At 46.9% G+C, this 71,153-nt stretch overlaps 1 protein-coding gene across 1 annotated transcript; it reads left to right on the top strand.

Annotated features, from left to right (window-relative positions):
- Window positions 38,818-45,009, top strand: VMA21 (VMA21, vacuolar ATPase assembly factor). Its single transcript, XM_021406216.1, has 3 exons — window positions 38,818-38,973; window positions 40,623-40,732; window positions 41,954-45,009. Exons 1-3 carry the CDS (start codon window positions 38,918-38,920, stop codon window positions 42,094-42,096), a joined length of 309 nt encoding a protein of 102 aa, XP_021261891.1. The 5' UTR covers window positions 38,818-38,917; the 3' UTR covers window positions 42,097-45,009.

The following is a 71,153-nucleotide window of genomic DNA, read 5'->3' as shown; positions in this document are numbered from 1 at the left end:
GATGGGGGCTTGTGCAGAGCGGTGCTCATCGGGGTGGGGAGCGCCCTTACTGTGCACACTGTGATGTGGTTTCAAGCTGAACGTTCCCTCCAAGCCTTACATCAAGAAATATGTTCCACTTTTAGTTCTCTAAAAATAAATGGGGCTGGCTGCCACTTCTTTGCACAGTATGTCTGCTTTCTATGACAAGACCGACTTAGAAGCACATTGTATTCATAGACTACCAGAAGTGGAAATGTTTTGAAGTTCTACATATGTTTGCAAACTTGATCTTTTTTACAGGATGACTGCAAGGTGTGGGTTACTTGCATTAAGAGGCTTGCAGAAAAGGCTGGCAGGTCAATCCTGCGCTGCGTTACTGCTTCTATAAAGAGCAAAGGCTGCAGCAGGAGAGCCAACAGTGCACTTTATACATTAGAAGCAATGAGGTTCCATCAGCAGAGCAGGCAGCTGAGCAGAATCTATTGTTTGTGCATTGCAAGGCAGTTGGAGATCTAGACATAAGAGAAACGTAAATTTAGGTTGTGCTCTTTGCTCCGTGCCTCATATTGAGAACTAATGCCCAGCTGTCTCACAGAGGTTTCCTGCCCCTGCTGACAGTGCCTCTAATATTTGGAGTCCAGACTTGTCCTGGATTCTTTATGTGGTGCAGAAGTCTTTGAGGGGCACGTTTTATCAAAAGGAACCTCTCAGAACACAGCCTTCCTTTCTCAAACTCTCCCCATGCCGATTCCCTCTGCGTTCAGTGGTCCCCTGGCTGCGTTACAGTGCTCAAAATGGATGGACAGCAGCTCTCCCAGCACCTGGGGGCCTGCTCCTCACTGGTGGCTTAGCATTTGTCACAACCTTTAGTTTCCTTCTATAGGAAAAGTCTGGCTTTCACTTGTTTGCTGGTGTAAGATGAGCACTGATGAAGCACAGACGTAAACGTGGGAACGACAGAGGTGAGCTGGATGATTAGCAGTAAATTTGCATAGGTGGTAAAATCAAAAGAGCATTGTGAAATGGAAGCCAAAACCACAGGAATGTGGGAGATAGTCTGAAAAAAAAAGAAGCTTAAATACACATTTATATTTTAAAACTCCATCGTAGGATAATTTAAAGCACTGACTGTGATACTGCGAAGTGGCCATGCAGCAAAAAAGAAAAGGCTTAGAGCCATCACTTTCACACCGCACTTGGCCATATATCAATTGCTCACAATATACACCCAGCTTTCAGGGAGGAGTATTCTGGTATTCTGCTTCTCCAGCAAATGCTTGTACAAGGGAGAAGACGACGGGTCAGGAGGTGCTTATTGACTCTCCATCAGGAGATTGCAGTGCTTTCTGGGAGGAGAAGGCTGCAGAGAGCAGGCGGATACAGCACACAGTGATGTCTGTGTTCATAAATAGAGGCCTGGCACTTCTCCCCAGCGCTGCAGCGGGCTGTGAATTGGGTAGTAAAGCAGGAGGTGTGTGTGCCCATAAAGTGAGCCCCAGTGCTGGGAGGGCTGTTTGCAGAGATGCATTAGCAGCCGTGATCCGTCTGCATGGAGAGGTTTTGTGGGGTCTCCCCTGCACTCACCTCCCGCCTCCTGTGCTCTTCTTCCAAGCAGATTTACGTGCTAAATAAAGAACAGTGGGCAGTAGGTGTAAATTGCTGTACTAAAGTCATTTATTCACGCCTGCTATGTTTTACTATAGGCCTTGGGTAAAAATAGATTCGTGTTTGGAAAGCCTGGTTGCCTCCTGAATCATGAGAGGGAGGAATTCTGTTCGACAGTAAATACTGCAAGCTAATGAAGCGTTTGTCATAATTGTTCAACAATTTTAGACTGAGCCTAGATTTTGTTTGTTTTTTTTCCACTGATACCAAAGCGGGGCACTTTGTGTAACAATACAACCTCTGTGTTTGCCCAGTCTGGGCCGGAAACACTCACGGACTGGATGCTAAATCCAGCTCTAGGCCACTCTAACAGTGGTGGCTGTAACTGTGTGTTGCTTTGTCAGAGGAAGGGACAACAAGTTCATGGATGAGCAAGATTGCAGATGACACCAAGCTGTGTGGTGCGGTCGATATGCCCGGGGACGGGATGCCATCCACAGCGACCCAGCCAGGCTGAGCAGTGGGCCCAGGAGAACCTGGAAGGAAGTTTTTTACACTAAGAGTGGTGAGGCACTGGCACAGGTTGCCCAGAGAGGTGGTGATGCCCAACCCTGGAGACACACAAGGTCAGGCTGGGTGGGCTCTGAGCACCTGATGGGGCTGTGGGTGTCCCTGTTTGGTGCAGGGAGTTGGACCAGATGGCCTTTAAGTGTCATTTCCAACTCAAATGACTCCATGATAACCAGACCTTATTTATCTGGCAGTGATTCAAGGACCCATAACGCAGCATTTGGATGTGGTGGAAGGCTCAGTTTCGCTGAAGCTTCCCAGCAGGTCTGCTTGCAAGGAAAACGTGCAGGGTGTGGAACAGTTTGTTCCCTCATCTGCCCCACCGGTGTGCTGTGTGAAGGCATGCTGCGACGCTGAGCTGTTGTCACTGCAGTGATGCGGGTGTGTTTTAATCACCTGCTCTCTTTTCGTGTGTCTGTCACTAGATGGCTGTTGCTGATGATTTACAGCAATACATTTCAGACCTCATTAACCACTGTAGGAGCATCTACGTGCTAATTTCACTCTGTCAAATATTATTGGTAATAAACATCCCGGCAGTTTCGCCCAGTGGGGTTTATTGACTGAAGCAGCAAGGAGGCAGTGCCCACACGCTGCTTGGTGGCTCTGCTGTTAGTGAGGGGCTGCGTGGGGACAGCCTAGCAGCCACCTTACCTGCTCAGCAGCTGCTGGTGAGGGAGCCCTGCTCAGCACTCCCCTCTAAAATCAATGAGATGGCTCCACATAAAGCCCCTCCTTTCCCTGGTAATCAGCAGCATCTTAAAAACGTATAGCACTGTCCCCTGTGTGGGTACATTCTTCTTATTCGAAGAGCTCGTGCCGGCACAAGAAAATCTCGTTCTGCCATCTCACTGCACTGCAATAGAAATGCTGGGGTCAAAGCAAGCCCTGCCCTGTTCCCACCATTCCTAAACCTGCACCAAACGCTGCTCAGCATCCTCCCACAAGTTCCAGCCACAGCGCTTGGCTTGCCCTCATTCCTGCAGAAGACCCTGGGCCCTCATCTTGCAGACCCAGCTACACCAAGCCTTTTCCTGCAGAGCCCGATGGGGCTTTTATCAGGGCAGACTTCCCCAGAGCAGCCAAAACTGCTGTGAAGTGGGTCGGGCAGGAAGAGTTCTGGAGTCAGCCCCCAGGCCCTTTCCACCGAGCTCCCCTGGAGATGATCACCAATATCTGTGCTTTTCCAAAGCTCACAAGCCTAAAATTAGTCAGGATTTATTCTTGTTTATTCTTGTTGTGCAGTTTGAATGCATAAGCCAAGCTTTGTCTACGTATAAAACATAAAATGAAAATTAAGCATAAAAAGAATTGAAGCAAATGGGCATTGCTTCCACAACAGTCCGCTAATAACAAGAGTACTGATATTTGTTTTATGAACAGAAGGTTTGAACTTGGAAAACTCGGTAGAAGGATTTCATTTCCATTTTTCCTGTCTTAAAGCTTAATTTACCTCTGCAGCATCTTTAGCTTGTAGATGATCACAGCACTCATCCTTTGCAGGGCAGTGCCTCTGGCTGGCTCCGTGCAGCAGCAGAGAGGAACTCAGGTTCCTCACAGGGCACCTGGGGTTCCTGAGCTGGTGTCCGCAGCGGTGCTCCTGCTCTGAGCCAGACACAGAGGATGCTCCGCTGGCTGAGATGCAGCCTGCCTGCTCTGCACCCACTCCGTGCCAGCTCATGCCCTTTGAAATCATTTCTCACACAGCTGAGCAGAAGACTCATTTTTTTCAGTGTTTTTCCTGAAGAAGTTCAGTGAGCGTCTGCAGGCAGAGCCCTGGCTGTGGGCACGTCCCCTTTGCGGCCGCAGTGGCTGCTCTTTGCCCAGCACCGTGCTGCAGTCAGGGGCACGAAGCCTCCACGGGGCTTGCAGGTGGGACAACATCAGCGAGCTGCAGGTGGGCTGCCCGAAAATGGCTGTGCAGGGGCCAGCAGTGCGTGCCACCAGCCGCCTCCCCTGGCACCAGCCTGGCGGGCACGGCCGTCCCTGCTGCAGCCCAAAGCGAATGGGCAGCACCTGCTCGTGCCCACTCAACGTTTCCAATGCGTCCCCGTCACTTACAAATGGCAACTGAGGGAACGCCGCAGTCGGATGTTTCCTACTGCCATCTGTCTAAACATTGCTTTTGCTGGGAAGTCAATTAAGCTATAGTTTTCCTTTCAGAGAATGATAGCTGCGCTCAGATGAGAAATGCACTTGATAATTTAATAGGCATTTTGTCTTTTTTCTAACAAGCTGTGTTGATTTCTGAGTGGTCTGCTATTCACTCAGTGAGGAAAATGAATGAAGCGAAGGAAAACATTAGAAGATCCATTAATGTGAAGGATGTTTAATCTCTGCAAACTAAAAATAAAGCGTGTGAGCTATTTGGATTATTATCATTTGAATGATAAAGAAATTTAGAAAAAAAATGGAGCGCTGGGAAATGCCAAGTTTGTCAAAACCAAGACAGTGCGTGGAGGAAATGACAACTTTTCAAATTAAAAAGTTTTTGAAATCATGGAAGTAAAAAGAACAGTGCTTCCTTGGCAATATTTCTGTCTCGTAGAACACTTCCAAGGTCAAAATCAAAGAGTTCTGTCATTTTTCAGGGCTTCAATTGGAATGAATCAGGCTCAGACAGTGAGAGACTTCTTGACATTTTCAGTGTGCAGAAGTTTTCGGCTGTCTTGTGTTCTAGAATATGGAAAATCTTCACTGTCTCAGATGTGATGTGGTTGGAAAAGTTTTTCCCACCCAGCCCTGGCGCTGGAGCTGTCAGCGCCTGGCAGAGCTTCAGCTGAAGGAGGTGACCTCTCCACACGCTGATAACCTTCAAGTTCAGCTGGGAAGATGGATTTTTTTTTTTTTTCCCATTATTGGCCCCTAGGCAGGTTGAATTTTATGGAAAACCAGCAGCCGAGTCTGAAAACGAGTTAGTTTGGCAATTAGAAAACAAATCGGATTTTATTTGTGTTTGTTTTACACTGGCATCAGCACATCTGTGCACTGGAGCAGCAAGGTTTGTTGGCAGATGGCGAGTCTGAGGCTGATAACTGCCCCCTGGAGAGACTTTGGGGATGTGGGAGAGCAGAAAACAGCTGCGTGGCTCTGCTGCAGGAGGGGTTTCTGAGCCAGGTGAGGAGCTCCCACCTCCAGCAGGATGGAGCCAGCTCCTGCTCAGAGTTTCACTGCTGGTCCAGGGGCTGCAGAGCAGCTCCTTGAGTCCTGGGGAGCACAGAGCAAGCAGGGGACAGCTGAGGTTTGTGTCTGTGCCCTTGTAATGGCAGCAGAGGCACGGGGTAGGGCTGCCTGAGAGGGGGTGCACACTCAGGCTCCCTGCCAGAACAGAGTAGCTCCGGTAAAGCTAAAAACCACACTTATTTCATTAGAACATGCTTTTCCATCAAAAGCTAAGAGCAGAGAGGGTGAGGGGAAGAACAGGACACGGTGACACTGTCCTGCACTGGCAGGTGCCTCTGGGACCTGGGAGATGTGAGTTTAAGTCCTGCTCTGGTTTGGATCTGCTCCACCCAAAATACAGCGGCTCCTGAAAGCTGAGAGCACAACGTGCCAGCATGCTCCAGCAGGAAGGCTGCCATTAATGATGTAAGCTCTGTGGGGTGGAGGTTGGCAGCGGGTGAGTGACGAGCAGGGCATGGGTGCGCTGCGGGGAAAGGGAGAGGCTGCAAATGAGCCACACCAGCAAGGGAGGGAGGCAGGAACAGGACAAGGAACAGAAGAGCAGACCAGGATGAGGAAAGCCACAGGTTTACATTGCACAAGCCTTGCTTTCATCACCGTGTTTTCATGGTAAATGTTAAATATGGCAAGCAGCAAGCCATCCATGTGAGGCCATGCTTTTGTATTTGCTGCAAGAGCAAATATGCAGCTGGGAGGCCTGTCCCAGAAGGGCTGCAGTGCTGGAGCCACCTCATTTTGCTGTCTGATACCTGCCTGAACTGACCAGAAATCCTGCAGATAGTCTGTCCTCCCTCTGCTGCAGCATCCCAGCTGTCATCGGTTAGTGACTGGCAGGGTGTTTTTATAAGCAGTCATCACTCAGCTTACTGTACTGCAGCGTGCTGCAGAGGAGGCACACATCCTGCTACACTACAGCGAGAGCTTCAACATGCCACAAGGAAGTCCTGAGAAGGTGCTCCCACCCCAGCAGGAGGGCACCAGGACACTGAGCGGGGCCCATAGCAGTTTGCTCCTCTTGCTGCCCTGCCTGCCTCACTAGCTTTTTTCCCTGATAATGCCTTGAATCTTCCAGTTTAAGCTTCTAACTCCATTGAACAGATTTCTAGCCCATTGCTTTATATATGTTATAGATCCTCAAGCAAGAAATGCTCTATTTGCAGAACTGCTACCCAGTGAGCTGTTCCTTTTGAACCGAGTCTGTGCAAGGAAAAGCAAGACTCACAGCATCCGGGGTGCTTTAGGAGCTCTGTGGCAATGAGCTTACATTGGCATGTTGTGTGAAAATGACTCGGAGGAACCTGATGTTTGGTGACCAATGATCCATCCGTAGATTATTCTCCACTCTGGAAATGGGGCTCTTTGCAGCTCAGGGGATGCTTGGGAAGATCAGTCCCAGCTCACGGGTGCTGCGAGGCTGAGGGCTGCGTTCCAGGTGTCCCTGGAGGTGCGATGGGAGCACTGGTAGCAGCAGCATGGGGACATTTGTCCCCAGGAAGATGGGAAGGATTAATTGGGCTCTCTTCTGCTGGGGCAAATAGGGCCTCCAGCCTTCAGGATGGCTTCAGTTAACTTGAGGGCGCTCTGTGTTTTGTGCAGCAGTAACAGCGTCGTATCCTAACAGATTTACTGCCTCTATATTCTTGAAGTTACTGTTGTTTCCACTGAGTTGAAGGCTCTAAAAAAGATAATATAATATCCTAAGACAAAACTATGATGCTCTTAAAAGTGAGTATATGTGAATGCCGAAGAAGAACAGTGCTTTCCAAAAAGCCATTCAGGTATAATTTTTTACATGGGAGAAGGTGATAAGACTCAAAGCAGCCATTGGGAAACTTCAAGTTTTCTCAATTGCAGCAAAAGAAATGCTTGCCATGGCTGGACTTACGCTTGAAGTAAGGGAACACCACGGCAATCAGACTGATTTCATGTTTAGGACACTGAAGAAATGTGATCTGGCCATCTGCCAGAGGTTCCTGTTAGCTCTCAAACAATGCTGCAAGGTAAAACAAGAACACAAGGTAATCAAACAGCGAGTAATCCTGCTGCTGGCAGCTGCACATAGGCTGGAAGTGTTTGCACAGCCTCGTGGGATCCTGCAGGCAGTGCCCTGACAGAAAGGCCAGCTCTGGCTGCTGGGCTCTGCAGCTTAAAGGTCTGTTGGAGCTCTGTGCGGCAGAGATTGTTCTGCTACACCAGACAGAAGCCACTGGAACAGCCCTGAGTGGCCTTCAGTTCCAACCTTTTGTGTATTTATATTTTTCAAACACATAGAAAGATACTGCAATGGCACAGGAAGGGACGCGATGCCACGGAGCTGCTTTATTTAAATGAGAGCTGTGTGTTAGACACTTGGACAGGACTGAGTCTTGTGGCTGGACTCGGTCTAGCAGAAGGGACAAAACTTTGCTTAAGTCATTTGCTGGGGCGCACCATTGGGCACCAAGAGATTTGCTGCTGAGTTAATTTACATCAGCAGGTTTTAGCAGTACTTATATGACAAGACCCCCTCCACGCTTCTCACCTCTCTATCTGGGAAAAAGCACCTTGAAGTTGAGGTAGGGACCGCAACTCACCCTTTTCGAAAAGCCTTTCAAAAATGCGTGCATCATTCCAGCCCTGCTTTTAAATATTCCACTCGGAGCATGGAGCCAGAGCATGGAGCCAGAGCTCAAAGCCGACTTAGCGTTATTGTCATTTGGAGTGATTAACATTTATGGAGACTAATCTGTTGGAAAGCATGTCAGAACAGTGTTCAGCTGATAAGTGCAGCACCTGATAGCTGCTAGCAGTTCTGCTCTGTGATCTATAGCCTGGGCCGGGTGCAGTGGGGCATGCTGGGCGTCCTGGCAGCACTGGGCTGCTCCTGCGGCACCGAACCACCCAGGGCCTGGGCAGAAATTCAGCCCCAGGACAGTGCACTCTGGGACTGCACTTTGTGTTCCTCCAGGCAACGTTTTCCAGTGGAAATGTTCTTGGCTTTGGAAAGTGTGTTGAAAAGCGTGGGGACTGCCAGGGGCATCCCAGGCATGGAGGGAGCATGTGGGGAAGATGTGAGGGATCAGCAGCCAGCCTGAGATCAGCCTGTTTTTGGGTGCTTCCCATCCCGCTGAGCACACATACAGGGTTGCTTTGACTCGTATAAAGAATGTTTTAGAGATGATGCTGTAATTAAGCTGCTCATAGCCTGGCCTTAGAGAAATATTAAAAGATTTATGCCGTTTTCCTTCAGCCTGCCTCTGTTTTATCGATGCTCTCATCGCTGCTGCTGCGGCTGTAAGGGATGGCACGGAGCCGTGACCAGATGTGGGACGGGACGTGGTGCTGTGACCGCACATGGGACAGGACATGGCAGCCTTCCTGTTCCTCCTGTCACCTCCCTGCTGGCACTGTGCTGCTGCTGTGCTTCTCTGCGCAGGCACTTTCTATGTCAGGCTGCAATTTACTCCGATTCATTCGGTTGATGTGGCATGCAGTGCTAAGCTGGGCGTGAGGAACTCACTCACCACTTCTGTGCAATGAATCAAGTGACCCTTTGCCATCACTGCTCATTGCTTCCTGCTGAGGAGTGCTGGGATAGCTTTGCGTTAGGAAGAGGAAATGTGCTGATGAATCGGGAGCAGCGGCAGGCCCCCGGGAGGACTTGTCCCTTCTTTTTAATAAGGTGTTTTACATTGTAACCTTCTCATCATTTTTAATAAGCCTTTGTGCTGTCAAAGCTGCACTAGGCTGTTTTTCTCATTTTCCACCTGCGTATGAAAAGGGCTCGCAAGAGATGATGACAAAGAGGGGATGCTGTTGAGTTTGGCTGCTCTCTGCAAGCAATCACGTTTCCCATTTGGTCCATGTAGACGTGTCCTTTCTCTGTGAGTTTTTTTGTGTGCCTAGTGTTCCAAAATAAGTTGCTGACATGGGAAACATGCCCTGGTACATGCGTATGGCCAAGGTTCCTTTCCAAAGTGGGCTTGGGATGGAGCCTAGGTGGCTGTCAGGGTGTCAGCAAAGCATGATTTACCCCAGATATTTAATATCTTTTCTTGTATCCACTAGAATAGTACTGGGATTGCTAAGTGCCTGCTGGCTAGGTGTGAGCACATAGGTCAGCCTTTTACACGTGCCTTCCTCAAAAGGCTTAAGTGTGATATAAAAATGATTCATGTTTAAATTCAGCCTGAACATTTCATCACACTGAACTGGAAACTCTTGGTCAAAACTATCCTGAACAGTTCTGTGAAAGAGAAATTATCCGGCAGATATTCCTTATCCTATCTGCTGTGAAATGATTTGTTATAGCAAAATGAAGCTGTCCAGCAGCAATAATTTCAAAAAAGAAATCCTCTTCATCAGTGCAATGAGAAGGTACAATTTATTATGTCAGAGTCAAAGAAATCTATTCCACGCACCTAAATCTTGGAGCTGGAGAGATTTCCTACAGCTTGATCCCTTCTCTCTTGCAGGAAATTAGCCTGGCCCAGAGATATCAGCAGTGCTCCTCCACACTTGGCCCCACTGACCAACAGGGGCAACGCTCTTGGCTCAGAGACAAACAAAACCATTAAACAAATAAAAGAGATTATTTTTGCATATTTATGGCAGCTGGCTCTAGAATTGTAGCAGTGTCCATCAGTGCTCCCCAGTAAGGGTGAATCCCGGTAGAGGATTCAAAACTGGCCTCCAGAGAGCCTCCTTCTGCCCTAAGTAGCTTGTTAAAGCATAAATCTCCTCCCACATAGGCTAGGGCGACCCTCACAGTTTGTTTGTTGTGGAATAGTTCGTATCATAGTTCACAGTGATATTTTTGTTTGCCCATCAGGACGAGTGTGTTGTCGCAGTGCATCAGCTTGTACAGTGTGTTCAAAACAGAAAGGTCTTTCATGTATTTCTGCTTCATCAAGCTCATCTAATTAACAGTCATCTGCCACAGGGGTGGGTCAGGATGGACATTAGGAAAATGTTCTGCCCCAGAGGGCGGTGGGCATGGAGCAGCTCCCAGGGCAATGGGCACAGCCCAGAGCTGCCAGAGCTCAGGGAGCGCTGGGACACCGCTCTCAGCCACAGGGTTTGGGGTTGGGTGGTGCAGTGTGGGGCCAGGGCTGGGCTCCATGATCCTTGTGGGTCCCTTCCAACTCGGGACATGCTGTGATTCTAAACATAATAAGCACATCAGCCGGTAGTATTTTTTAAAGCTTTTCTGGGTGAACTTACATATGTTCAATTACAGGAATGACTCAGAAAATAAAGCTTCGTTAGCGGCTGGGTTTGATTCAAAGGGTCTAAAATGTATTTTTGAGACCAACGAGCTTTCTGACGGGCGGCAGTGCATTCAAAACAATTCCTGGTAGCCTTTCCATTGCAGTACCCTTCCTTCTCCTCACAATCTCAACATCGAAAATCCTCTGTGTGACAGACCACCCTTCATCTCACATGGATAAGGAAAGCTGATGTGCACCCCTTGAGCACATAGCACAAACTCAAAAGGGGAAGGAGCTCTGTGCCCTAAAACAGACTGCTCTTGTACATCCATCTTTGGCCTCAAGTTTTCAGAAACGTTCAAAGAAAGGTATCCTGCTGCAAGGTCAGGGCAACAGCACGTGGGGACACTGTCACGGTCAGTGAGGGGGATTCCTGAGGGGGATGCTTGCCCAACTCTCCTTTCTTGCTTCCTATGCTTTAGGTATGTTTTCTCAATAGCTCCTAGAGGCAGGAGAGAAAAAGTCCCCCATCTTCCATGCTGGGACGGGGCAGTGCAGCCGCACATGGGTAGTGCAGATGTGGAAGAACAAAAATCAAGGTAGAAATAATGCCACCTCCACCTATACCTTGTCCTTTAAATTGTAATTAGATTGTTACTGTGATGAAATATGCTTTCTATTTTTTAATATGTTTATTAAGTTGGCAGTCTATGATTTATTATGTTTTTAATAATTAATTTTCTTGCTTATAAGTACCTGGATTTTTGAAAAGGAGGAGATAGGGTAGCATATTAGTGTCACTTAGGAACCTTAACTGAAATGAAGGGTCTGGCTTTTTAATACAATTTATATTTATGAGAAACTAATGTAAGATGATTTTACATTATCAAAGTAATATAACTAGTATAAGATCATGGAAATGATGATAGAATCATAGAACCATTACGGTTGGAAGAGACCTCTAATATCATCTAGTCCAACATCAACCCATCACCACCATGGTGCCAAGAGGAACATCTGTAGGACTTGGGTCCTGATTCTTCTAAACACCCAAGGGTACCTCACATGCTCTTGAGGGTTCGATCTAGGGCAGAACTGCATTAGTTCAAGCACAAGCTTCACTTGTATCCATTCTCAGCCAACCTGCTGAGCGTTTGCAGAAGATGCACGTGAAGAGTGTGGTCAGCATGGAAGCGTTAAACTGCATTTGAATTTGAGTTTCCAGTTAATGGGAATTATTTTACCACGGTGAAAATAAAGCTCAAGTGGCAGGTCTGGTTGTAACAGCACCCTAAATGTCAGCAGCTGCCATCCAAATGAGGAAAAGAACCAATTTTGTACTTCTGGAGATTATGAGCACCGGGCACAGACTACACTGTTAATACATTTGAGAAGTTCTGAATCTGCTGTCATGAAATCTCAGAGCTCCTTAATCAGTACTGCATCTGGGTGTGAAGTTTCATACAGAAGTCAGTGAGAGCAAGAAAACAAATCCATTTGAATTCTTTGCGTTATATTTTTTAACTCATAACTATTCCAGTTTCATAGTACCGTAGGCTCTGTACGTGTATCGCAATGATTTCACTCTTTAATTCCAGTTTGAAGAAAAAAAATGCAACAATATTTGAATCCATTTTTCAAAGTATTCACTGGCAAATACGTTTTCCCCAATATAAATCAAGGTATTGTCAGAAATCACTTCCCTCAAATGTCAAGGTCAGCTGGAGGTTTGAGAATTTATTCATGCCAAGAGAAACTAATGAACCAGTTAAAAGAGTGATATAGAGGTTTGGCTCCGTGAACGTGCTGGTTAATCATTGGAGAGTCCACTAAATATGATTTTGATTACTCTCTTGACTTTTTTTCTGTGTTTAATTTGAAGAAAATTTGGTCACACAAATTTTGCTATGAAACATGCAACTCCACTGATTCTTCTTGGAACCTTTTTAGTTTTATATTAAATGAATATAGAGTAAAGGCTCTATAAAACAGGAATACAAGCTGTGCTTTGATTTGAAGAAGTAATCTACTGAGATGAATGGATAGTTCCAGGTGGACTTGGCAGATGTTACGGGGTGATCATTTCCCAATGATTAATTCTCAGAATACTGCCACAGCTATTAAAGCTTCACTCCACGTATTGGAGCAGATAAGAATGTCATTTCAGTGAAGAGCATCTGTGGTTAACTCAGGGCTTTGTAGATCCAACAGACCTGGAAGGCCAACTATGTTCTGGGCTGCATTAAAAGAGGAGTGGCCAGCAGGGAGAGGGAGGTGGTGGTCCCCCTCTACTCGGCTCTTGTGAGGCCCCATCTGCAGTACTGCATCCAGGCCTGGGGCCCTCAGTACAAGAAAGATGTGGAGCTCTTGGAAAGAGTTCAGAGGAGGCCACGAAGATGATCAGAGGGCTGGAACACCTCTCCTATGAGGAAAGGTGAGGGAACTGGGCTTGTTTAGCTTGGAAAAGAGAAGGCTCCGGGGAGACCTCATTGTGGCCTTCTGATATTGAAGGGAGCATATAAACAGGAGGGGGAACAATTGTTCACAAGGGTAGACAGCAATAGGACAAGGGGGAATGGTTTTAAACTGAGACAGGGGAGATGTAGGTTAGAAATTAGGAGGAAGTTTTTCACTCAGAGGGTGGTGACGCACTGGAACAGGTTGCCCAGGGAGGTTGTGGATGCTCCGTCCCTGGAGGTGTTCAAGGCCAGGCTGGACGTGGCTCTGGGCAGCCTGGTCTAGTGGCTGGCGACCCTGCACTCAGCAGGGGGGTTGAAACTCGATGATCTTTGAGGTCCTTTTCAACCCAGGCCATTCTATGATTCCATGATTCTATGAGACCCCACTCAGGCACGGAGTGGGCAGCATTCCTGGTGAGAGCGGGGCTCTCCCCAGAGCCTGGCATGCAGGAGCATCTGAGGTCTTTTTCCTTGGCCCACTCAGTCTTCCAGATTGTTTGTAATGCTGTATAATCACCTCAAAGTCTTTTCATGGGTTGTTTCAACCTTACTGACTCTTACTGGAAAGGTAACAAGAGCTCTGCACGAGCTGTTCTCCTGATGAAACTCTTCAAGGCAGGCTGTTTCTCTTCTGCTTTACTGCACTTCGTTCCTCTCCATTTTCACCAGTGTGCGGAAAAATCACAGGCTCTCATTTCAGCTCCAAGCTCCCTTTGCCAGCTTGTGAAAGAAGTTTTTTTCATCTTCCAAATCCAGCTCACCTCCTTTCTCCTTGAAAAGGGGAAGCAATGTTTTATCTATTGCTTTACTACATCTGATATGTATTGATGGTAGAGGCAAGCAGACGGATGCTGCTGGGAGCTCGAACACACTCCTCTCCAAGCGAGGCTTGAGATCTTGCTCCTCTGGAACTGTACAGATGCAGTCAGTCCCTTTTGCTGTGCACCCAGGAGGCGAAGAGCCCAGCTGAGGACGGCAGGAGCAAGCAACGTGGTCTGACTTTGCTGCAGCACACACAGCAGCAGCTCCATCTGAAGGAGGAGGCCTGTAGGAATCCCACGAGAAACAGCCCTTTCTGTCTGCTGTGTTTCATGTTGCAGTTTTCCAGTGGCACTTCACACGGTGCATTTATACCTGCCCCGAACTCTCACTCGTCAATTTGTTTCTCATTTTCTCTTTCTTTTCCAAATCAAAATGTCCCCTGGCCTCAGTAGCCCCAGCTGCCAGGCCATCCATTCAAAGCTTTGCAAAAGGAATGATTTAAATAAACACGCGACCTGACCTCCCAGAGGAGGGCTGATAATTAAGCACTAATTTGAGCAACATTTTAAAAGCCATTATGGATTTTATTTGCAGATCAGCAACTGCTTAAATGGATGGTTTTAGGGCATGAGAGTTGTGCTCATCTTTGCTAAATCTGTAAGGTGCACTCTGTGGGCATCTGTGCTTGGACCTTTCTCGGTTGCATTTTTGAAAGCTAAGGGAGTGACAAGTTCAAGGCAAGCCTGGTTTTGCAGGAAAGAATATTTTAATCAGAGCTAAATTGCTGATAGTGTAATGGAACATGACAGTTTCTCATTTGTTTCACTCATCAGGAACATAACTGGCGAAACTGAAACTGGTAATTAGAGCTTGTAATAGAGAAAACACATTTACAAGTGGGTACTAGAAGAGAACGTGGAGCTTATTTCTCATTGACGTTCAGGTCCCTCAAACCCACCGTGATCCTGGGAATGATGGTCTCTCCCACATCCTCATTAATTAAGGACAGTGGCCAAGCCCTAGGACAAGATCCCAAGATCCCACTGATTTTCACCTGACCTATCCTCTCTTGGGTTTCCCTGCAGAATATTTCTGTACTGCTTCACAGGTTAAAAAAAAAAAGCAGATTGTTTAATGGATTAATAAAGACATTTCCCTGCCTTAAACAAGTTTGTTTGTTTGTTTGTTTGTTTGTTTGTTTAAAGGAGATTGGAAGAAAGCAGAAAATTTGCTAGCACAGCAAGAAAACAAAAGCTGAAGGGATGCAAAAAAGGAAAAAAAAAAAAAAGGCAGGTACAATTTTATTTCTCCATCAGTGAGCAGCAGGTAGGTGCTGATGTTCCCGGCAATCTGAGTGCAGTGAAGGAGCAGCAGGCTGCTGCCCAGGGGCTGGGCTCACCTTTTTGATTCCTCAGCCCCCCAAATTAGAAGCAGATATTTTCTTTGGAGCACAAAGCTTCCAGTGCTTTGAATGCTGTCAAAGCCAAAGCTGATGTTGTGCCCATCAGTCGGGGAAATGTTTCATCCTCTTCTGAAAGCCTCGCTCAGCTCTTCGCCTTGGTTGGGTCTCACGGCAGTGATTTCCACTGGTTAATGGCATTGGTTTTCAATAGTTGTCTTCTAGCTGCATGGCCAACAGTGAATTACTCAGTTTCTCTCTGCTGTACCCCGCACCTCTGCTTGGTGCCTCAGACATCAAAAAAATCACAGGGCCCAAAGAAACGTGGCAAAAACCCTGGGAGCCCCGAGCACCATTGCCTGCAGGTGATGAACCGCCTGATTTGTGCAGTGCTTGCAAGAATGCTCTGGGAAGAGTTAGCGGCCTGAGGAAAACACAATAACACCTTAAATCTTGGCCTTGGCTAAGAGGCAGCTTGCATTAATACATAATGGTATGGGCTAAATCAAGCACCATAAATATAGGGGACTAGCTCATTCTGGCTTCCATGTGGATCCAGAGCAACAAAGATAATACATTTTCTGCTGGAAAGAAGCCCCAGACTGAAACCAGCCTTGTCCTGGAAGACATATCAAACCTGCTTACGTTAATGGGAGCTGCTGGCTTCTACCTAGAATAAAATGTGCCTGGATTGTTTTCAAATTACTCCATAACTGTGATGGAAAAAATGAAGAAAAGTGTATCTATATCACACAGAATGTCCGTGAACTCTGGGTCAGGCAAGGTTTCTGTTGGTGTTTAACTGTGTTTGGAGGCTACAAGTGTAGAGCTTGGGCTCCTCGGTTTTTTTTATTAGTGAGTTGTCACCTTCCATTTCAGCACTTTTTGGTAGAGATGATGGCAGACTGAGAGTGACACTGAGAGCAAGGCATGCTCATGTGTTAGGCGGGAAGGCAGGCGTCTGGGCATGACTTTATGTGTGATGTGTGTGCCCAGCTGGGCCCGGGATGCAGGGCAACCAGTGCAGAGGTTACAGACTATGGCTCTCTGGGAGAGAGCGTGCGCAGGCCGGGTTACGTGCTTGGTGGCACATGCAAGAGCATGTGGTGTTTTCTCATGGATTGGAAGATGATGGAACAAACACTCTTTGGTGTTGACCCCCCATGGAAACCACAAGGAAGAGGGATTACATGACAGAAAGCAAGTGCAAGATGGGACAGGCAAGCGTTGCTGGAGGCATGGCTTGGTATGCAGTGTTACACTGCATCTGCTAAGGAAGGGCCACGTATACCAGGCAGCTCAGCTCTCTGTGGGAAAGGCAGAGAATGTGCAAGACAACCAGATCCTCAGCTAGCATTTAAGCATGACGTTGACGTTAACCTCTGTCAGGTTCCCAAATAAATCCAAGCTGCCAGCCTCCGCTCTTCCTTGCTAGCATGGCAGGGGGTGGATCTAGATGGTCTTTACGGTTCATTTCAATCCAGGAAATTCTATGATTCTGTGGCTCACACTGTTACCCAGTTTGCCCTATTCATGACCCAGCCAATTGCCCGTTGCCTGTTGTTAAATCAGCGCTGCTCAGGCAGCTACAAGCCTGGGTGGCTGTGAGCTCTGCTTGCTGGCTGCACTTGTTCTTTCCAGGGCACTCTGGCCACTCCAGCCTGCTCTGTTCTGGCAGTGCCTTAGGCAGTCCTGGCTCTCCGAGCACCTCAGGTGCTGTCACCTTGCAAGCTGCCACCCTTGAGCAGCACCACAGCTCCAGAACAGCTCAGAGCCAGCAGCATCCAGCACATAGAGCTAAGGGAGGTGGAGGGAGAGGACAGAACTTGCCTCCAAAAGTCCAGGTAGCCCAAGATGGGGAGTGACATAGAAACCAGCCCCCCCTCCAGCGCAGCCAGGCTGGTGGGCCCCACTGCCCCTCCACACAACGTGGGTCCTCATGCTCCCTTGCCCAGCGTTGTACTGCCAGGAGGGGGGCAGAGGGGAGACTGCAGAGGGGAGCCTCTGCAATCCTTCCTGGTTGTCACCCTCTGGGTTGCGTGTGTCAGGAGAGATTTCAGCTGCAAAGGGACAGATCACAGAGATGTGGTAGTTTAATTTGAGATTGTCATCCAGAAGTAATGAGATAATTATCTTTCTAAATCTGTGTGTTTTGACGATGTAGAAAACAATTTGGAGTCAAATAGGGGTCACTGACTTGCTTTATTCTTGTTCTAGAATGCCAAAACATAAATGATTACACTTACAGTGTGTCAAGGTTGTCAGTGAGCCCAGAAACATGTCATGTATTTGTCTGCCTGGAATGAAGATTTTGTTCTGTGTGCTCTGGATGCAGTATGTTCAAAAACAGTAGGCAGAGCAAAAAGGAAACTGGAACTCCTGGGTTGCCTGGTGTCCTCTGGCTGAGAACAGCTCACCCCACTACTGCTCCCTGCAACCAGAGAAAGCCATGCAGGTGCACAGGTGTGCAGCTGGCACCTGGTGTTGCACCAGCAGGAGGAGGGCTGCGGGCAAACAGCAGGGCCCAGGGCCCCAGTGACACTGCAAAGCCATCCTCTGCAGAGCACCAGCCCTGGGAGAGCCCATGTGGGGGCCGAGTCCTGCTCCTAAGGCACCTCCTCTTGCTTGGTTGTTCCTGCCAAAACGAGAGAAACTCGGCTTTCCCTAACACATACCTGCAGGGAGACAGCATCTGTACAGATGCCAAGAGGAACCCGGGAGAAAATTGAAATGTGTGCTATTTTTTCCCCCCTATTTTTGAATAGCTGGGGACAGTCTTCATCTAGCACAATAAACGGTGAAGCCTCTAGGCCATAAACAAGAGAAACAGTTCAAATAATGAAATGCTTAGGGCAGCAGCAGTGGGAGGGACAGGCGTGTCAGCACCTGGAAGCACGTGGGCCTGGCAATAGCTCTTTTCAATCCAGCATTTCCACCAAGCTCCCACAGTGCTCGGGTCACAGAGCTGTGCTGATGGCAGCGTGATAGCCCTGCCGGAAGCCAACGCCTGCCATCGCTGCTGTAAACGGATCAATTAGCGTGGCTGACCCACGCTGGGGACAAGCAAGCCCTGCAGGCCGGCTGGCTGGGCTGCGCCTTGCTTTGCTGCTGCCATCTGCTCCTGTGGGCCCTGCTTCTGGGGCACTTCCCTTCCCAGCATGGCACGGAGCGGGGCTGTGCCTGCCTCCCTGCCGCCTTCCTGTGCTCCTCCCCTGCGCTTCCTTATCTCTGGAGCGACTTCTCCCAGGGGGCAGATCTCATCTTTCTTCCGTGCCGTCTTTTAGACCCTGTCATTATTCCTGTTCTCGTCTGTTCCATGCGCTCGTCTGGGTGAGGGCTGTGAAAACCCGTGGAAATATCCTTCAAATCAGCTAGAAAGGAAAATCATTTATCTGAAGCTCTTCAACGTAGAATTTGTAGTGGAGAAAATATTAAACCCAATTATTAACTGATGGAAGCAAAATTACTAAGTCCTAGAGACTTATTACACATCTGGTATTCCAGCTGTTTCTTCTGTTTCTTGCAGGTTTGCTGTGAGATTTCGCTTGTGGGAAACAAATGAGGAGTTACCCTGAGGATCAGCACAGCAACGAGAGCCCCTCGGGATGGGCCCAGCTGCAGTGATCTGAGAGCTGCCCCCTCCCTGGCCACGCAGCAGGTGTCCATCGGTGGCACAGGGACACAGCTGTCCCAGCCCACAGTGCACCTCTCAGTGCTGGCACCTGTAGCTCTGCACCAGCTCTCTCCTCCGTCCCTGCTCAGGCATCCATCTGAGCTGCACCAGGACTTGAAATCCTGCCTCTCCCATTTTATTTCCCCATGGCTTTATCTCTATGTGGGCTGCGGTACCACCAGCAGATGCACTGATGTGAGCTATTGAGCTGTCAGATCCGTACAATAGGACAGCTTAAAGAAAAGCAAGAGTGCTCGGGAAGATGGAAGTGCTCTTGCACTTTCTACTGAGCTGTTGCTCCTTTTTAAAAAGCAATTGTCTGCCTGACAACCAGAGCCTGTCCTTTGCTTTCAGCCAGAGCTGCTTTGGGGTGTGGGGAGACGAGACTGCAGAAATAACGTGGAGATCAAGTCCATTGACAGGCAAGTTTTCAAGCTCCTGGTTCTCAAAAAACGCAGCGCCTACATCCCGTAAGGATTTCATAGGCTAGGTGAGTGAGGAGATGAAAATAAGAGTGAGGCAGGTATTTTAGGTGGCAGCACAGCAGCACTGGAATCATACTTTTGTGCTGTGTGTTTTCCAGTGTACTTACTGTGACTTAGGGCTTCTGGCCTTGCCCCACGGCCCAGGCTGGCAGGCTGCTCCAAGGCAGTATGTGCGAGCAGCGCTGTGGTGGGGCCAGGATGCTCAGGGACCAACCAGCTGGAGACAGCAGGTCTGGCTGAGGAAACTGCAGCCTGCTCCTGTGCTCTTAGATGATCAGGAACTGATTCACAGCTCAGTGCCATCCACGGCTGCTTTCCATGCTGGGATCAGGAGAAAGAGAGCAGAGGCTCGGGGCTTCACAACCAGGCTTTGCTTTGGAGATGCAGTCTTCTTATTTTCACGAGGAACTGAGAACCGGAACCCCAAAATAAACAGCTTTTATCCTTTCACATCTTTGTGGCTCTGGTTTTTTTTCCCCTCCAAACAAACATCCCCTCCTGCATGCAAACACTGACATTTCTTTCAATAAGCTTCCAGCAGAGGGTTGCAATAGTTGTGTCCTTCCAGAAAGCCAGGTTATTTGAAGAGCTCCTGCTTCTGATGGGCATTTGGGAGGTACTGTGGGGATAGTGCCCCCAGTTCTGCAGTGAATGAAGCATTCCTTTGAAGAGTCAGAATCTCAATAATTCATGGGTTTTTATTGCTCCAATTATACTCCACTTCATATTTGTACCACAAGTGACAATGTTATGTTTAAGGGACTGGTAAACTGGTTTTGTGTGGAGCAAAGCATGGACAACTACAGGGCGTGCAGAGCACGCAGGAGATGGAACCCTGAGCTCAGGGAAGCTGCCAGAGTTAGAACTTGCTTGTGAGGTGGGATATATATGTTAAATCATAGCTGTTCTGCGAATCGACATACCCAGAAAGGCTTCAGTTCTAAAGGGATCTGCTTTCTGACTGTCACATCAGCCACTTCTACCTGACGTGGTTCGGTTATAGCTTCACAGCAGTGGAAGCTCGTGGCTTTGCCCCCAGCACACGTGGGGGATGTGGAGGCTCCGGGTTCAGGACTGAGCTCCCCCTGGTCCCAGCTGGTACTCGGAGTTTTCTTTTCTGGGAATTTTGTGATGACCTGAAACCTCCCTGTGATCTAACGCTGTGAAGCACGCGGATCTGCTGTTTGTTTCATAAGATTCAGTATCTTCTGGGTCTGTTTCCACACCTCCTGCAAGCCAGGCTAGAATCCCCAGGCCTCTCCTTGCTGCTCTGTGGCTGCTGTAACCAGGAGGAACTGCATTCTGGCCAGCCTAACCGCCGTGACCTTTTCAGTCCCAAGTGCTTGTATTGAATATCGTCTGAGCAAGGGACTTTTCTTTCAGCATCCTGAAAAATGTCTTTGCCCTACAAATAACTTCTGCAAACGCTGAAGGCGCTCACTGGTCAGAATGGAGAAATGCCCGCTGCTCGGAGACGCGTTAAGCTGCAGTGTTCCACAGAGGCACCAGACCACACAGCTGGTGCTGGGCTCAGACAGAGGGTAGTATGAGCTCCTGTGGTGCGTGCCCATGAGCCAGACTGGGGACAGGACTTCTGCAGAGCCTGGACTGCACCAGACAGGAGCGAGGGGCAGCTGAACGCAGTGCTCCATCTGCACGGGGACACAAGGGCAGTGGAGATGCCCCCTCCATCCTAAGCGGGCTGGGATGCTCCGTGTTTGTGTTTTTCATGGTTTCATAGCCTCGCACAGGAAAAAAGACTAGTTATTGCAAAAAGCGTGCCATATGTTGCTGCATATGGCTGAAACATCTGCATGTGTACCCAGAGATCTGATACGTGTAGGGAGCTTCTGTTACAAATCTAGCAGCAAAGGAATTATCTTTGGGATTTATATATATATACATACACACACACATATATTTGAATCTTTAAGGCCTTAATTATATAGAGGATAAAGCTCACTGAGGGAAGTCAGTCTCTTGGTTTTGCCTTGATGGTTTCATGAGCGAGCCATGTGCACAGAAGGAACTGACCACAGTGCCACATTCTTTGTTCTATGTGTGCTCATACAGTACCCAGAGGGAGGGAATCCCTTATCCTTGCAAAGGGTATGGGGAAATACTACAAATAAGTGAGAAAAGTGATGATTCCGTGGTTCCCAGCTGAGCTAGGAAGATGCAGCCCCTGAGGAGCCCTGTCGTGGGGATCTGAAGCATGAAGTGCTTTTTCTAAGCACATGTGAATGCAAAGTATCCACCTCCTTCTGTTGTATTTGTGGTGCAAAATTCTCAATCACATGTAAATTCCCCCAAACGTTTCAGCAGATGGTAGCTTTAGGCAGATGGTGGAGGTGGATCGAGGGTGAAGAGATGGAAAATCATCTGACAAAACTAATGGAGGAACCAATTGAGCTAGTCCATAAATATAAATGTATTCCAGACTGTGTTCTGCGTACCTCGCTTTGTCATCATACAGAGGGTGGACTATTGATGGGGAAAGGCAGATGGAAGGTGGGGGAAGGTGAGTCAGCAGGCTTTGATCATGACTTGGGTTGCTCACTGGGAGAATTCTTCACCTGCATCCTCCCGGTTCCCCCGTGCAAGAAGAGGGGATGTTAACGCACACGGGGTTGGTGGGAACACCGAAAGGCGAGTGCCTGCAGTGCTGGTCCCTATCCTGCCTGCAACAGGGCCACCTGCTACGGAGGTGGTGGTACACAGAGCACGGCTGTGTTCCTGCTGCTCCAGCCACCTCCTTAGCAGCACTTCTGCAACAAGTGCCTGAGGCAAGTCTTTGTGCCACTCTAATGCGCCGGCAGAGTCACGCAGCGTTACGCTTGACAGGGAAATGACTGAATGCATTTCAGTAGATCAGAGAGTTGACTATACCCGTACAGGCGTCGCACACAAACCTCTCCAACTCACTGGGTTGTTTCAAGACAGCTATAATTAGGTGTAATAACTGCAATCAGAATTAAAGCTCCTTTTAATGGGGATACTTGCTTCTTAATTCAGTATTAAAGCGGTCTATTTCAATATTGGATAAACACTTCAGAGAAATCAATGAAAACTAAATTGCACAAACAATTGATTTCGTCTTGGGTGAAAACTGTTGGGGGAAAAAAAAGAGAAAGGAGCTCAGATTGAAGTCCTGTGCTCCAAAACAACATGAGCTAAGAGAGAACATGTCATCTACTTGTTTGATACTGCGTGTAAGGTAAGAAAACATATGATTCCAAAGGAAGGTTTCTTGGATGACAGAAATTCCTAGATAATATTTTAATTATCATGTGCCAATAGCTCGGCATTTGTGGAAGGTGTCATCTAATTAAACTAGAATTTTTAAGTACCAGCCAGCAAGAAGGCCAGTAATAAGGGACCAAGATCTGTCTGTATTGCAGATGGGATGTTCAACTGTAATAGTATGGCTTTAGGCAATATTTAATTGAGTAGTTAAATTATCTTTTCCAGACGGGAAAATAAATTACTGTTCATCTCTCCAATTTATTTTAGCTTCTCCACTTTCTGTTTCCTGAGGGAGTAGTGAGGGAGTGTAGGACATCCCTAAATACGTCCAGGATGATTTATTCTCCCCATACACCACAAGCCCCCCGCTTTAAGGAGAATGGTGTATACGCATGTGGAAGGTGGAACGTCCGTGAGTGCAGCTGTGCTCTCACTCTTTTGAAGGATACGATGCTGGTCAGTGTGCTGGGGTCAGCAAGGCCCGGCTGTGCTGGAGGGCTGCTGGGCTGGTGGATGGAGCATTCCCATACAGTCACCTGGTCTCTGCCTCACTGCCATTGCTCCTTGGCAGAGATCCCAGGCAGCTGTGACACCTCTGGCCCGGCCCCTCCAAGCTGCTGTGATCTTACATGTCCTGCTGTATATATCTGACTTTAAAAGATACATAAACATTTAAAAAATACATCTATATTGTGCAGCCAAATCCAGAGCACGTGTCCTGCCAGCGCTGTGCCGTGTGCCTGGGAAGATTTTCCAAGCTCTGGGACAGACTGAGCATCTTCGCTTTGGCTCGCAGCTTTTTGTAGCTCATGATTATCTAGGGAAATTTTCAGCTTTCATTTTATAATTCCTCAGGTTGCCCCAAACCAGCCAAATAAGCACACAGAAGTACACAGTGTTATCTGGTGCGTGGGAGCAGAATGTGAAACATTAGTGGAAAGTTTCAGTTAGTTATATTGGCTCCACATGATTTCAGAACTCCAGGCTGGATGAACTTTTTCCACAACCGAGCGTCCCCATCCGATCACGGCTACGTGATGCTGCATTAGCTGCAGTGCTTTCTGGGGGCTGCAGGAGCACGGCTGCTGCCTGAGCAGCTGGTGGCTCTTCTGGGACAGTCCCTCCCAGGGGCAGAGCTGGCTGCCCAGGTCGGAAGCAGGCTGGGGTGGATTTGACGGAGTGCTCTGAGCCTAAAAACACATTTCTCCTATCTGCTGCATGATCCGCAGCCTGCCCAAACCCCCGTGCTTTTTGAATACTGGGGACATAGCATGTCTGTTTACGGCAGAGCGCTGGATTCAGTCTGTCCGCTTCCAGACACATTCACAGCTGGCTTTGGACTTGGGCAGCTCTCCTTCCAGCCACAGACGGACGGAGCTCACCACATTCTCTGTAAAATTCTGCTGAAATTCTGGTGGGGAGAGGAGGGTGGAGGTGCACACGCCGCTGTTCGGGCCTTCCCTCCCAAAGAGCTTTGTGCCACTGCAGGATGATCTCCTTGTTACTGGAGTATTATGGCACCTGAGAGTAACTCCAGGGATCGGAGAAAATGGCTTTTCAACTTGGAGGTGGTCCATTTTTCCCCTTGGTAAAAATACTTTGTTAAAAAGCTGATCAAAGATTGCTTTAATGAATATGGATGCTTTCATCGCACTGCCCAGAAACTCCGTGGGCTGTCTGAGAAGATGGCTTCGGGGGGAAACACTAACTGGAAAAGCAGACGGTGCAGAGCTTACGTCTCTGAAATATTTCTCTCCAGACACGCTAACCAGAGTGCTTCCAAGCTGCAGAACTGCAGCAAAGCTGGCACGAGGCTGGGCGAGCTGCGCTCCATCTGGGCTCTCATCTGCACAGATCCCCGGAGCGATCACAGGTACGGGCTGGGTGACAGCTGAGCTGCGTCGCGCTCACCCAGAGGTGCTGAGCCTGGTGCAGAGATAGCTCCACGTCTGGGAGTGAGGAAATCTGTTCATCTGCTGCAAGGTCAGGGCTGGGATGTGACTGAGGTCGCTGTAAGGATGCAGGCCTGCTCTGCAAGCGAGAGTTGTCCCCTCGGTTCTCCTCTGCCCTGGCTGCCAGCCCTTCTGCCCTTCACCTCAGTCTTGCTTCTAACCAGACCAGCTTCAGCAGCCCTGTGGGGCTCCGGAGGGAGGAGGTTTGCTTCTCCTCATCGCATCCTCTCCCACGGCCCTGCAGGTGCCTGACCATGGAAGAGGCAGCGTGGCCACGGCCGCTCCCTGCACTGAGACCTGGGCTGCTCAGCAGGAAGGGCTGGGAAAGTGGCCTCTCCCAGCAACAGGTTTCGGGCCAGTGGCTTCATCATCCTGTCAGAGCCCAACTGAGAAAGGCGGGTTCATCTGCTATGGGCATCTGCTATCCTCTCCATCAGTGCCACCGCATCTGGAGCTGGGAGTTAGTGCCTTCCTAAGCCCAAAATGAAGGTGTGATGGAAAGGAAGCACGTTCCTACAATGGCAGTTGTGTTTTTAAAATGAGCGAGCACAGATGCTTTCTAAGCTGCCTGGAACACTAATTTAGTACACATCACTTCTGAAAGCATTTTACTTTCCTTTTCAACGAGCCTCTCTCCCTTAGCCTGATTGAAGTCTTCCACGCAGCCAGCCCCTAAGCACTGATGTGGGGCAGGAGCAGCAGCAAGGAGCAGCTGCACAGTAAGGAGGTAAGCCTTGTTCTGCACCCACAGCTATAAATCAGCAGTAAATTCAATCTCCAAATATATTTTATTGCGTGTCCCTGCACATCCATAAATGATGTTCCATATTGGCATTGCAGAAACACTAAGTACTCACAATTTCTACATTTTCTTTAATTAAAATGTATTTAAAGCCCAAGTACAAATCCAGATTGGATTCTAGTGATTTGTTGCTCTCAGTGGTGAGTATTTATTCCCATTCAGCTCTTGTGCATACTCCCTGACTGCAACACGAGAACAGTTTAAACTTCCTGAGTTTGAATCTGATGGTTGAATTGTTTCTTTGTAGAAAAGAATATTTTGCTAGCTAAGCCTCAACTTCAAAGATGCTTTTCTCTGCCTCTCAGATTGTCCCTGCTGTAACAGACTGCTCATTAGAAAGACACCCTGGCAGCAATGGGCACAGATCTGTTTCTTCTCCTGCACTGTCTTGCTGGGCTGTTCCAAAAGCGGATGGATTTGGGAGAAAAGAGTAAAAGTCTTACTAAAAAGTAAGAGCAATTCCGTTCTTGTGGTGAGAAGCAAAGCTCACTGGACAAGTGGCATTTCCAACCCTCCATCAGTCACAGCTGGACTGGCTGATGGCGGGGGGGGAGGGGAGGCTGTGGGTAAGCAGGTGTGGGAGGGCTGCTCCCTGTGGAAACCTTGCACCAAAGCAGGCAGCAGGAAGGAACATAGCGAGGTAACTGATGGCATTGTCCCCTCTGTGAGCAAGCCCTGCAGAATGGCCTCAGGTGTTAAAGCTCCCATGGGCTACCTGGCTCCCCTGAGCACCAAGGGAAAGCCCCATGAAGTGCAGTGTCCCAGGGTTTGGCCAGTGGGACTCCTTCCAGCAAGACCCCATCGCCTGTGGAGCAGCAGCACGCTGCTGTGGAGGAAGTCATTTTAGAAATCCCGTTTAGGAGCTGCGCTGGAGACACTGGCTCACAGAAGTCGGGCTGAGTGGGTGGCTGCTCCTGCCAACGGAGCTCCGTGCAGAAACACAGCTGTGCTGAACAGCTCCCAGTCAAACAACAGGGAAGCGTCACATAAACTCCAACCTCATCTCTCTTGTGCACAAGAACATGAGAAAAGCAGCAACGTGTGCACTTTGCGTTACATCATGTGGATCTCGTGAACCAAAAGCCTGCAGTACTGAAGGTGCTGACTGCGCAGGGATGCAGCTGAGAGGGGCACACAGGTGGCCATGCCAGCAGGCTTCTGCCTGCTGCTTCGATCCCCTGATCCCCTGCTGCTCCAGGACCTGCTGAGACGGATGTAAATCACTGACGTGTTTCCATGGGTACCTGTTTGTAATGCTGCTCTTGGGTAGCATTCAGGGTTTGTCCTTCCCAAAGCCTGAAGCTTTGCAGTAGCTATTGTGAAGGGTTTGTGCTGATACCTGCCCACACCGGGGCAGGCGAGGTCTGCCGGTCACTGTTCTCCTCCTGTTCAGAGAAGTGCTGACATGGCACAGCGGGTGCCGTGTGAAGAAATCTGAGCTTCCTCCAGCTGCCCGCTGAGCTCCGCCGCGGTTTGCGCTTTTTGAGAGGTTCATTTAACTCAGAAGGAGCACTGCATTCGCACTTTCACTGCTTCTGGTATCTAGGCTAGTTTCCGAGAAGTACCTACCTACAGCATTCACACTCCTGCTGCGGTGTGATGCCTCTCCCAAGGTCAACACGATGCCTGAGCCTGAACACCTTGAAGTATGAAATGCACATGTCTTTGAGGGAAGATAATTGCTATTTCCATCCAGACTGGATCTGCAGGGGCCATGGCTGAGCCGGGCTCCAGCTGCCCAGAGCCCTGCGTACCAACCGGGCAGGGCATTGCTCTGGGGACGGGACTTTTGCTGTTCTCCAAGGGCGAACACCAGAGAGGGACTGTGGGGAGGGATTTTTTTCCACGTGCAGCGACGCAAGTTGTCTCTGAGAGGCTGCGTTTGCCTTTGGTCGTACCCAGTACCCAAAAGAATAGCTCCAGGCTGGGCTGGCTGTTTGGCGCTCAACCATTCCATTCATCCGTCAGCGGGGAGCTGCCCATCTCTTATCTCTGAATTTGGGCTTAGAGCTCCTCGAGAGAAAACAGGAAGCATCATAAACGAGAAAAAGCAGCGTGTCCTTTTAACAGACACACCCAGGGGCTCGCTTCTCGCGCCTGCCCCTCAGCAGCCCCTGGTGCGCTCCTCACCCGTAGCTCCAGCCGCCCTTGTGGCCGCGCAGTTCTGCGTGCTGCTCAGCCTCACACCTCCCCCGGCGCTTCGGGAAAGCCCGTGCAGCGGCACCGCTTATTTAATGAAGTTTTAGGACTGTGTTTTATGCTCAGAAGGAACGCTTACTTCACATAAAGGCTTTGACACTTTTATAGAAACAGCTATAACCGTGTTATTTCATATGTGGAGGAATTTATTAAGCCTGGACCTGGATCTCATTTTTATGCAAATGAGTAATAACAAGCCTTCTTCATTACCAGCTGAGTGCTTGGGCCATGGCTATTAAATCCCCGCCTCCCTTCAGTCTGTTTCTATCAGACTGCCACGTTAAGCTGCAACCTCATTGGAATTCATAAAGCCAGCCCAGACTTGTGTTGGGATCCGAGCCTGCAAAATTAAAGCTCGAGTAGCAGAACACGTTATTTCTTTGGCTACTGAGAGGAGCAAGCCAAGATATTTTGGGGCACGGTGTGTTGAATGAGGCATGACACCACCTTGATTACCTGTGATAATGAAAAATTTCACAGCAGCCATATGGTGAGGGAAAAAAAATAAGGGTTCATTTATCTCACGGCTCTGGTCTGGTGACATAACGGTGACATAATGGGCAGAACCATGCTGGGTTTTGTAGTCCCTGAGAGATTTCCATCACACAGCCCCGTGCCCTGGAGGCGGCTGCAGAGGAGCACCCAGCTGCGTGCAGTGCCCGCTGAGCTGCCTGGGACGCGCCTGGAAGGACAGCGCTGCGAACAGACCTTCGCACAGGTGAGACCAGTGTTGGTTCCTTGAAACCGTCAGCTAGTTGGAGTTCTGCTCGCTGGCTGAGTGTTACACTGGAACTTTAAAAATATTAATGACCTTTCCTTATATAAAAATATATAAAATTTCCTTATATAAAACCTAAGAAAGCAGCAGTGACCCCCACCTCTTTCTTACATGGGAATCCCTTTCTGCCAGGAGAGCTGCCCTCAGCCCAGGCTTTCCAACCACGGATTTGTTCCAAAACACAGCTTCTCCCTCAAGCAAGCTGACCGCATCCCTCCTGCAGGTGCCCTGGCAGCTCCAGCTGCCGGATGGCAGAGCCCCAAAGCTCTGTGCCCCAATCCTGCTGCCCCAGCAAGACCCCAGGCAGGGAAAGGCTTCTGCTCTCTGCCCCTTACACTGTCCTGCTTTTTTTGTGGGGAAAATAAGTACTTGGTGAAGCAATGAAAGGAAAAGGTCCTGTGACTCTCTGTTGTAGGTATTAACTCATTTGTTTTGGATTGAGTGTCAGTGATGGTCATGGATTTTATGCCGTACTCCCCCTTGGGTGATTTTACTCCTCAGAGACTCACTCTCTCTATTCCAATTAATTTGAGTTTAAACTTTAGAATTTTGAGACTTTGGAATCTAGATTTATTTCATATGTGAATGAGTAGCTATCCCAGACTCACTCATTTCTGGATATTCAGGGCAGAGGGGGATTTAAACTTTTGTCGTGTATTCCAGAAATAGAACTTACTTCTTCCCAATCTGGGATGACGACTCCAACCGCTAAAATGGGGTAAATGGGTTGGACAGGGTAGTCACTGCTCTGGCTTCTGTGTGCATTGAAAATACCAGCTGAGTCAAGTCCTGAAGGTGAGAGAAGTAAGAGGAGCACCTTATCTGTGGATGCGGCTGGGATTTTGTGTGGGCTGAGCACCAACTGTTCAGCCTCTTGTGGATCCCACTCTGCTGGTCTGCAGCGACATGCGCTGAATGAAAAAATGCATATTGCATATCCGAGGGAGCTCCTCGGTGATTTGGTGACAGAAAGGGAGAAGGAAAAGGCATTCCTGTGAGCTGCCTTTTCTTTGCAGGGGAGAGCTATCAGCACTCTTCCTGGAGCAATTCCAGTAACTGTAATTACGCTTTTGTGTACCAAAGGAGAAGCGTGATTGTACCTGACCTGGTGTATGGGGAGATGAGATGTTCTGTCTTGGGAAATTGTCACCCTGGGGCTGGCTGCCTGCACACAGCTATCACATGGCGCGGATTTCTCCTGCAGCGTGGTCACAGTAATCTGCCAGTACTCAGCCAAGGCAGTGGCAGCCTCTTCTGCTTTCATTGCCTTTAGGTTGGGCTCCAGCTGGTCAAATGGCACTAATGCTAGTGGGGCAGACTCTTCAGGCCTCAGGCTGTAATTTCAGTAATATAGCATTACCTAAAAGACCCCCAAACTGTCCCAGCGAGGCACAGATTATTTAGATAGAGGGTAACAACCTGTACTAAAGTCTAGATCGGTACTACCCACACCTCCTGCTGCTCCTGGACTCCCGTGCAGTGTTTTGCTGACATCCCTGGCGTGATGGATGGGCCGTGCAGCGGAGATGGCCACGCAGAGCATCGCTGCCGCAGCGAGGTCCTCCCCGAGCACCGCGGGCAGGGGCTGGGAGGTTGTACAACCTGGAATTGCAAAGCGGCTATTAGATTATGACACGCGATGTGATCGAGCGAACTTCCGCCACCTGAACAGCCTGAAAGAAACCGACTGGAAGAAACGCGCAGCCCGCTTCGAGGACGGCCCTCGGCGCCGTGCGTGCACCGAAACGCGGCGCAGGACCCGGCGCGGCCGCGGGCCATTCCCTGCTGCGCAGCGCCACCTAGAGGCGGACCCGGCCCCGCCGCCGGCAGGGACCCGCACGCAGCGGGGAGCGCTGCCCGGGGAGGCTGCTGCTCGCGTCCTGCGAGGAAAATGCAGCAAAGCAGCGCTGGCCCCTGGGGAGGATTCGCAGGTGGTCCGGAGGAAAAAAAAATCCCCTGCGCCATTATGTATTTGGCTTCATTAAAAAAAAAAATAGTGAGCGGTGAAAGTATGTAATATTTGAATGTATAACTTAGGAAAAGGGCTAAGGAAGTCAAAAGGTGAACTCCAGGCTTCCTAAAGAGACTGGTGGGAGCTGATATGATCACCAATTGCCTTCAAGTAAGGAAAAAGCAGCTCCAGCCCGGGTGCAGCTGACAGTGTCTGCTGGTGCTGTGCCTTCAGAAGCAGATCAACAGCTGTAGTGTTCCATACCTGAATTTAACATTCAGAGTTAACCTTCACCTCACCCAGGCTGCCTCTCCCTGAGCCATCACCCACTGCCGTTTTGCACACTGTGCAGACAGTGTAGTTTTATATGTTACATTTTTTATTTGCAGTTACAGAGGGTTTCCAGTGTCTCCGTTTCAGTTTTTAACGTGGGAGCTGACCTTAATCACAGACCCAGAGCAGAGCTGGCTGGAAGGGAGCTCTGGTTCCCCCTCCAGCTCCAAGCAGGATCTCCACCACCACCAGCCCAGCTCAGCTGCAGCTTTACCACACTGAGTCTTGAAAACATCCAAGAGTGGAGATCTCACCGTCGCTCTTAGGGCAACGTGTTCCCACGATGCATGACCCCTGCTAATGAATATTACACTCAGGAGCTGACTCAGTCCCCAGGGATGTTTAACAGCAGTTTTCGTTTTGTAGCTGGCCAACAGATTTGAGATAACATGTCAGCATTAACATCAGCTATTGCTGTGTGACCCTCCACCTTTTCCTCGCTCTCTTTGCTTCCATAAGCTGTAAGTCATTTTTCCTCAGACCGCTGCCAGAGGTGTCCTCCTGCTCCCCTTTGGCTGCAGCTCTTCAGTCCAAACACAGCAACATGTTTGCTAGTTTGTGCTCTGATGGAGAGATCATCATTTTGCCGGAACACCGTGATCCTTAATCGAGCTTCCTGATAACCACAGGTACATCATAATTGTATCAATTTTTCAGTGTATCAGATTAATTTTGAATGGGACCTTTGAAACAGAAGGAGAGTTGGCCGGCAAAAAGCATGCTTTTTCCTCTGCGTGCAGCAGTTACCATGTCTTCATATGAGATTTCATGAAATGCCCATCTGAGGCCAAATCCCTACTAACCTCAGCAGACACACTAACAGGCAGAGCAAGGGAAGCAACTCACTGTGACAGAGCAGCATAATATTCAATGAAATGTGAATATTATTTATTTAGAAAATAATTGCCCTATCATTGGCGGACATCAGTGAAACAGAAGCATCTGTCATCTAGCCTTGGGCTTCTGCCGAGCTAATGCTCACACTGCTGTGTGCCGTACACGGTGTGCTCTGATGCGTACTATTCGCCTCAGCCCTTGCAGCCTCCAAGCATAACTGGCACACCGTGATTCTTCTTGGAAGCTTTTTGTGTTTTACAGTTTCTAATCTGTTTAACTCCTAACTTTAATGATTGTCTGTAATTTTTACCGAGAGGGGTTGAGGGAAACATTTCACACCGCACCAAGTGGAGAACTACTTGTGGGCTACTCCTGCTACTTCTCAAGTCAGTTCAGTTGCAGGTCAGGGAGAAGGGGTAGCAATCTTTTGCTGGATCGGTGACATGCTTCAGAGGGAAAGGGATGTTTTCTCATTTCAAATTGCTCCTCCTTGCGCCTAGCAGGAAAGCTGGGCAAAGAGAGAGGCCTGACTTGCACCTCTCCATCCGCACTGATGGAGAAACCAGGAGCTGTGCTCTCAGTGAGTTATGTGCAGGCCATTGTGGCCTCCTTCACCTGCAAGACAAACTGGGGCTCTGGCTGGATTCAAATGTCTTGTGGGTGAGTACTGGATCAGAACAAATAACTCCTGTCAGCGTAGCTGACCTTGGAGATTTTTATTAGCTAATTAAGATGCCACACGCAAAGGGCAGATTGAAGCTACAGTCTCGGTTAAAATTTAGCTCTCTCTTAATTGAGTTGAAGAAGTCTGGCTTACATCCTAAACTGCTGGCATCCTGTATTGCTACAAGAACGTTACTATTTGTTTTACTGGAGAATGCAAATAACATCAGTGGCATACTGATGGATGGCTCGGTATGTAACAAGTTCGGGGAAAAGCTGGTAATTTTATAAATTTTAATAAAATTGTATAAATTCTGTGGTGGGGCTGGCGCAGTATGCTGGATCTCTGCACTGCTTTCCAGGACACAGGATGAACAGGGACCATTTGCTATGTCAGTTCCAATGAAAATAATATAGAGATTTTCAGGAACAGGGAGAAGAGAAAGTAATTTTCATTTAATTGCTGCGAAGCTCATCAGAAATCGTGCACTTTTCAAGACTGTTTCAGCAGAGAAATGACAGATCTTAAAATCTTCCCACACAGTACATTTGTACAGTATTTCCAGATGTTGTGATGGATCGTTTACTCCTCAACACTGTTTTTTTTCTCTCTCGTTTGAAGTCCTTGTATATGTACTTCTCTGTACCTATCCAATGCTAAAGGCAGCATTTCTGCTTAGGAGAAGTCTTATGGTTCACCTGAAGTCAGACAATATCTAGGAGTCTTAGAAGTATGCAGCTAAACACATTGAGGTCTAACTGCTCCACTAAGACCTTCTCAGAATCTCTACTCTCTACTGCCAATTGCTCACTGTGCTTGGACGAAGATTTCCCAAGCTGTTTATAAAAGCACATTATGAGGTCTGCCAGGATCTGGCTGGAGTCGAAACCTTTGAATTCTAAAACTCATTTTGAAGGAATTTTGGACTTTGAGAGCTTTTCCTAACCAAAATGAGCATTGTGTTTTATAAACTGGATTATATTCAGGACGGAGAATTTGCGTTCATGTCTCTCAGTGGGCTTTGGAAATACTTTTACCCCAGTATTGTCCTTTCAAGGATGAAACATTAAAAGTAGATGAAGTAATTGTATTATTAACAAAAAAAAAAAAACAAAAAACAAAACAAAACAAAAAAACCCACAGACCTGGGATGGGGAACAGTTTTCAACCAGTGTGCATGCATGCATATGAATAATGATAACAATTATATTTTCACTCCCATTTTCAGCCATTCCGGATGGATCACAATCACAGCACTGAGCTGTGATTTTGGTTGTGTTATTTTCATAACCATCAGGCTTAACAGATAGCCTTATCAAGCACGTGGGGCTTTTTTGTTTGTTTCTGCCTCTGCAAGATGAGGGTAAAATGCAGATGTTTCTTTGATGAAATTACAGGACTGGATCCCTGTGACAAGGGCTGAAGGACTGGGAAGCCATGAATCTCCCCAAACTGGCAGTGGTAGCGGGGGAGACAGAATGCTACCAGTGCTGCCCTGTTGCCATATGACCACATGTACTGGGTAAGAAGGGTGTAACGTAACAGTTTGGCCGTCCTGATTGTCTGGCGGCAGGAATGCTTCCCATGACAGAAGGAAAGCTGTATGGGTATGGCCATAATCCAGCCCTAATACAAAAGAGGTCTTCCCTCTTATTGTATGCTAACATTATCAGTCTTGAAGCCAATGGGAAATGGTTTACTCTTCTGAAGAAGTCACTGGAGATCTGGACTCTTCTTGCTGCTTCTGTGCTCCCCTGTAAGCAAGACGTGGCTGTAACCATAGAGGTTATCTCTTGAAGGAAAAGGGCTGTCATCCCAGAGCAGCACAGTATGGGCAGAGCTAACAGGCATGAAGTCTTACAGTTCCCACTGCATAAAACAACATCCTTTTTATGAGCAGACATTATTCAAGCCGTAAGCCGCACACACATTTCCAACCCTATAAAACACATCTCTAGAACTGTCCAGGAAACAGCTGCTTTTTCCAATTTGTTTGCATTTGTGGAGTGGGGGGACTCCATTTAATGTTTCTCACAAAACCCTCTGCTTTTCATGCTGACAGATCCCTCTTCCCCACCATTCCCAGTGCGCTCCAGCCCTGGCCTCATCCTGCCCTGCCTAGTGGAGCATATGCCAACCTCAAAACTTGCTCTGCTGGTACAAGGAATTGCCTTGGATGTATTTGTTCCAGCCAGCATCTTGCTTCCGGTGGTGCTTGTGAACGCTGCAAGAAAACACAGCCTTTTCTACATCACCTGCTGGGAGCCAGTGCTGCTCGGCTGTGCATGCCGGGTGCCTGCAGAGCACTGGCTGCTGCAGCCCAACCCCACTCCAGGGCCAGCTGGCAAGGAAATAACGGGGATGATGGCAGGGAGGGCTCTTGCCTTTGCCTTGCCACTAATTGGTTTTCTGGTACAGGGGCAGGGAAATTTCCCAGAGAATCAGACAGTGAAGATAAACTAACACAGGATAAACACAGATGGCTGGGTTGCTGCTTCATGCCTCTGTGGTTGAATACGGAGGTAGAAAAGTCTCCAGTTGTTGACGCTTTTTTTCTGGCACTTAGAGCAGCCCAGTTGTACTGTTTTGGCTGGAGATTTTTTTTTCTTGGAAATCGTATGGGTTACCTAGAAAAATAATCTCCTCTTTGTGATAAAACCCTTTTGGCAAAGGTGGAAAGCAGCTTGTAGTCTGTCTCAGCTAAACAATACTGTGAATTTTTATCTAATAATCTACTGTGAAATTAGTTAGATGTGACTCTTTTATTGCACCCATGATTGAGTTACTGTTCGTGAACAGATTTTCACCCAGCCCCAAGCTCCAAGGTAAGCCCTGGATGCACTGGTGCTGTGTGGCAAACCCAGTGCTGCCAGGCTCTGTGGAGGAGCTTGGGTGCTGAATGTCACAGCAGCCTGCCCAAGGGACAAACCTGTCCATCTGCGGCTCAGAGCTGATCATGGTGAACTCTCTGAGGCTTTTCAGATTCTGAGGACTGCCTGACACATTGGATTGGGATGTTTGACTCTTGTTTTCTACTTTTTTTTTTTAATTCTGTAGAAGAGAAACATTGCCTCTATAACTCTCCATTTCCACCCCCTTCTATTTTCTAAAGCCAGCGATCAGCCAAAAAGAAGGGGGAAGTTTGTGGGTATGTATTCTTTTTGCGTGTGTGTGTTTGTGTGTATCTACTCTTTGGAAAAGCACATCTCAAACCTGCAAGACAAATCTACAACTTCAATTGCATAGTCAACATTGTCTGGGCAGCACTACAGAATGTCACATATTGGCCTAATTCCTGTCACATGTAAGACTAATTCCATTTACCATTACAGACAAAGGGAATTTCTTCCTCCTCAATCAAGTTCATTATCTACAGTTTCATTTGTAATTGGTAAGTATGGGTTGATTTATATCAGCTGTGGGAATTGAGCCTTTCCCACTCTTAATGTAGGTGCCTCAGGTATTTCACAATGTGTGTGGAAGGCAGCCACTTCTGTCAGTAGCCCTATGTTTTCCCTGAAAAATGACAGCAATTATAGCAAGAGGTAGAAATTAGGCTGGGAGACTTCTAGCCTCCATTAGCTAATAAGAGTATAAGAGTATCTTTACTCTGACTTATCCTAGGAATGCGCAACAGAGTTGTAACAGAGACTATACCCCTATAAAGCCCATATAAATGGTTTCTTTGTTAAACCACAGCATTAGTAATACTCTGGTTCTAAATCCACAAAGCTGGTGACCAAGTCTGCAATGTGCTCTATGCTTTCTTATAAGAAATTGGACGTTTGGACTGGACTATCATGAAGAAACATCTCTTTCTTCCTGGGGTGCAGAAGTTCAAAAACAGAGAATATTTGCAGTACTGCTGGAGCCATAATAACTTAAAGAAAATGAAAGGGTTTGGTAGAAAGCGATAACATCTTCAAATAGATCAACTGGCATCACTGGAAAAAAAGGGACAGTGTTCTGGCACAGAAGCCTTTATTACATAGCAAAAGAGACTGACAGCCCCTAGAATAATCAGTTTGTTTTCTCAAGTCTATCAGATGCTGCAATAAAGATGTTATCGTGCCTTACAAATGCCAGCTCTCTATATAGGAATCGTCCCTCTGCACTGCAGATCCAATCATGAGCATCATGTATCTTTCCCCTGACCATGGCAAACCATGACCTGAAATAAAGCTGAGTCTCACACCTGCTCTTCTACATCAGCACCTCTGGGGCTACTCCATAACTGTGTAAAAACATTTGCTACATCTAAATAAGTGGTTAACAGCCTCAAAGCGGGATCTATTCAGCATTGCTTGCTTGCTGCTGGGAAATGTCATTTCAAAAGCGTGGGGGATCACTTGGCACTTCTGCAGGACCAGCACTTCTGTGTCTATTCTGGCTCCTGTAACCATCATTACTTCCCCATATCAGCTCCTGTTCTGATCATCTGATTTATATCTTCTGGTTTGACAAATCATGAAGGAAAAAAAGCCCTGAATATTACATATATACATACATCTTCACAAGCAGGTGGTTCTATTTTTCAAAACTATCTTTAAGGTTTTCCCCTTTTCAGCTCTGCACCTGATGTGGGACTCTCTTTCTCCATCTGCCACTAGATGGTATTGCTCCAGCAGCGCTTCCCAGCTGCTCTGCCCCCTCCCTGAGATGAAGCCCCTGGACGCCAGCATGCTCAGAGGGATCTGCCTGTGCAGACTCCCTTCTCCATCCAAATTTTGAAATGAGTTCCCTGCTCCATGTCGGCCCAAATGTACTGAGTTCTGCATTGGTTTGCATTGTTGCATTGCTTTTAATCTTGTGGTCAGACTGTGAGGTGATTTACAGGGAGCAGAGAGAAGGCGTGCAGCACAAACGAGGCTGAGAGAAGGGAAATGCTCCATGCACTTGGGAGCACATGGCCAGAGTTAGCAGGCTAGCAGGCTTTCTCACTGCTTTGCCATTTGCTGGACAAACAGGAATCCCTTCGGCATCAGGCAGTGCTCTCTGTAGAGCAACTTGCTGGGACTATGTCCCAGGAAAGATATCGCTCTGTATGTGCTTTGTGTTTTATACTCTTCAAGCATCTGCTGGTGATGGTCATGGAGGATCGTGCGCTAGAATAAACCAACCTTTAGTTGCAGCTTCTTGTGCTTGCAGCACCGTCTCTGCTTTAGGGCAATTTTTTATTTGCTCTATAATCCAAAAGTCTATGGTCTGTTAGCAGTTTCAGAGTACTTGATATATGAATACTGAAGAGCTCAGGCAGGACCTCATAAGTTCTTGATCTTTTAAAAGGACTGAAACAAAAAATGTAACCAAAAAGCTATTTTTTCACACTTGCAAAATTTTTTGAATAGTGCTATATTTCCTTTATGCGCTCATGAAAGAAAAGTAGTTAAACATGCAGGAAATTATTCAGCAAAACTGTTTTTAATCTAGTAGATGAGCAAATCAGTGTGCTGAGATATGAGGTAACAGTATTAAAAATAAATGACTTGGGGTGTTAGGCCTCAAGTTACTTGCTGCCCTTTCGTGATTGATAGCATCTCTGTGGTAAGTTTATGTGAGACCATTCTACGTTACGTTTCCTTGTTTTGTTGCTAAATTATCTTATGTCACTGCTGGTCTGGGGAAAGAAACAGGAAAGTCAAAGCAGAAGTGGAAAGAATACCACGTATTTACTGATTAAATGCTCGTGACACCTACATTCACACTTTTCAGTTGTCTGACATACCTTAACTATGCATGGATGTTTTTGCCAAGTCATTTTTGTTCATTAAGAAATCAATAAACACATCCTGTTCCCACATTGGAGCTGAACTTTGCACATCGCTGGGGTTTGCTCAAACACTGCTGAGCAGCCTGGAGGACTGAGGGGCCTGGCTCCTGCTGCTCGCAAGGACAGCCCCAAAGGGAGGTTGAAGCTGCTGTGCCAGGACATGAGCTGCGTGGCACCGGGATGAGCAGTGCTGGGCTGCAGAAATGAGGGCTGTGTGCAGGAAAACACAAGGAGAGTCACATGTGGAGGTGGTGACTCACAGCATTCGCATCTGGCTTGGCTGTGCGGTAAGACAGTAACATGGACTCACCATAAAAGGGACACACGTCTTATTGCTGCTGTGTACGAGGCTAGATTAGACAGCGGTGTTCAACTAAACCGCTTCCAGAAACTATTGCCTGGAGGCTGCAGCGCTCTGCCTCGCTGCCAGAGCTGCTCGGTGAGTGCCAGCAACTCTGTACCCGCACACTGGGCTGGTGCCGCAGCACGTCATGACACCTGACTGCTGCAGGAGAGCTGGGTGTGCATCCCCTCCTTGGCAGGGAGGAAAACGAAGGAGCCTGACTGCACCAGGCAGCTCATGGCTTACACGGGCATTATCATGGGAAGGCCTGGCTGTGCTGCAGCGTTGACACCTGCTGCCCCGTTTGCAGCTCCTCTTGATTACACCGGGGGCCGTTTCCCTCTGGGCCTGACCAGAAGCTTCACGTTTGGCTGCAAAAAGAATTTTTTCCAGCCTCTGGGGGGTAAATTCGTATTTGGGGGCCGAAAGGACGCAACGAAGCCCTTCCAAAAAAATTCTGAGCAACTTTACAGCCAGGAGAGGAGGACACCTGGAGGTGAACACGACTCCCTCGCACAGAACGACTCGGGACGCTGCGCTTCCTGCTCGGCGCTCCCAGCCCCCGTTAGCAGGCCGCGCCCGAGCTTACTAGGAACACGGCCGCGCGAGGCGCCCTCTCTGCGCACGCGCACGCTCGCCCGGCAGTCAGGCCGTGCGCGGTCAGCTGACCGGAAGCGGCGGCAGTGTGGTCAGCTGACCGGAAGTCGCGGCAGCGCGGGGCGCTGAGGAGCGGTGATGGAACGCTACGACAAAGCGGCGCTGAACGCGGCCTTCGCGCCCGAGTTTCGGCAGTAAGGCCCAGGACGGGACCCTGGCGGGGTGATGGGGGCTGGGAGCGGGCTGCAGTCTGATCCGGGAGGGAGACGTTCTCAGGGTCGGTGCCCCTGGGTTGGGGGCGGTCGCCTCCCGAAGGGGGTGCATGGTGTGGGAGGCTGTGGGCTCAGTGGGGCCGTGCTGCGCGCCTCTGGCACGTCCCGGGCCTCGGATAGCGAGGGGGGTCTGCAGCGACGAGCTCTGTGTCACAGGCAAACGTTTGCTTCTCGTGCGTAGGGAGCAGTGAGCGTGTGGCACTGTGAGAAATGTGTTTGTCGGCGCTAGGGTCTTAGCCTGGGGAGTAAGCTGTGGGTCGTACAGTCATGCATCCACGGTTAGGAGCTACGCAGGGAGTCTAAATAGAGAGTAGGTTCACATTTGCACTGGGAAGGCACGGGAAAGTTTCAGTGTGTTTATGCTTTTCATCCAGGGAAAACTTAGGACAAGCTGTAGTAAAGGAAAAGATTCTGAACATCTCTTCTTTAAGCTGCTTAACAGGCTGCTTGAATATATGTCAGTATAACATGGCCTAATCAGCACGAGTACTGCTGGCTTTAGTGCAAAAGCTGTGTGGCTGCACATTGCTGTCTTTTTATGACTCTCAGAGAACGAGAGTTTGCTTGATTTTTATTTCCACTTTTTCCAAGAAACATCGAGGGTAAAATGTGACCTTTTGGAACCTTTGCAGATGTCTGGGAGGAGGATAAGAATTGTGTGTCCCTGACTTGAATTGGCATTGTTAGATATTTGTGCTTCAAAGCCTGAAAGGCACGTGTCATTGTATATGGTGATCTTTGGAAGCCAGGAGGTATTGGCTGGCTTACATGTTCACTGCTGCATAAAATAATGAAGTCAGTGAAGCAGAGAGATTAAAAACTGGTAGAAGCACACACAGGGAAACAGGCTGTGTGTTGTTTTGTAAATACAACACCTGTTCTAGCAGGCAAAGTCCAGGGAGACCTTATCAACTACACAGTCTCTCCTGATTCTCCTGTTCAAGGTCTTTTAAGTTTAGGTCTGGGAAGGCAGAAAAAAAAAGCTACTAATGCTTAGGTATACTAGCTCCATGTTCTAATTACTGCTACAGTTACTTCAAGATTCTTAGTGGAAATGGAGAAGTTATTTTCAACAGAGGAACAATACCTAATAAAGGAACTTCATTTCTTGCTGCAAGCTGTTAAGTCATTCTGCATACTTCCCTCTGTGCCCTAGCCCGTGGTACTTCTCACTAGAATTATAGTTATTTTTTCCAAAGAAAATAGTGAACTTGGCAAGTTTTGATGCAAAATACTGTCCTGTATGTCATATACACGTGTATCGAGTACTAGATATTTAATAACATGAATATAACGCTCCTATGTTGTTAATACTAGCTGAAGAGTAACGAAAAAATGTAATACTGTTGTTCACCTTGCTAGTGAACTTTAACTGCCATCACTACATCTTTTTGAGTACTGTGGTTTTCTGTTGCAGTTAGCAAATGCATACTCAGTCTTTGTCACTTCCAATGCCCTCAGTTCTCGAAAAGTAATTGGATTGCTTCTCCTGTTCAAGACAAGTTCTTGTCCCGTGTCAGGCGTGCATATTGTGACTTCCTTCTATCTGTAACTTTTCTTATTTATTTCAGAAATGAGGGTTCATTAACATCAACTTTAAGAACACTTCTATTCTTCACAGCTCTAATGATCACATTACCTGTTGGGCTGTATTTTTCATCAAAGGCTTATATATTTGAAGGTAATTCTGTCTCTACCAATTAGCGTTACTATGACAAAACCAGGAGAACTTTTCTTTCCTCTTTTGAATGTTAGTTTATTTATACAAACTAAAAGCTCTGTAATGTTTAGCTTGTATAAGTATTGTATGCATCCTTCCCTGTGTTGTGCTCTGCAATTCAGCATTTGCTGTTATTATACAGTGGTTGATAATGTATACACGTGCAGTATTCCCTTTACCTAAAGAGTATCTTAACACCACGTGTCCTCAGAGCTCTGTCAGGATTATCAGGGATGGGCTTCCTGCAGCTATTACCAATTAAGTGTGCATTCAAGACAGAATAATGTTATTTAATGAGATTTTTTTCCTGCATTTTAAATCATACCTGCATTTATAAATGTCAGCTTTTTAAGTCAGCTGCTTTTAAGAGCAGTTTGTCTATTTATAACTGAGTTCAAAGGTCTTCCAGGATGCTTCTCCTTTTGTTCTTACTGCTGTATGTAGTTCTTAAGGCTGAGAAGTTTGCTAAATAACTTTCAAATTTATGTGTAGTGTATTGAATTTTTGTTGTTGTTGTTCTTTTTACCTAAGATGTTGTAAACAGAGCCTTAACTTTGCTGTGTCAGTTAATGGCAAAATTGTCAGCATGGATAGGATTGGGCTTGCTTGGAAGGGTGCATTATTGGTGTTTGTGCTTTTGGTTTTTTTGTTATTTCTTGAGGAAGAGAAATGGTGTTTTGTCTCCTGGTGTTTGAAGGCTTATTTCCTGTGAGAAGTACGATCTTAAGTGGCGAGGAGTTGTTTTATGACATGCTTAGAAAGTAGAAGTTCTGTAAATGTAATTATTTTTCCACTGATTTTTCCTTTCGCAGTGGTAAATAAACAGTGCAATTGCTTTCTCCTTCTATTTTCCTGCCTCTCAAAGCTTTATGGTTTGGGAAAAAGGATGCTGAGGTTTATTTGGTGCTGGAGGGTAATAAAGAAAATGTGGATGTTGTAGAACTCTGAACTGTGGGCTTTAAAAGCAGAGTGCTTAATCTTAAATATTTTGTTGTGCAGCTTTTTTTTTCCAGAAATGCTTTCACAGCCTGTAATTATTGTAGTGCATTCTTTCTATGTATCTTTTTGAGCTTCATCTTGAGGTATAACAGTACATTGAACTTTGGTCTTTTGGGGGGGGAAAAAAAGCCATCTTGTTTCAGCGTTCATAACTAATATTCTTTCCTTCTTTTATTTTCTCAGGTACCTTAGGAATGTCCAACAGAGACAGCTATTTTTATGCTGCCATAGTTGCTGTAGTCACAGTTCATGTGGTACTTGCTATGTTTGTATATGTAGCGTGGAGCGAAGGCACTCGGCAGTGGCGGGAAGGCAAACAGGACTAAACTGAAAGCCATCTCCATCTGATACCTACAGACTGTAAATATCATTTCTGCAAATGAAAAGCATTCTTCAAAATGTTTAATAGATGTGTACAAAGATGAGGCTGAGGCCTCAACCCTGTTCAGTTATGATAAGACCTTTGCTTGTCTTGGATGTGTAGCAGTATTTTCTGTAATGCTGATGGAAGTTGTATGTGGGTGTAAGCAGCTTCTACTAGGTTGACCTGAGGAGGTATTCACATGAAATCAGAAAGAAATACTTCAAAAAAAAAAAATCACATAGCTATTTTTGCAAATCTTAGTATTTTTTCTGGCCTGCTCTGAAACTAACATTGACCTGAAGCAAGCATTGTTTTAAAATTAACTAAATTGCTATTTAAAAAGTAATTTTTAAACACTTGCTGTCCAAACAAAATGAAAAGGATGGGATTTCTTTTCTGTGATTAGTCCAGATGTGCATTCTCTTATGCTAATTCATCAAGTTACTGCACGTATAGATTACTGCGTTGGAAGAAGTGGAATAAAGGCATTGGCCAAACTGGCAGCTCTTTATGGCAATGTGCTGGGCAGAAGCTTTGTACCTGTAGCAAATGGAAGCTGTCAGAAAAAGCTGCAGATATTCTCTGAAAATCTCATCAAGGAGCAACCACTGAAGTATTCTGACCTTCCTATCAAAACCAGACATTGCTTTCTGACTTAAGTAATTCATTTTTCAGGAAATCTCAAATCACAGTTAATCATGTAGAATGAATAGGCTATTTTAAGAGTAACACGAGATAAATGTTTAGTGACCTTATCCTGCAGTTACAGTTTGAGTCCAAAACACTAGACAAGCTTTGTCTCCTAGGAGGTAAAATTACTCCTTGAGGAAGTTGGAGGGGAAATGTATTTCTGAGTACGGAAGTAATTTAAAAATCAGAACTTGTTACTAAGAAGATCATGGGATGTCTTCCTAATGTGAAATACCCAGCTTTCCTCATCTTCAGTTGTAATTTTTGATTGCAGTATAAAATGTAATCTCTAATTTTCTATTGTTTTGAGAGCATTTGTCTTATTAGTGCAGTGCTTATCTTTCTGTTCTTCTACTGCTAAATCTTGATGAAGCAAGAGAAATGGCGTAGTGGCACAGTGTGTTTTTTATGTCCTTGCCTCTGTGTATGTACTTGATAATTGCTGAAGGATGCAACTGCATTGCCTGTGGTGAGCTGCAACAGAAACAGCTGTAACCTGCACTAATGAGCAGTGGAGGAACAAGTGAGATACAAGGGAGAAAACAAGCTGTAGCCATCTGCAAACGTTGTCCTTTATGAAGCAGAACACAAGAATGATCACAATATGGAAACTTTGCTTCTTTTCATGCGTATGAACTTGTGCACTGTGAAATGATACAATATGTTGAGCTTTTTTCCTTCCTTGGTTGTGTCTGGACACTTCCTGTTGTAAAACCATGGTGACACTTTTGCGTTGTAGAGTAACAACCTAAATTTCATTTCTCTGCAGTGTTGTTGTTAGCAATCTAGTCTGCAGAGAAAATGTCTCCCCTACGTTCCAGCAGCGCATAGAGCCTTTCTAAAGCTGTTTGCTTTTAAGTTACTGTACTTGAGGTCTTTCTGTTAATTTGAGCTTTTGGTTATTGCATCAGTTGAGTATTTTCAGAAGTGTTTTGCTTAATATAGGACTTGGAATGATTTTGTTGCTCCATTTGTCTTTTGTAAAATGTACCTATAAACAAAATGGAAATTAGGTATCTGTGCCCAGTAGCTGGAGGAATGTGTTCCCACAACTCATTCTTGTCAGCCTGTGTGTGCAGACATATACACCGTGTGTTAGGACGTAGCTGAAGCATTAGCAATGAATCCTACACAGGAGTGTAAAGCTAATACAAGTCACTTTTATATTATATTTCTGAAATGTTAGATTACTGGAAAACAAGGGATCATGGATGAGAAAAGTTAACATCTCATAGCACTGAAACACAAATGTGGTTTGTATGGTGGCATGTTGGGTCCCTGTTCTCCAGCATGTGGAACGTGCACGTTGTAGAACAAGTACTGCCTTTCAATAAGAAACTTCTCTGCAATACACGATGCACTAAATAAATGTGTGTGCTGAACACTTTGAATAATATCTTTAACAATACTCACTAATACCGCAGCTTACAAGTAGATCAGCCATGGCATTGTTCAGTAGTTGTATTAAGTTATAATGGAGTATGAATGTGAAAATGGTTGTGCTTTACTGCCTGGGTCTAGTGCTGTATGTCTTGCTTCATGCACCAGAATTCTTAGACACTAGATTAATTTCCTAGGAATAGTAATGAAACAACTTAGTAACAAAAATCTAAGAAGCTTGATGTATGTATAGAAGTCACAATGTTTCAGCAGCTGGACATAGAAAGATATCTTCTCTTGAAGATAGTGTTTTGATAGCAATGTTCTCCCTGAGAAAAGAGACAAGTCCAGAGTTTCTGGACAGCAACAATCAAATACCCCTGGGTTTTACCTTGCCTGTGCTTGGAAGCTGGAACAACCACTAAGGTAAGTGGTGCAATGAGAGCAGTCAGGTGGTAGAATTACACGTGGTTTGGGAGCTCAAAAAACAAACTACAATCCTATAATGTACTACATGGAATAGATACTCGGGGAGTTGTGTTGTGCCTTAACAATGCCAAGATTTATTATATTTCAGGAGCTTGATTGCAGTTTTTTTTATTGTTTATATTCATATTTCTTCATGTCCTTGTTAGTGCTTAGGCTAACGGGTGAATCACGTTTTTTTTTTGTGTAATGATCATTGTGATTGTTCTATTTAAATATTGATTACTCCACAACTGCAGTCAGTTTCTGTATTTTGTTGCATTGCTTTTATTTTCTATAAAAGAACAATATAAAACTTGTAATAATTTAGTACTCTTAAGGTGGTGCTGTAAGTTTGTTTATTATATTGTTGAGAGTGGATTTGAAATGACTGTTGCTAGAAAAGCAAAACTGGGAGATCTGGCCTTACAAGCCTTTTAGTACTTGAACATTTTCTTAGTAGTGATCCATCATGAGTTCGTATAGGTTGACAGTTAGCTAGGTTAGCTAAAACAAGTGATTGTAAGTGAGTATTTTGAAACTGAGATTGTACCAGAAATTTAATGGAATGTTTCCTAAGATTATCAATAGTGAGGATAACGGAGGGCGGTGAACTGGAGCATCAGTAATTTCTCAAAATTAGTTTAATTTTCTTTACTTTTTATCATCTCCCTGTTTTTTTATGTCTGCTGAACACTGGTGGATATCCAGCCTATACAGTATGCAGGTGGCTGGCTTTGGTTTGTGGTTAATGATGTTGATTTAATTTGTCCGTGAACTGCTGGCTAAGAAGGTGGTGATGCTGATGATCGTATTGTTAACAGGAATTGCTTGTCAGGCTCTAACACATGCACTTCAAGCAGTCTTTGCAGTATAGAGAAAGAAAGCAAAATACTACCTCCTTTGTTTTTCTGTGTAAGAGAGGGCATAGTAATACACTGCATAAACAACCTCCTGTGTAATTTGCACAGTGATGGTTTTTGGACACTGTCAAACTGATACAGGTGTAAAAGATGTGGTTTTGTCATGCTGTATTAGCGGTGTGACAAACTAGATGGCAGGCTTTTCTACCAGATTCCCGTAGTGGGGGGAGTTGTGCTTGCTAGAAAATTATATTCTCACTTAGCAGTGAGCAGGAAAACATTTGTTACTGCAGTGTGATGGTTTTTAAAAAGCTGCAGAGTTACTGTAATTCAGTGAAGTACACTTAGGCTTTTGATGGCCCACACTGTTGGCTGGGGGGTGCTCAAAGCCTCCAGGCAGGGGTGGTGTAGAGAAGAACTGAGCTATACATGTGTTGTTGTGAAGGAACGAAATGTGGGTATGGTGGAAATTGAGGTGTGCTGTTGCCCCTAAAGCAAGGGAAGGAAGAGTCCTGTGAAAGCCAATGGTTGACTTGGGGTAGGGTGAGGGCTGGGATGTGCTGGCACAGCTTGCTACGTGAAGGCTTAGGGCAGCATATGCCATTGTTCAGAAGTGTTTATCCCATCGTTCTCTGGGGGGATTATGCAGAGTCATTGATCTGAAATATTGAATGTAAATCATAAAAAATAGCAAGCCAGATCTGGTTTTAACTTTCAATTAAGGTTATTTGTAGGTTGACAGCTTTGCATCTCCTTTTGTGCAAATGTGGGGCACGTTTGTTCAGCTTTCTGTTACACAACGAGCATTGTTACTAGCTCTGACTCATCTCTTAGGGCCGGGTCAAGCCCTTGGAGTGTAAATATTTCTTAAACACAGACCAACTGCCTCTAATATTGCGTTAGATCTGATCAAATGTTACTCTAAGGGAGACAAAGGCTGCTTGTTTAAAGCTCACAGGAAACAGTGCTTGATATTTCCGTGTGAAGGGAGGCTCAGTTATACTTGGAAGGATACAAGGAAATGCTGTATAGTTTGGGCCCCCGTAGTGATTTTCATATTTGAAGGTGTATGCTAGAGTGTGAATTTCTGAGATGGTGGGATGCATCTTGGATTTCTTTGTTAGCAGGGATGAATTACAGTGCTGTGTAATACTGCTTATGAGTTATGGGTTAAGACAGAGTACAAAGATAAACTATTGGGACCTTAGTGCCCTTTAAATCTAAGATGCCATGAAAAAATACGAGAAAGTAAATGGGAATTTTGCTAGAAGGCAGCTTTCTTGGGATGCTAGTCTCCTAGTTTGTTTTCTGAAAAGAAGGGGCAGAGCCAATAGTGTTCCCATTTCTGGAAGACAGTGATATTGACTATGAAGCTTTGTGGCAGTGGATGGCTGTGGAGAAGAGCTTGGAAAGTCAAGTAGCAAACTTGTTGGCTGTCCTGGTGAATGTCCAGGGCTGAGCTGCTTTAGTGCAGGTTTGCTCTTATGAGACACGCTGTCTTTGTCCTGCAAGGCTCCTAGCTGGCACGTCCTGCCGTCGATGGGAACCTGTGGATGCCCCGTGTTTCTGGGAGTGATCAGCAGAATGCTGCCTCCTGTGAATTTAAAATAGCACAGACTCCTCGTGGGCATGGAAAACTGCTGATGCTTAGGGTTGGCACGTGACTGTATAATTTAATAGTTTTAGTGTAAATAGCCCCATGGCTTACATGCCTGGTGCATGTTATTAATTAAAACTGTTCTTAATTGAAGGGTGATTTATGAGTGAGAGTAACAGCACTGTAAGTTAAGAAAAACTGCTATGGGTGTGGGCTGAGGAGCTGTTTGATAACTGCTGCTTTTCGTCCTCAAGATGCGGTTTCTCTCAACTCGTGTGATTTCCTTTAGAAGTTTTCGTTACATCCTCAGTACGGTGTCGTTGTTCTTTTTGTCTCCGTGTGAAGTACACTCTCACCCAAAAATCCAAGTCAAAGGTGCTTCTGATTATTTGAGCATTCCGACTGTTTTGATGTCCACTGTGTGTTAGGTGCTGCTGTGTTTAAATGTGGGATGGCTGTAGCTGAGATGAGAGGTACTGCAGCGTGCCCAGGGCTTGCTGTGTGCTATCAAATGGTGTGCTCTGTGTTTACTGCTTGCTTTCCTTTCTAATGGCTCCAAAAATGTTGTTAGGAGTAGAGTAGCAGCTGTTTCACAGCTCCTGGTTTTACGAACCATATACTGGATCTTTACTTAGTTTTTATGTTTGAAATAAAATTATAATAGCACTTCTTATCACAGTAATAGCTGACTGGTCTGTTACACGCTAAGCCAGTTCCTTTATATTTAGCCAGCATTGATTTCCCACCCATTACATTCTTGCAAGCAGCAGCAAGTTCCTCACTCTTTTTTAGCACTTGTCCCTCTTTACCTGCCCTAGCTGTTTGCTGAAGCACTTGACAGATATTTCCTATCCACAACATCTGTTGTGATCCCTAGTTAAGATCACATGGAGCTTTGCAGGGGAAGGTGAGGGTTCGGTGCTGCTTGGTAGGGCTTTCCAGCCTGTGTTTTCAGAATTGTTAGTGCTATCAGCTCTTACGTTTGAGGCATAAAAGGATAATGCCGGGGAGAAAAAGCTTCCAATTTTATAAACAATTCTTAATTAGCCATTTGTTGTGGGCCTTGTGAGAAGTAATGAACAGCCCTAAAATAGCAGGATGTCATAGCTTATTGGATGCAAAGCAGTCAAACAGGACTTTCAAAGGTACTTTTAATTTAGTGTATTACAAAAAAGTACACTGAGAAGCACTGTCTGTGTGATCCAGATTTTCACTTTTCCAGCTCTGAAAGAAAGAAAACTCTGGAAGAAAGCTACCTTGAGTAAGGAAATGTTAGAGAGAGCACTTGGGGAACGTGTGATGCAGTTCTTCAAGAAGCCTTCCCATGCTAAAAAGCCACATTTGTGTTGTATCAAGCTTGTGCGAGGGATTAATTTGGAAGCAAAGCTGAGTGGTTTGCAAGCTTCCATCCTCAGGTCAACTTGCTCTAGGTTCGTGGCCCAAATGGCAAATTGTTCAGATAAAGAACTTGTATGTGCTTTTTATGGATGTTGTTGAGAAGGTGAAGAGGTAATTCTGCACAGCACTGGAACTAATTTGCTACAGTTTTATTCAGTTAAAGGCAGAGCAATGCAATAGTCCGGCTGACTACATAAACAAGTTCAGTGGATTGCATCTGTAAGTAGACTGAAGATGTGAACTGGCTGATCAGTAAAGCAGACACAGTTTTTGTCATGTCTCCCTGAATTCTGCCGAGACAGTTTCCTTTCAATTGAAACCTAGCAGTTGGCTCTACCTTAAAGGTTACGTGTTGCTGGGCCGGTAGGATGAACTGTTGCATGGAAGCCAGGGTGCTCAGCCTCCTGCAACCAGGCAAGGCTTTGCTTTGCGAGGGAAGTCCCCTTGTTCATGATCCTGGCTCTTGCAGAATTAACACAGCAGCGCCCAAATCAGCGAAGTCTGAAATACAGTAAGGAAGGTCTTGGTATCTGTACCACAAGTGCTGTGATATGAGTGGTAATGAGAGCTGTGGCCGATTCTTTTTCTCACGTGCATCCCTAGTACTGGGAAGCCAGTATAAGGCCGTTATTTATTTGATAAGGTTAACATTGGTGGTGGGCGTGGAAAGGGTCTGGAACTTGAGTCTTCTGACCTACTGCTCTGCCAGCGGTAGCTGCCATTTGCCTCCACCCATCCATAGTGATTGTAGGGATTTTTCTGGTGAGATCTTGAAACAGTGAGTATCAGGAACGTTATCATCTGATTTTGTGTATGCTGATGTTTTTTTCGCAGTCTCTGCAGGTCACTGTAGTGCATGCTTTCCTTCTTTATCGGTTCTGAGTATTCTGTGACATTTGTCTCAGTGGGTTTTTGCCTTTCTTTTCTGAGGGCTTCTGCCTCGTGTACCTTTTCTCTGTCTGCTGCTTTCCTCCCAGTTCCTCCTGAAATCTTCCAACAATAAGCTAGGTGAAGTTTGCAGACCCCTGGAGGTGTATGCTGCATCTTGCTTGTTTCCATTATTCTTTTAATAGTATGAATGCTGTGATTTCTGTCCTGCTTTGCTTTTCATCTCTTCATTTGCCCACAGAATTTTGCTAGGAATGAGTTCTGTGGTCAGGATGCAGAATATGTATGCGGTGGTACTTGGGAGAAGGGTTGGTGTGAGGCTGGAAAAAAAGAAGAGGAGCTAAGTAAATGATCAAAGAATTAAACTGATATATAGACCTAATTTTCACGTATGCCTTTGGGTACGTACATGTCTTTATCTTAGAGCTAAGCACCCAGTTTGGGGAACTGCATTCAGGCATGACTAATCTGCATTTGTCTCCCTCTTCACCCTTTCACAAAACACTGTACCGTTAGAAATGTTTAATTTTTCAGTGTTTTAAGAGCATTCTTTTATAATCCAAATGCTTTTTCATTTTTCTAGAACAATCGGTGGAAGTGTTTTTATTAATCTTTTTATTATTTACTCACTTCTATGTGCAATACACAACGAAGGCAAATGAATTGATTTTTTGAGACAAGCTTGCTTTTTATCCCACAGAAACGATGACTCATGAGATTCATCCAGCCCTCATCTGTATTCCTCCCCCAGCTAATAAGTTAAATGTGAGTTTTATGTTTGGATTAAAAGGCAGCCTATGCTTACTTCACCAGGGAGCTTGTTTGAATGTTGAGTTTACAAGAGGAAGACTCCTTGCCAAAGAAAAACTGCATTTTGAGGCATTAAGGACCTTTTCAATGTTTCTTCCCTGAGTGAAGGAAGCAGTATTGTGTTTAATTTGTTACTCGAGTTTACAGTGGGCCTCGTCTGGTGTGCAGGTCTGTGGCTCTGATAAGTAAGTAAGTAGCAGAAGCCAAAGACCTCTACTATTTTTGCCTTTGGGTCTGTTAATCCTGGAGGTGGAGAGCATCAGGGTGTACAAGATGCTCTGCTGATCTAGAACAAAAGTCACCCGCTACTGTTCTGATGAAAACAGCACTACAAATAGTCATACTGATGGCACTTAGGAGGGAGCATGGAGGACAGAAGTGGGTGGAAGTACTTTAAGTCAGCATTGTTGCTGAAGCCCTGTGCTATGAGAAGATGCCCAACTTGGAGCTGACTCCCACACTAATGAAGCCAAGCTTGTTTAAAGCTCAGTAGAGTGTGGTCCTGCAGTCCCACAGTGCAGTTGTGCTGTGAGCCAGCAGCTCCGGTTCCAACTGCAGCTCGGTTGGAGTGTCAGGAAATAACTACAAGATCGACCTTCCCTGCTACCTCTGTGAGTGTGCATAGTTCTGATGTCACTTTAGCATCAGTTTTCAGGCTGCCTGCTAACCAGTGCTGTGCCCTGGGAAAGTAGGAGCACTCAGGGAGCCGAGAATGGCTTCTGCTGTACTGCCTAATTTCATTTTTTTATGTATTCATTAGATCACTAGCATTAGGAAAAATAATCCGTCTCTTCACTTGCCATTCTAAGGGGTTTTCTCTTCTCTTCTGCTCCCAGGAGCTCTAGCATTTACTGAAGCCTATAATCATTTGTAAGGTTTTTTTCCAGTGCTTTATGCTTTTAGAGTGTTTTGCCAATGCTTTTTAGTTAATGAGAGATAGAGACTTGTCCATACTCTCCATTGGCTGGAGCTACAGGTGTCTTTCTGCATGCCTCCAGCTAAGCTGGACTCTCTTCAGATTCCTGTTAAAAGATCCTTGGAGGTTTTGCAGCACTTTTATTTTCCTTGAGCTCTCTGCAGCAAACATCCTGCTGTGAATGGAGTTCTCAATAGAATAAGCTGCAGAGGTGCAAGTGATTGATGGGGGTCCATAAATTACTTTGGGTAGAGCAGCTTGTGGGAGGACGAAGAGATTCCAGTACGTCAGCAATGAAAGCTGAACTGTGTGCTGAAGTTCAGTGACTGGATGCTCTCATGGGTGATTGATGTTCTTGGCTTCCGGCTTCAGATAGCATTTTGGTCGTGAGGAGAGCAGGCACCAAAAACTTAAGTGACATGCTTCTGAAAAAATGTGACACAGCTCTGTGAATTGAGTAATTGAATATTACCTGTCAAACTATGATGACACTCTTTCTTGTCTCCTTTGACGATGACAGCATGTGGCAAAACACTGCAGATATCACAGGCTTATAGGACATGAGAGATTTCAGCCTTCTCTTGCAGAGGGAGAGTGGTCTTCAGTGAACATGCTTTCATGGATGCTTCAGCATTAAGACCACACGTAAGTGTGCAGGAGGTCATTTTCCCAGGTGTATTCCTGTTAGCTGGTATCAACAGCTTTCCTTAGTTTGAGTTTCACCAGTTGTCTACTGACTGTGCATGAACTGAAGGAGATAGATCATTCCAAAAGTAAGCACAAGGTAAACCAATTGCTGTGATTTCCAAACCCTCTCTTTATGCTATAAGTAATTTAAAAGCACAATATAATCAAGATGGTGCATGTGCCCAAAAGTACCTCCTGCAGTGCCTATTTTTCAGTTTGGTGTTCCATGTAAATGCTATTAGTTTCCTCATTTATTTGTACATGTGTGCTCATTAAGATCTCTGCGGAGTGGAGGGACTGTTCAAATGCTACAGGGGATGAGCATATTTATTACAAGCTGATAATCCTTGTAACTTGTTACATTAAAATATAAATGGATTACAGTATAGTCTGAGCATGATGAAAGTGGTTAATAAACTGCAGAAATAAATGCACTGAAATCCTAAATAGTATTATACTCTTCTACAGCAGAATCACACCCCCATTCATTTAGATGCTATTGTGACTGACTTTGTTCTAGCCCAACTTCGAGGCGATGCCTCCGTGAAAATCTCATGACTCGCCTTCCAAAACGGCATCAAAGACAAAGGGAGAAAAACAGACTTGACAAAACGAGGTCAGTACATTAGCAGGAGCAGAGTGGGCTGAGCAGCTTTGTTTCCTGAATCAAAACTTAATTTCAGGAGCGTTGCTGTGTTCCCGTTAGTGTGTCACTGCTGCTGTTCTTTCTCAGCAGCAAGAGACCGAAAAGTGTAACGGCAGATAAAGGGCTGGAGGCCTTGACCAAAGCCTGCTGTCTCCTTTCAGGGCACCTGAGTTTAAGGGTATGGGGATGCACAAGGCATCCTTTTGGGGTGGGGAGGGTGGGATGTCCTGGTCCCAGCTACGATTGTAGCCAGCCCCTGTACAAGACAGAGATCATAGAATCATCGGGGTTGGAAAAGGCCTCCAAGATCATCCAGTCCAACCATCCTCCTCTCAGGTGCTGGGTTTTGGACTGAGGCATCTGAGGAAAGCGTGGATAAAGGGCAAGTATAATACTGCTAGAGAGTCACAAGGGGATGTCATGCAGCCCCATGCACTGGGCTGGCCCTGGGCTGTGCCAAGGAGAATGTCTTGTCTCCCTGACAGCGTCTTCTCACCCCTGTGTGACAGTGGCTGTCACTGCCTTGCCATAGTGAAAGTCTTCTGAAGGAAGAAGGGGTGCTCTGCAGGGACCACGCAGAGTGCTATGGAATTCCCATACGGGCTATGTGAAATTTCTCCAGGTGCAGTTCACCAGCCTGGAGCTGTAGGATTGAAACCAGAGGGCATTCATGAATGGAACACTATTCTCTTGGATCCCATGCGGCAGCACTCCAGCCATTTTTATGAAAGACTGCTTTAATGTTTATAGAAAAAACAGGGTAGTTCTGTAGCTGGAGGGGCTGGGTAATCATGATCTAGTACAACTTAACAAAATGCAGTGCTTCTCTTGCTTGCGTTTTGTGCAAAGTTGGGATGCTGAGGGGTAGCAGCTTGGGGAGCTTGCTGCTCTCTGAGGAAAAAGGGTGAGAAAACTTCAGGAAGAAAGAAACTTGTTTCGTACCTCTTGGGATTTTAATTAAATAGGCAGCAGGGCAGTGACACAGTGCCAGGGCTCCTCCTGGGACGCGCTGAGCAGAGAGGGAACGTGGATGTAGGAAGCTCATCCAGGTGTCTGTGTCCAAGAGCAGCCTTTGTTTCAGCTGAATTAATATCACGGTGCAAGGTGAATGACTTCTGTCACCTTGAGCTTTCCCAGGAAGCACTTTGAGCAGAGTAAGCTGACAATGATTCTGGCTTTTGGGGACTTGAAATGGCTTTCTTGATTTTTGGTGTAAACAGAAGGTGATTGTGAAGCATGCAGGAGGTCTTTAATCTTCTAGATTTACATTTTGTGGGATTACAGCTTTTCAGCTTTTTGTTTCATCTTAAGCACTGGCAAGGCCAAGCGGGTGAGGAAAGTTGTGCTCGGAGCCTTTCGATGCAGCTCTTCCCTGAAATCAGCCGAGCCCCTCCAGCCCCATGGCCACAGCATCCCCCATCTGCATTTCATAAGGCTATCAGCGGTGTAATTAATAGGGGTTGTGTAACAGCACCTAATTAAACTCTGATCATATCGTGTAAATTTAACTTGATTATCGTTAGCCTCGGTGAACTCGGCGGGAGATTAATCCCCGCGATTCCATCGGCACAGGGCAGCAGCGCCAGTCCTGCCCAGCAGCAGAACGGCAGTGCCATGCTGCCCCGTGCTCCAAAACCCAGCGAGGCAGCTGCAAGGATGGCTCTGGCAGTGGGGGGCTGCCTTGCAGCTGCAGTCTTGCTGTTTCCAAACCGGTTAAAGGCTGCGGGGATGCCAGCAGGCGCCCATGGCGCGGGTCTTACAGTCACTGAGGGAGTCTGTGAGAGGATTATGGCTTACGTAAGAGTTTGCTGCCTGCGCCAAAGCTGCAGCCCCTCGATGTCAGCGGGCGCTGTGCTGCACCCACCAGCAGTCCATGGGTGCAAGGACATACAGAACAACAAAAAGTGATGGGGCGGGGGGGTGGTTCTTGAAGATGAGACTTGAAATGCAGGACCTGTTCCTGCCTTCAAGAAGACTGGGTGCCGCTGGGGTTTTGTCTGTGGGCGCAGAGCCAAGGCAGTAATCTTACTCGCTGCTTTTTTTCCCTGATTAAAACGCTGTGTGCTTCCCTGCTATCAAACGTTTCCTTTTTTTTTTTTTCCTTTGCTGAAACACAAAATGAGCCTTTGGTAAAACAGTCTGTTTTCCCGTGCCTAGCACAGAGCACGGCTTTCGTCCTTTCTCCCCCGACACGTCGTCTGCCACTAATAATAGTCGGATCAATGGGGCTGCCTCCTGTGTCTCAGTCTGACAGCAGCCCAGAAGATCCAGATGACGGCAGGAAAAGGGCTGCCGTGCACGTTGCTTTTTCCAAGTGTTCTGTGCTTAATTAAAAGCAAAGAGAAAGTTTTACTCTTGTTTGCATGAATGGTCACATCAAACAGTACAGGAAAATCTAGGCCAAGCTGCTTTTAGCAGCCGAAGGAACATTACACTATTGCACCGCATCCTTTCATAGTAGCGATCTCTCTTAATAAATGTCAGGGACCTTTTGAACTTCCTTAGATCTGGGAGCACTGCCTTTTGCTGGCGGCCCAGAGCCCACCTCACCTCGCCCCCGCCGGCCGTGGAGAAGATGTGTCTGCGTGGGATGGGGAGCGCGCATTATCCGCGAGTGGAAGTGCACCGGGTGCACGCTCGTTGCCTACAGAAATGGTGCCGGTTATATAACTCCCGCTGTGAGTAATAAGGTACAACTCTGTCCACTCGTCCGCAGGAGGTTTCGGAGGGCTCGGTGCTCCTGGCTGCTTAAAAGGTAAGTCGGGAATTTGTTTCTCGTTAGCGGTGCGCCTGTGTGTGTTGGTAGTTACGCTGCTGAAGAGATGCTCAAAAACGAGAGGATTAAGCGTGCTTGCAGCACGTCGTGCAGGCACAGGGAGCGTGCTGCCTGGAGCCCCGTTTGTTACTGATCGTTTTGGGGCACTGATGTTCTGTGAGATAGCTCTGCAACTTGTTTGTTCTGCTTCTGGTTTCCTCAAAGATGAGTGCAATTAAGAAGAAGCTGCTGCTAAGCTTAAATGGCTTTGCTTTGGATTTTATAGTGGTAATAACGTACTTGCAGAGAAGGCTGTGCTCAGGCAGCCAAGTGCTTTACATTTTACATTTAATGAAATCCTTTACAGGATGTTGATGTTGCTTGGAATGTGACTCGCTGCTGTCGGTTGCACTTGCGGAGCGGTGCCTGCCTGCAGCTCTGCTGGCACATCTGTCTGTCCAGGCAGAGCTGCTGGGGCTGACCTGTGGCTGTGGGCTGTGTGCCTTCGTGGGGCTGTGCTCTGGGCGCAGCGAGGGGTCCAGGTGTGCTGGCTCTGTAAGCACTGTGTGTGAGATGCTGACGATCTGGGGCTCCTGCGCAAAGCCAGAAGGGCTGCAGAGTGGCAGCAAGACTGCGGGGAGCTGTGAGCTCAGAAGGTTCGAGCAGTGGGACACAGCACCTAAATGAGGAAGGGGACCGGGATTCGTCCCAAAGAGCAGTGTGCCTGAATCCAGAGCAGCCTCAGGCTGCAGGATGGCATTGCGAGGGTGAGCGTTGTCCTGGAATGAACTGTTCAGCAGAACAATCACTTGTGTTAGATACAGCCCGTGCTCCCCTGGGACTGTGAGTCTCTGGTGCTCAATTTTTAGATTCCCTTTTTTGTCATCCTCCAAAAGCTACTTGATATCCCCCCACTCCTGTCACTTCAGCTTGTGCATTTGTTCCTCGCAGTGTACAGCTGAAGCAGCAAACTGGAGTGTGTGGGGCCCACATCCTACTTCATCATTGTTCTCCTCTCTGTGGCCATGTGCCTGCTGGCCCCACAGAGCAGGCCGGGCCGTACTGGGCATGAGGACACAAGCTGTGTGCTGCAGTAGAACTCCCTCTGAGGGTACAAATGACCCACAAGCATGGCCGGGGTGGGCTGTATGCTTGCCAGGCTGTGCCGTCCCCAGCCCCAGGGAGGATGGAGGCAGGGTGGCAATCTCCATACCTGAGGGCACGGTGTGTTTCACTCTTTCTGTTCCTCAGGACATGCTCATGAGATCACAGCTCAGGTTTCTGCAGTGCTCCAAGCAGCACGGGCTGTGCAGAAGGGTGAGGAGGGAGCGCGTGCATACGGTGCAACAGGGCTCTATTCAGAGTCCAGCTGGGCCCTGCTCCTTGGCCAGGAATAGATGGCAAATTTCAAACTGTGATTAGTGTTCAGGTATAAAGATTTGTCTCTTGCTGGTCAGCTGCCAGCTGATCCTAGCCACAGGTGAACAGAAGACATTAAGATCCCTGCTTGAGGAGGAGACCAGGCAGACTGCTCGTGGTTCTGCAGCAGCAGGAGGTGGGCTGGACCTGCTGTTATTCCCTTTTGCGTGCTCACTGTGTGTTGTTGTCCTCAGCTTTTGCCCAGTGGTGGCAGTAGGGCATTTCACTGTAGGGTTGCGTGTGCTCAGGCAAGGATTTTCAGGGGAACCCATCATTTCTGCCAGGTGTAGGAATCGGTCATTGGACGCTGCTGAGACTGACTGGGAGATACGTGGGGAAGGCTTTATCTCCTCCAGTGGTCTTAGTTTCTTCTACTTCTGTTTTCTCCAAGTGAACTAGTTTTGGCTGGTTGGAAGCTAACAAGCCAGTTTGATCCTGGGCTTGGAACTGAACCAGAACAGCTTCAGCCACAGCTGAACTGAAAAATTCAGCTCCCATCCACCAGTCTCCCTCCTCTGAGAGTGGGGTTCAAATGAACAGAAGCAGCACAGGACTGGCCAGGAGACCAAGTCAACACACATCACCACTCACAAAAATCATTATAAGTGAAAGCGATGGGCATCCTCAGCTGAGAACTTAAACATAGCAGCCAAGAGTGAACCACCCCTCGAGGACTGCCCTCCACTGACACCTGGGGGAAATCTCTGCCCTGAGGGCAGCGAGGAGTGCAGGGTCTGCTCAGTGTCAGGGCTGCTCTCTGCACGCAGTGCTCTGCGCGGGGGAACGAGGCAGCCTGGCAAAGTGCTGCTGCTGAGCCTTGCCCTTGCGCTGAGCAGATTTCTCTGCGCATGCCCGTGTTTAATTAGCATTATGAAACAGTAATAAAAAATTGAAAATGTCATTGCAGTGTTGTGCGGGGCTAGGACTTGCAATTCAACTGTGAGTCTCCTGTCGGCAAAGCTGCTCTGAGGTTCATCTGAGCCCTGCTGTGAGGCGCTTGTTCTCTTCCCTGAGCGGGCTGACCTTGCTCCTGACATTTGGCACTGCCTTTTCCATGTGTGACTGTGTCAGCATCCTTCCTGAGCCTGTCTGGTGGTGGAAACCTAGCCTGGTTGAAACTCCCAGCAGCTGGATCAGCGTTTAGCAGCATCACTGCCTGCCTGGTATTGCTTCAGGAACTCAGCTCCAGAGGACAGTTCCTGGACTTGTTCTTTTATTTGTTATGTGCTTCTAGAATGAATTGAAGCACTGCCTAGCATCCAGATTATCAGAACATTGAAACAGATGTGGTAAACGCTCAACCCTAAGAACTTGTGCTGTTAACCCAGTCTCGAGTGAAAGCATTGGTGGTAAAAGCAGGGGGATGGGATGGGCCCTGATAGTATCAGCTGAGCAGAGAGGAGGTTTCGGATAATGGGAGGTATCTGTGTGTTTCCTGTTGAAACCTTGACATTTGAATTGTGTGCTCTTCATGCCACCCTCTGTAGCCTTGTTGCCCATTTGTTGAATTTGAGAACTGTAAATGTTTGCATGTGTTTGTGCTGCAAGGGAGGAGGGTGATGAAGAAAAATCCTTGAGAAGTTTTGGGGCCAGGCAGTGTAAAACAATGTCATGTAAGGGAGATAGTGGTTTGGAGAACAGCTCTGGGGAAAGCAAGAGACTTGCTGGGAGCTGAGGAGCCCCAGGGCCCAAGCAGAGGAGCAGCAGCCAGACCAGGGCTGTGGGAGCATCCCTGTAATGAGCTGGTTGCGCTCTGCCACTGGGGGGTCCCACATGTGTGACAAGTCCCAGGGACTGGAGGGGGCACCTCCCCCACCCATGGGCCTCCCTTGTCACATCACCCCGTGATTGCTGCAAAAGCCATCAGCACGCATCATCAGCTTCACCAATATGAAGCTGTTTGAGGCACTTTGTGGTGCAGTGACTCTCCCCATGCCTACAAATCTTTCAAGGTATTAAAATGGGCTGAAAACATACTGCCTATTTGCTACAGCTTGGAGGGGGTTCAGAGCTGCTTTTCACTGATGGCTCATCCATATCTTGTGGGTCAAGCTCTTTGGAAAGGGATTATGAACATTTGTTCACCCCCCCCTGCTTCCTTTGGGCCAGGCTGAGCCCCAGAGTTGCTCCGGGCTGCAGCCAGAGGAGCTTTCAGCAGGCAAACATCTGCAGCAGGGTCAGAGCAAGGGAGTGCTCCAGCTTCAGAAAATTAGGAATTCCCTTTGGGAGGCAGATGGAAGAAGAGGGCAGGGATTTCCAACGTGCAAATAAAAGACCACGTTAATATAATGTAAATAATTGAGTGTTCATCCATTTCAGTGTAGCTCTTGGAAGATTTCCCAGGATGTCTTTAAAGAGCTTCTTGTTAAATAGTGGGATGTTCTTTCCCCACAGGTAGGTGTTAAAATAAAAACATTTCATTTCCTTCACTTGAAGAAATTACTATAGAATTGCTGGGTCTGGAGATTACTATGAAGGCCTTTGGGAAATCACAGAATCGTGGAATCACCAGGGTGGGAAAAGACCTCCAAGACCATCCAGTCCAACTGCCCACCTACCACCAATATTTCCCTGCTAAACCATGTCCCTCAGTACAACATCTAAATCTTCCTTGAAAACCTCCAGGTACAGTGACTCCACCACTCCCTGGGCAGCCCCTTCCAGCACCTGACTGCTCTTGGAGAAGAAATTTTTCTTAACATCCAACCTGAATCTTCCCTGACACAACTTGAGGCCATTCCCTCTCATCCTATCGCTAGTTACGCAGGAGAAGAGGCCGACCCCCACCTTGTTCCATCCCCCGTCCTCCTGCACTGCCTTATATGAGATATACTATGTCCACGTAGGTCTATGGCTGCAGTTGTCCTGCAGCAGGTAGGGGAGAAGCTCAGCACACAAGCTTGCCTATCAGCCCAGGGGAAATACAGGTGTGGTTGCAGTTCTGTTAAGACCTTTATGTCATCAGCAGTGAAGCTGGATCTTTCCGTTCTTTAAATCATACTTTTAAAAATACTGTCTTGAATAAGGATAGTGTTTTTTGCCTCAATCTGAGAGACTCTACCATTATTTTCTAGTTCAAGTGTTTTGTTGCAGAAATTAACGTATATCTATTTATTACAGTTTTTATTGAATTCAGTGTCTTTTGATTACATTGACATTCCCTCTGTGGCCTCTAGAACTGGAATAATAAAGGTAACGAAGGCTAAGAAACAAATCATAGAATGGCTTAGGTTGGAGAGGACCTCAAAGATCATCTAGTTCCAACGCTCTGCTGTGGGCTGGTTGCCACCCACCAGGTCGGGCTGCCCAGGATATCACCCAGCCTGGCCTTGAATGCCTCCAGAGATGAGGGATCCACAGCTTCCACAGCTGGGTCCTGTGCTTTGGCCGCAACAACCCCAGGCAACGCTACAGGCTTGGGGAAGAGTGGCTGGAAGGTTGTGTGGAGGAAATGAACCTGGAGGTGTTGGTCGATGCTCGGCTGAGCATGAGCCAGCAGTGTGCCCAGGTGGCCAAGAAGGCCAATGGCATCCTGGCTTGGATCAGAAATAGTGTTGCCAGTAGGAGTAGGGAAGTCATTGTCCCTCTGTACTCAGCCCTGGTGAGGCCCCACCTCGAGTACTGTGTCCAGTTTTGGGCCCCTCACTGCAAGAAAGACACTGAGGCCCTGGAGCGTGTTCAGACGAGGGCGACGAAGCTGTGAGGGCTCTGGAGCACAGGGCTTCTGAGGAGCGGCTGAGGGAGCTGGGATTGTTCAGTCTGGAGAAGAGGGGGCTCAGGGGAGACCTCATCGCTCTCTATAACTACCTGAAGGGAGGTTGTAGTGAGCTGGGGGTCGGCCTCTTCTCTCTTGTAACTAGTGACAGGACAAGGGGGAATGGCCTCAAGTTGCACCAGGGGAGATTTAGCCTGGATGTTAGGAAACACTACTTTTCTGAAAGAGTGGTCAGGCGCTGGAATGGGCTGCCCAGGGAGGTGGTTGAGTCACTGTCCCTGGAGGTGTTCAAGAAACATTTAGATGTTGTGCTGAGAGACATGGTTTAGTGGGGTTGTTGGTGGTAGGTGGATGGTTGGACTGGATGATCTTGTAGGTCTTTTCCAACCTAGCTGATTCTATGTCAACGGTTTATGGGCGTTCGGCCCGATTCCGTGACAAAGGTGACGGGGGATCCATGGGTCCACGCCCCGGGAAAAGGGAAAAGGGGAAAAGGCCCTGAGAGCAAAGAACAGCGGCTACAATCTGAGGAGAAAACAAACTAATTTACTAAATAAGATATCGGAATGCAAAACAACACACTATAATACAATATAATTACAATTTAAGCTGATAAATCCAATACAGAGAGAGAGAATGTCCCAAAATCAAGGTAGGCCTTACTCTACTACCGACGATAAGATGGCTGGAGAGCGAGGTGCTGCCAGGACGAGAGACGGGTGGAAAAAGGGCTGAGGTCTCGTGATCTGCAAGTTTTATACTGCGAGCTTTTATCTTTTCCCTCCGGCTGGAAATGGTAACTGAGGAGCAAAGTACCGTGGGGAATGTAGTAGTCCTTCTCTTCTGAGAACCAGGTACATTCACTACATGATGTTATGATGTGGAATACCAATAACCGAAAATCACAAAACCATGACATTCTATGATTCTGCTGATGCAGCCCAGGATACCATTGGCCTCCTGAGCTGCTAGCACACACTGCTGGCTCATTTCCAGCTTTTCACCCACCAGGACCCCCAAGGCCTTCTCCCCAGAGCTGCTCTCAAGGAGTTCTCCCCATCTGTACTCATATCTGAGATTGTACTGACCCAAGTGTAACACCCTGCACTTGGTCTTGTTGAGCCTCATTAGGTTCTTATGCGCCCATTTTTCAAGCCTGTCCATGTCCCTTTGGATGACGTCCCTTCCTTCCGTTGTTTCAACTGCATCACTCAGCTCAGTGCCACCAGCAAACTTGCTGAGGGTGCACTTGATTGCTTCCATGCTCAGCCATCCTTTGATATGCCAGTCCATTGGAACTATTTGCTGTTCTGACCTCATCTTGGCTAGAATTTGAGTTTCTATGGTGGATGCATGGGATAGCCCCTGCCCAAAGCACTGCTTTAACTACGTGGAAAATATTTTGCTGGGCTGTGTGTTTATTAATAAGCTGATTTTTGTAAGGCGATGGAGCACCATGTCTGAGCTCTTGTGGCAGGGCTAGCTAATGATATTGGACAGCAAGCAACTGTCACTTTTGCTAAACCTGTCATATTGGAGATAAGCTGATTACAGCATGCAGTTGGGGTGGGCAGAATGACAGCCTAATCCACCTTAGGGCTCTACTCAAAGTCAAATCTTGAGTCTGCTGTCCTAAAGTATGTAGCTGACCCCTGGAAACCATTGTCTCAGAGGCACAAGGAGAGCTAAGGAGCAGAACAGTCGTCAGCTTTGCTGAATAAACTTCATCAATGTGTCTACTTGAGGGCTTGTAGACCCTCACCTCTGAGCTATGATAAAACAGGATTTGTGAGGAACAGAAGCAACACAGAATTTGTCTGAAAGCATGTCCTTGTACATTGCTTGGAAATGCAGCACAGTATATTTGCAAGCCACCTGAGGGGATGAAAGAGAGTCCTGTATAGAAATGGCAAATGCTTTGAGGTTCAGATGGTACTGTGTTGTTTGGCCAAGGCACGTAGCAGATCCTTGAATCCAAGTAGATTAATAATTCCACTGATGGAAGTGCTGCTTAACATTAAACTGCCCATGTCAGCTGCTGAATCAGCTCCTTGATCTTTGGCAACCTTTGTGCTACAGCACTGTTTGTAGGTGTATGCATTAGATTCTAGATATGATTTCCTCAGCTGATGTTGTGACATATGGGGCACAGTGGCTCAGCTTTATGGAACAATAACATTCAGCATTGAATGCTGTGAAAGATTTCTTCTTTGCAGATCTTCATATCCATTCTTAACAAATTTTCCATAATGGCATTTAATAGAGTTTAAGAATATTTTCATTGTCTTCCACTTGAATTGTCCTGTTGCCTGTGCAGTGCCCAACATGCACACAATGTTTGCATATAATGCTGTTTTACTGCAGATGGCCAAGCTCCATGTGAGGTGGGAGTGCTGTGTTAAGCTGAGACAGTAGATGGCATGTAGAGTTTGAGGGCCGTGGATCACAAAGTACTGTCTCACAGTACTTCACCTTCTGCAGGTTTGCAGACGACACTGAGCTGAGTGGTGCAGCTGATATAGCAGAAGGAAGGGGTGACATCCAGAGGGACCTTGATAAATTCAGAAGGTGGACTCACGAGAACATAATGAGGTTCAACAAGGCCAAATGCAAGGTGTTGCACTTGGATCGGGGCAATCCCAGATATGTCTACAGACTGGGGGAGGAACTCCTTGAGAGCAGCCCTGCTGAGAAGGACCTGGGGGTCCTGGTGGGTGAAAAACTTAACATGAGCCAGCAGTTTGTGCTTGTAGCCCAGGGGGCCAATAGTACCCTGGGCTGCATCAACAGAGGGGTGGCAGTGAGCACCCTTCTGCTCTGCCCTCGTAAGGCCCCACCTGGAATACTGCATCCAAGCCTGGGGCCCCGAGCACGAGAAGGATGTGAGCTGTTGGAGCAGGTCCAGAGGAGGGTCAAAAAGATGGAGCACCTCTCCTTTGAAGAAAGGCTGAGGGAGAAGGGTTTATGTAACATGGAGAAGAGAAGGCTGCACGGAGCCCTAATTGAGGCCTTCCAATACCTAAAAGTAGCTTATAAGCAGGAGGGAAATCAACTCTGTACATGGGTAGATAGTGATAGTGATGATAGACAAGGGGGATGGATTTAAACTAAAAGAGGGGAGATTTAGATTAGATGTTAGGGGGAAATTTTTCACTGAGAGGGTGGTGAGGCCCTGGCACCGCTGCCAGAGCTGTGGGTGCCCATCCCTGGAGGTGCCCCAGGCCAGGCTCGGTGGGCCCTGAGCTGGTGCCTGAGTCAGTGGCTTGCAGCCCTGCCCATGGCAGGGGGTTGGAATTGGGTGATCTCTGAGATCCTTTCCAACCCGAGCTGTGCTGTGATTCTGATTTAAGAGCAAAGAAGGCAGTTTTTTTCTTCTTTCTGCCATCTCCGCTACTTCAGAGCAAGGATTTTTGTGGCAAAGCAGTTGAAAGCTGATCTTTTTCAAAACTATCTTCTGCATTAGTTTTCAACCATGCAGGCATGGTTTTCCATGCAAAGGTGCCTGGGACTGGAAGAAATGCCTTTTCAAGGGCAAGATGTGCTTGAGCTGGCCATGAAAGTGCACCCCGAGCGCTGCTGAATCAGACTGTTCATAAAAGTCAAGAGCATTTTAATCTATGAGATGTTTATGTCCTTTCTTGAAGTGTTATGGTGAGGATGAAGTGATAGCATCAGGGAACTGAGGTCATGGAGCTGAGCCTTGGGGAAGTGCATGCCCGAATCCTCCGGTGTTTACCTCGGGATGTGTTTTGGTTACTGACTGCTAAACAGAGCAGAGCTGAAGGTGCATTACTCCTGTTCTGAACTGCAAACAGTTGCATCTGACCTGATAGCACAGCATTGGTGCCTCTAACCAGCTCTGTTACAGAGGCTGCTGAGAAGCACAGCTCTGTTACCATAACAGTACCTTTATTTTTATCTTCAGGAGAAAATATTTATTGAAATTGCCTTTCTACTCTCAAAAGGTAAAGCTGTTTCTAATTGGAATTTTATCCATGAGTACATGTAACTATTTTTTTAAGATAAGAAAATGTTTACTGGTAGAATTCTACATTTGGGTTGTGTGTTCCCTGCAGTCATCAGCAGTTCAGGTTTTATTCTGGGTGACTTTTGTGGTCATTAAGAGGTGATGGACAGGCTGGGACTTTGAATAGTCTTCAGATGGTTCTTTAGCACAAGGCCTCCAAGGACCTGCATGCTGTGTAGCCACTGGACAGATCCAGAGAGGGGGTAATGCCCCAAAAGCACTCCCAAAAGTTGCCCACCTCCCAGACAGGAGATCCACCTACAAGGGGTGGAAGGCTTTGTTGAGGAACCCACTCATACCCAAAATATGCTTCCTCAAAGGGGTTTAGGCCATGTGCACTGAGGCTGAGACTTGCTTACTGTGGTCCTTCAGCCTTCATTGCCCAGCTGACTGAGAGTTCATAGCTTGTGTTCAAAGCTAAGCATTGGAGGTGTAGTCCCAAGAATCATTCCATGGTCTACTCTCAGAGAAGACTGGTAGCTCTTCTCTTCCCTCGTCCTAAAACCTGTGTTCCCGGAAGGTCAGTGGCCAGAAATACTGTGAGTTAAAACTGCTTGGTGCGAAAGATGTGCGAACAAATCCCCCAAAGCAATATAATAGAGAGCTATTTTGGGTAGAAAGGTTTTCTCCTCCTTAATGCTGTAGGCTTTTTAATGTAAGTGTTGCACACAAATTGACTAGCTCTAAAATGTTCTTTAAAAATCTGTCATTAGATAGACTGAATTATTTCCCAATACTTCTTTTTTAAAGAGTTTACAGTAGAATTCATCAAAATGTGTTGTTCCATCCATGTCTGTGTCCATGGTTCAATAATCAGTGCAGAAATCATCTTTTTCTCCATTAAACTAAATGAAAAATAAAAGTTTGAGTTGTCTTCTCCCCAACACTTTGCTGTGTAGGTATTAGAAAATTAAATGCTGTCATTCTACTGAAATCTTTAATGGAAATTTGCTGGTGAGATTCAGTTTCCCAGTAGTTAAGGAATTTGCAATCCAGAATTAAAACAAAACCAAACAAACACAGCAAAGTAGACATCTAATAACATCAAGCGTGTTAATTACCGGGGCTGGAGATGTTAGACACAAAAGTCAGACATTAAAGCTATACTGAATTCTCCACTTATGCAGCAGCACTTTGTTGAGTGGGGATGAGCCCAAGCACAAGCTCAGGTTTCACCAACGTGTTTACTGCATAGCATCGATAGTTGGTGCAAGAACTGGCTTCAGCTGTGTAGGATGGTATTTTTTAAACACAGAAGTCACTGCCTCACAATGCAAAAGTGAAATATTCACTTTGCATTTGCTAACACTGAAATTCAGTGGGTTGCAGTGGATTTGCATCATGAATGGCTCAGTAACAATATGCCTGGTGATGGTGTTGTTAAAATAGAAACTAGCATTGGTGTTTGGAAGCAGTTCTATGGGAGAAAAAAGCCCTTCGACATTCTTTTGTGAAGTAGCTGCAGACAGAGCACTGAGTGTGTGGTGGTGAGTAGGAGAAGAAAGAAGTGCATTAAGGCATCTCCGTATCTGTTGCATGAGTCATCCAAAACTGATGTGAATACGCTTTCTTTTAAGCTGTATTTATCTTATGTTGGAATCAACAGTGATGGTTCTGCCCTTCATGGGCAGCAGTGAGGCAGTGACACGTATGCTGTTTCAATAAGCACTCATGCTATGCGTCTCCATAGCCCCTGAGGATCTCAAAAGACAAGAGAGCAGCTGAAAGCACCTCTGTGTGACCATTACTTGGGAACCCGAACCACAACCCCAGCACCAAAAGCCAGGATGATAATGCTGTGTCATTTCCTTATACAGAGATGGGCATGGGAATCTGAGTAACACAGCGGTTTGAAATAACTTTACTATTTCTTTTACTGGTTTTTATTTCTGTGTGTGCTAGATTGGGCAGTCCATGTGACAGCTGCTCTGTGGGCACAGCTGCAGTTCTCTTGAAGCTGGTGGGAGCCAGGCTGTAGCTGGCCAGAATGAGCTGGCAAATGTCAAAAGCTAACGCAACAGCTAGAAAAAGATGTTGTGAACTACAGCAGTCTGTAACGGGGCTGGTTTTCTGAAGGAAAGGAGACTCCAGCATTATGTCCACTGAGCTTTGGGGATGGTCTGGGGTTTGGGCTGTCCCTCTGCTATGACCAGGAAGCCACCCGGGGAAGAACAGCATACCAAGGCCACGTGGGGCCACGAAGCTGTGGCTGGCAGCCATACCAGGGAGCACAGCGTCAGGCCTCCGAGTTGCCTCCTGTCCTTCCCCTTTCTGGTGATTTTGCCCGATACCTGTGCATCACAGATCTTCAGCTCTGGAGCCTATGACGACAGAACAGAGACTCTTGGCTTTGGGGTCCTGACCTGCTTGTGCTTTGTCCGGGATGGAGTGAGTGGTTTACTGCCATGCAAATTACTAAGTGCACGGGGGAGAGTTCATACACAATTTCTTGGCGTTACACCAACACAGATTTATTCTGTCGTGTGCTTTGGAAGTTTAATTAACATGAGCTTTGCAATATGCGCTGGAAAGTAAGTAACAGGCACATCTTTATTTACTTAACAGAAGAGTAACACTTCTTTAGAAAATAGGAAAGCTTTCCCTAATGCATGCAACTGTATTCACCAGTGGCCTGCAGGCCAGCCCGCAGCACACACACTGCTTAAAGCCCCCACCAGCCCAAATGCCAGGCTAAGGGGAACCTGAAGGGCCGTGCAGATCTTGCGGTGTGCCTCCGTGAGGGGCAGAGCTTCATCCCAGCGGCTGCACGCAGTGCGAGCAGGCAGGCAGCCACGGGGTCTGCATCAGTCTGACTGCTGTGCAGAGCCATTTATGGAAAGCACTTCAACGCGTGGGCTGACGCCACTTTGCAGATTGTATCGTGCTCATAATCAAAATATCCAACACGAGCGTAATACCCACAGCTGAACAGTTTTGCTTTGGAAGGACTTATTGGCAGAGAACCTGGCTGTCACCTGCGTTATAAATCTCAGCTGGCAGCATTTTAGAATGGGAGTCCTGATGTGACCTCTAGCAGAGAATCACAGATGACAACCGTGCAAGAAGGCTACTGTGCTTTTGATGCCATCTGCATTGTAATCACCCCTGTAGGGAAAAAAAAAAAGGCTTATCCCATCAGTGATACATCATCCTCTGGCATCTCATCCGTAAAGTCTGATTCTGGTGCCTTGCACATTGCTTACATGGGAGCTTTCCGTTGTGGAGTCCAAGGTTCAGCCAGATCAGTGTTGCCGAGTCACTGCCAGTGGTGGGAGCTCTGCTCAGAGATGAGAAATGAAGCCTTCTTGGGGCTGCCAGGCCGGGGAACACTTGCACAGATTTAACTGTTAGCAATCTGGATAACGAGCCCTCATTAGCTTCCCAGGACCAGCTGTGTGCTCAGGGCCGGGTCTGGGTGTGCGCTGTGCAGCGCTCGGGCTCAGTCCCACAGGGAAGAGCAGGGCTCCAGGGCAGAGCCTTCTGGGGCCCAGAGCAAGGCTGGCTTCTCCTTCCCCACAGCCCTCAGCCTGTGCAGACATTCTTGCTCTTCCTTGTCTCCTTTTGCTATGGCATTGAGCAATCTGGGGTAACCATCTCATTGTATTCTCAGTTTTCCAAGAAAAGCTTTCGTTGTTTTGTAAGCAGCTAAAATATGCATAGCCACGAACTTCACTATTAACATAACATTCACTGGGACAAGGCCCAATTTCTTGTTGGGGCTGAGCTGAATGCAGCCATCAGACTTCCCCGCTTTTCGCTGTACTTCTCTTCTTTACGTGTAACTGACCTTTCCTTCTGCTCCTATTTTGTTCTTCAGATATCACCTAAATGGTGTTTTATGTGAGATAAATGCTGCAGAAATGCTACTGATTGCTGCGGCGTTCAGATTGGACAACTCTTTGTTATCCTAAGTCTTTAGATTGCTAAATTGTCTTCTAACACCTCGATACAATGGATATTTTTCCAGGTTGTCATTACAGAGAGGTAGCGTAGATGGTTTTTTTTTTAAGGTTAGGCAAGAATATGCATAATATTTGTTAATTGCCCCTCATCTCCACGTACGTGTTAACTGCTCTGCTCCTGTGAATAGGTTATTACTGGTTTGTTTGTTGGAAGTCATCACCCACACTTCCATACAGAAATTGCAGCGGGTGATGTTTTTTCTCCGGACCTCTTTATAACTCCTCTCTCATCTGCCCGCCGGTTTTTCTCTGCCTATTGAAATTTCCTCCATTCTGGGGGGCTGGTAGCCCAGATGTTTCTATGACAATGATGTCTTTATCATCAGGATTTCATAATTAGGCAATTATTTTTTTTACAATACAGTCATTCCAAGATTTTGTGTAATGAGCAGTTAGATATTATAATCTGCTAGAAATGCATTTCTGTGTAAGTATGGATTAGAATAGTTTTTAATTTTACAATTTCAGAGATCTAAATTAGACATTGTCGTAAAGAAAAATGACTTCTTATGTCTATTAGAACATTTACTTTTGTGTTGTGCTTATGCCAGCTAGTCTGAAATACTTCCACATGTTTTTGATCTTAGGTTAAGTTAAAATTGGTGGTAAAAGAGATGGTGGGAAAATGGTTTGTGATCACACCAGAAAATGTGGCTAGAATTTGTAAGATATTACAGTGCCCAGTCCCTGCTCTGCAATGGGGAAGCCAAAGGGTCAACAAGAATAAAATCTAAGTCAGGCTGAGCCAGCTGGAAAGTGGAACAACATCAAGACCTTTGTTCTGATCATTTCAATCACTTTTTAATTTAATTTAATTTAATTTTTTTTTTTTGCATGAAGATGGAAGGTTTGACCATGTCTTTCCTTCTCCACCTCTTCCTATTTTGTGTGCGTTTCACTTGAGAGACGCATTGGCAGTAACTGCGAGTACAAATGGGCTTATTCCATGAAGAATCATTTCCTGTCATTTCCCTACAGAGACCCCTCTCTAATTGCTCTCACTCTGTCTTAACACTCTTACTTGTTTTCCCTGATATTTTGTTCAGTAAAACACGAGTCCTTTCCAATACTAAGCATATACCTAGCCTTTCTGTTTATCATTTGCTTCTTAACATTAAACACTGATTTCTAAGGATGCTCCTGGAGGGAGATACCATTTCAAACACCACTGAATGAGTACACATATTTTCTGTCTCATTTCTCCCTTTATTCCTTATAGAAAACTCTCTGGAGACTTTACTCAAGTCTAGTCCATCTCCGTTTGCATTCTGATGGGAAACCTCCTGCTGGCTTTAGTCAAACAAAACACCTCAAAGATCCCAAGAGTTTTGCTGAACTGGGGCCTCAGTGAGCTCTCTCCTGTCCTAAAATGCTGTAGCTGGGCTGAGACACCCTGCTTCTTCCTAAAGTCTTGGGATAACCATCCCGTTTTGCTGGGCTTCCAGGTGGCTTTCCCATCATGCTGTCTGCCATGCTCTGCGTGGTCCCAAGAACACAAGGTGCTTCTGGGGCTGCGGGTGGGACTGCGAAGGGGAGGGGAAGGCAGGTGCCATCCTGAGGGCTGCTGGCTGCTGCTGCGGTTTTGCTGAAGGGAAAACAGGAGCAGGGCGATGGCTGGCGAGCTGCTTCTGCTTTTCACAGAGGTCCTGAAGACTTTTCCGCCTTCAGTGTCCAATTTGTATCATTTCTGAGCTGTCACATCAGGTCAGGATGAGAGAGTTGGAGTGAAAATACCTGAAGCAGAGTCATGGAGGAAGAACAGGTCTCCTTCATGCTGTGTTCCCTTGTACCACTTCTTTGTCCGTGCCGAGGGTGTCACTGGTGCTGCAGATGGCTTTTCTGGTTGTTTCTGTGCGTCAGTGTGAGGGACACCCAGGTCCAAACCATGCTGCGGTGCCTTTGGGTGACTCAAGGCTAGAAACTGCCCTTCGTATTCCTGTTTAGCCTAAAATGGCTTTTGTGACCAGAATGAAGTACATGATGACCACATGTCATCTAAGTCTTCCCTGCCAGACCCACTATTTACCTCCAAGTTAAGTAAGAGGTGACGTCGCGGTCTGAGCGAGGGGTGGCTTTCACGTTACGTGGTACTCAAAAAGTAGGTTACTGGGTCAGGAACAGCAAGTTCTGACTGTTTGCCAGCTCGGCCTTTTTTTTTTCCCCACAATGTTTATACTGCTGTGACCTGCCATGCTAAAATGAGTCTAAAATGAACGCAGGCAGTGCTCTAAAACACTGAGATGTTTGATTGAACTTGTCCTTCTGTACTTGCATCAGATTATCGGTTTGCAGCATGCGCGCTTTGTGGTGGCATCCTTTTTGGAAAGGAAAAGTTGAGCTAATGGCAGGCAAGCCCAGCTTCCCCCAGTGCTGGGGGACCCCGATGGCCCCATCCAGCACAGACAGCAGTGGGATGTGGGTGGGGTGCCCTGGATGCAAGGTGACACCTGAGGGAGATTCCTTCTGCCCAGGAGGCAAGCTTCTCCCTGGTCAGTGCCTTTGTGCCCTGACTAATAAAGCCTCAGCCCTCCTCCCCCTTGTTGAGTGCTAGCAGTGGGATTCATCGGGGCTGGATGGCCTGGCTGCAAATACTTAGATAACCTCACTAGTGAAAATGTTACTCGAAGCAAAGCCACCGGGTATGCACAGTGGCTCGCTGCCAGAGCTGACTTAAGAGGAAACTATGTGGGCCATTCAGCCAAGTGATTCATCGAGCGTTCAGTGCTCCTGAAAACTCATCTAAAAGAGTCTAAAAAGGGGAAAGAAAAAAAAAAAAAAAAGCAGTATTTGAGGAAAGGCTG

This window comes from Numida meleagris, chromosome 8 (assembly GCF_002078875.1).
Source record: "Numida meleagris isolate 19003 breed g44 Domestic line chromosome 8, NumMel1.0, whole genome shotgun sequence".
In the NCBI taxonomy this organism is placed as follows: domain Eukaryota; kingdom Metazoa; phylum Chordata; class Aves; order Galliformes; family Numididae; genus Numida; species Numida meleagris.
Note: the sequence above shows the minus strand (reverse complement) of the source record. Positions and strands in the feature narration are given on the sequence as shown.

What these genes read in the sequence shown, in the direction of transcription:
- VMA21 (XM_021406216.1), top strand. Translation starts at nt 38,918, where the DNA reads ATGGAACGCTACGACAAAGCGGCGCTGAACGCGGCCTTCGCGCCCGAG. An exon ending in TTCGCGCCCGAGTTTCGGCA is followed by an intron (nt 38,974 to 40,622) that starts GTAAGGCCCAGG and finishes TATTTATTTCAG; the next exon opens with AAATGAGGGTTCATTAACAT. An exon ending in AAAGGCTTATATATTTGAAG is followed by an intron (nt 40,733 to 41,953) that starts GTAATTCTGTCT and finishes TTATTTTCTCAG; the next exon opens with GTACCTTAGGAATGTCCAAC.